This window comes from Amblyomma mixtum, chromosome 7 (genome assembly GCF_055824585.1).
Source record: "Amblyomma mixtum isolate Tamu chromosome 7, ASM5582458v1, whole genome shotgun sequence".
Taxonomy (NCBI): domain Eukaryota; kingdom Metazoa; phylum Arthropoda; class Arachnida; order Ixodida; family Ixodidae; genus Amblyomma; species Amblyomma mixtum.
In genome coordinates this window covers 143,673,738-143,745,826 of record NC_143018.1, presented here as the reverse complement: position 1 = coordinate 143,745,826, position 72,089 = coordinate 143,673,738, and the positions used below count along the sequence as shown (strand labels likewise).

General features: G+C 51.5%; 1 protein-coding gene across 2 annotated transcripts; it reads right to left on the bottom strand.

Moving 5' to 3' along the window:
• Positions 1 to 41,457: 41,457 nt before the first annotated feature.
• LOC149337766 (uncharacterized) lies at positions 41,458 to 68,004 on the bottom strand. Of its 2 annotated transcripts, XM_089553510.1 has the most exons (3): positions 67,322 to 68,004; positions 50,557 to 50,635; positions 41,458 to 41,861 (listed from the first exon to the last, which is right to left on the bottom strand). In XM_089553510.1, exons 2-3 carry the CDS (start codon positions 50,600 to 50,602, stop codon positions 41,539 to 41,541), a joined length of 369 nt encoding a protein of 122 aa, XP_089409636.1. In that variant the 5' UTR covers positions 50,603 to 50,635; positions 67,322 to 68,004; the 3' UTR covers positions 41,458 to 41,538. The 2 variants fall into 2 exon arrangements, with proteins under 2 accessions (XP_089409636.1, XP_089409637.1); XM_089553511.1 differs by lacking the exon at positions 50,557 to 50,635 and having other exon boundaries at positions 67,322 to 67,609.
• Positions 68,005 to 72,089: the final 4,085 nt, after the last annotated feature.

The following is a 72,089-nucleotide window of genomic DNA, read 5'->3' as shown; positions in this document are numbered from 1 at the left end:
CCCTGGTGCAAGGAAGACAGAGAACCAATGAACTTTCTATAACCAAACGCCGCTAAGAAAGCAGGGAGAAAAATTTCCCAGCGTGAATCATATCATGCAAGCACACGCGGAACGTGAGGCGCCATGGCCGGCGCCTTCCATTCGAGCGCCAGCCGTCTATGGTAAGGCTGTAGCATTACAGAGACGATGCGCAGCTAAAATCGTACAGTGCACCCGCTTGCTCCAGATGACCGTTCAACCAACTGATATGCGCCTTTGTCGAGATTATGCTTGCACTCCTTTCCGGCAGCCAAAGCCGGCGGTTTACAGGATACAGTTGAGCGGAACGTATCACGATTCATTTCTTATTACAGCCCACGTGAAGCAGTTAACGAACGTAGAAATCGCAACGACCGCAGCAGAGTCAATCACCATGCAAGGTGGATCGTCTGCGGTCATACCCGTCATACTTACTGCGTAGTAAACAAACACGCGATAATCCTACAGTGCGGCTTGTCGTTCCATTTCTTTTTTCCCTCCGATGAGGTGTCGACTGAAAGAAGTTAGATTGCGATTGCTCATCGCACGCTTTTGAGGACTTCCCGAAGCATACACAGCACACTGTGCACCGAAGGCACACGCTCGCGTTGTCGTCGCCGATGTGTACGGGTGCGAGCATGATCAGCTGTTTGTTCTACAGTCTGCGGAACTTCACGTCGTCGTTTTTGATCCCAAAGAGCACATTTATGCCGTGCGCGTGCGTAGCAACGAGACGCAGCAGAACGCGAAGCTACGGAGAGCGTTCTCCCTCCGTGATCTCTGAAGAGCTTGCCGCCGTGATTGCCTGCAGGCTAGTTCTGGTGGCAGCCAAGCCATGTGACTTTGATGCGCTTTCCTGTCAGGGGTGAATTTTGTGGTAGCCTGCGGGCTGCCCAAGCGCGGTAAATCGAACAGACCCACTCTGTCTTTACATCGGGCATCTCCACATCCCAAATGTGTGCCCCCATTCACACACCAACCCCAACCTCTCAGGCGACTGCCCTCTTGGCCACACGAGCTGGTGAACGGCGCAAGGCGATTGACCGAGCTAGGCTGGAGTCTACTACCTATAGAGTTGCGCGTAGGTCCGCCATATTGCTCCCCAAGAATCCAAATTACGAGGGAAAGCCGCAACTCTTGCATGCAGCAGAAGGAATTGGTGCAACGGTTAGAGAGAGCGCAGGCTCAATCCGCTTGATTCTGGCTGCCAAACCTGTTTTATTCTGGGGAGGCTGCTGTTGCATTGCATGACACAAATTGCTAGGCTGCAATGCGTCGGCTGCACCAAGACCTATCTCGATGAGTTACGACCGAAATACTCGCCATGCGGTGGATGGGTGCCGCCAGAAATCACTAACATTTTCTTTTAACAGTCAGAGACCACTTCCGATAAAATAGCGAAAATATTGATAAGAAAACATGGTTTTGAGTGAACATGAGCACTAGCCCGGACAAAATAAAATGCCGCAAAGCATGATACCAGTAGATGTACGAATGTGCTGTCTGCTACGGTCGAGTGCTAAACGATGCACAGGAGTTCGCTTCACCGCAATGCATGGATGCTTTTCAACCATGTGATCGCGTTCAGCCAATAGAGGCGTGAGCGGCTAAGGGAACACAAACGCGCAACTCTAGGCAAGTACTTATACAGTAACTCTATGCTGGAGGTGAGGCCACAGGGCTCTTGGAGAGAAGAGCCCTACCGGGAGGGTGGATATTTATCATTAAAGTTTATCCTCCTCCTCACGAAATGACCAGATTGCAACGCTTTTTCGTAGCGACAGCAGTATCTGCTTCACCATCCGATAAGCCCCGGGCGCCGCGTCGCCTGCACGCGTGCCGTGCTTAGGGTGCCTCTATGGCCAGCGCAAGCGAGCGGGCATCCAGGCACCCTAGCCGTGCTCGTGCAATGCGCCACCTTTCGTTGTCACCGAGTAGGACGCGCTGTCCATGCCTTCCAACACTTTGAGACGCTTCTCGGACGCTCTGCGTCGTCGGGTGGGACGCTCGGTCGTTGCTGCCACACTTCGAAAGCGTGGTCCAGCGTTCGAGGAAGCGCCAAGTGAACGCCCCAACAAGGGCGCTCATCGGGCGCACGGTGGGTCGGCCGGCTTTGAGGCGCAGCGGCACGACAGCAGAGCCTGAAAAAAAAAACGGTCACATCTCCAGCTCTACCTGCAGTGCCTCGGTGACATGCCGGCGCTTCTTGCTTTGCAAGAGCCCGGCCATGATGCTAATTTCTCTGGGTATAGCTCGTTTCAGGGCGGCCCCTCGACCTGCATCCTGGTGCATAAAGCATACACCGCGATGCAGGTCGATCTTGATCTGGAGGCTGCGAAGGAATAGACAATGGTGAGGGTTCTGCCTCTCAGGCGCCGTGACCCGTAAATACATGTACTTAATGTGCATTGCCCCCCGCATAAGCCGCGTGTTACTTTCAGCGAAATTTTCTATCCTTCACTCAAATTGGCGGACAATGAACCCCTGGTGATTATTGGGGATTTCAACGCACCCAGTCTATAATGGGGCTATCACTTCGAGAAAGCCCGGGGCGTAAGCTGGCGGATCTCATCTACACCCTTCGTCTTACGTCAATACATATTCTCATCATATACTGCCCTCCGCATAAGCCGCGCGTAACTTTCAATGAAATCTTCCTTCGCGCACTCAAAATGGCAGCCAAAGAGTCTATAGTGATCGTTGGAGACTTCAGTGCTCCCAGCCTCATTCACTTTGAACAGGCAAGAGGACGTAAGCTGGCGGAGCTCATCTTCACCCTCAGCCTCACGTTGCTCACGGACCCGGCGTATCCCACCCGAGTGGGGAATTCGGTAACCCGCGACACGTGTCCAGACCTTGCTCTCGTTAAAAATGCTGGAGCGGCTGCCTGGGAGAACTTGGCAGATTCTCTAGGCAGCGATCACCTCCTTCTCCGGATTAAACTCCTGGCAAATGCAGCGCGCAAAAAATGGGGCCAGGCCAAGCTGACCGATTGGCACAAATTCCGAAATAACACTATCCCTCTCGTACTATTTTCCGGCGGATACGCGGAGTGGGCTAACCACATATACAACATTTAGAAACAACACGTCACAACACTACAAACCACCGAAGAGATCCCCGCAGTGGACACCCGCATTTGTGGGAGGCGCACAGGAGCTTAACTAAACGGTGGAAAAAGCAGAAAACTAATCGCAAATAACGCGACCACACAGCCAAAGTCACAGAACCGGCTCCAGCGTATGTTGTCGAAATCAGATTCAAATTGGATAGCTCGGTACGACGCCGCAGCTCATCAGATGAGCTCGAAGGGGACATGGCGTCTCTTTCGCAGTCTAATCGACCCCTCCCAAACGAAAGGGGAGACGCAAAAGTAGCTGCGGCGGGCGCTGCAAGGGTATCAAGGTACGGCGGCGCTACTTCCAGACACTCTGTGCGAGAGATATCTCTGTCGTATGGAGGACCCGCCTGGGCCTGAGTACATGTACTCTGGCAGACCTAATGAAACACTTGACGCGCCGTTTGAGTTGCGCGACCTTAAGGCGGCCTTAGCAAAAATGCGCCGGGGTACGGCTCGTGGACTGGATCACATAACAGTGAACCTGTTGGCGAACCTACCGGACTCAGCCTAGCTCCATTTATCAGAATACATCAACCAGATCTGGGGCGGGCGTCCACTCCCTCCCAAGTGGAAAACGTCACTTGTGACGTTTATCCCAGCTAGGGATCCAGATGTTTTAACAAGCATGCCTTGTATGAATGTTGAGAAATAAAAATTGAATCAATCAATCAATCAATCCCTAAAACAGGTAAGGCCGTGAATACGGACAACCTGAGGCCCATACACTGACCTCATGTGCGTGCAAGCTTATGGACACGATGGTACAGGATCGCCTCTCTCCATACCTGGAGAGTAAGGGCTTCTTTGCAGTAACCATGTTCGGATTTCGCCCCACATGTCTCCACAGGACGTCCTTCTCCAGCGGTACAGGGATGTAATACGACCCGCAACTATACAACACAATGACAAAGCCATTCTCGTCCTTGATCTGAAAGGGGCTTTCGACAATGTTAAACACGGAAGCATCCTGGCCAACTTGAGTTCTACCGATTGTGGGCCTAGGGCCTACGCCTATGTAAGAGATTTCTTGACTAATCGCCAAGCCTTTCTTCGGATTGAGGGCGAGGAATACGGCCCTTACATGATGGGAACACGGGTACCCCTCAGGGAGCGGTGTTATCACCGCTCCTGTTGGATATAGCTATGATGCACCTCCCAAGCCAGCTGGCCCGGGTGGAAGGCAATCAACACGCGTTATATGCACATGACATTACAATTTGGACCACTGAGGGGAGCCTTGGGGACATGGAGGACCGCCTTCAGCAGGCAGCTTCCATAGTTGATGCGTGTGCTATTGACTGTGGGCTCCAATGTGCTCCAGCGAAATCAGAGTTTCTGCATGGCAGAGCGAACCCAAAGGCCAGGACAGCAATTCACATCTCTCTATCAGGAGGTCCTATTAGAGAGGGGGAGGAGCTCCGTATTCTGGGCCTTTTCATTCCCCACAGACTCACACCGGACTCCACCATTGTGAAACTCAAGAGAGTAGGCGAACAGGTAGGGCGCAGGGTCCGCCGCTTTTCCAACAAGCGGGGTGGTCTGCGGGGCGCTTCGGCTGGTCTATGCCTTCGTGACTAGCCGGATCCTCTACGCCGTGCCATATTTCCGCACTACTAAGCACGACGAGGCGCGAATAGACGCCATAATCCGCAAGGCAACTAAGCGACTCCTGGATCTCCCCGTGGCTACCTGTAATGCCAAACTCAAGGTATTGGGGCTGCTAAACTCCTACCAGGAGCTGCGGGAGGCCCACCTCGTGAACCAATACACGCGGCTCATGCAAACGGCCTCTGGACGCCGCCTCTTAAACCGCTTACACATCCAACACGACTGCACTCCAGAGGAGGCGGAGTGGATGCCAGTACTGTGGCGCCATATGCTCTCGGTCTTCCGCTCCACCGTAACATGGACACCAACATGCATGAAAACAGACGACAAGCGCGGGCTCGGCCTCGTGAGCGACAACACTGCTCCCGACCCGGTGTATATTATGTAGACGTAGCAGGGCCATCACCCACGGGATTTTACACGGCCGCTGTCGTTAACCAGGAAATGCACGTTGATGGACTCTCCTTTCGAGCCCCAAATTCAATGCGAGCCGAGGAAGTCGCGATAGCGCTTGCTGCCGCCCACGCCAATTCGAGAATCATCATCACAGACTCCCGCATTCTAAGACGGACTGCCACTGATCGAACACCGAAAATAATCATTTGGGCTCCTGGCCACCAGGGCTTACGAGGCAATGAGGCCGCTGACGCGGCTGCCCTAGCGCTTATTCACCGCGCTCCTCATCCCAGCTCTTCTGGCTCGGAGACTAACCAGCCGCTGCTGCGATTCAGGGAAATAATAACGCATTATAGCGACAACCACCGCCTATTCGCGGCCCCTGCAAAGGGGCTGAGTAAGACGGAGGAGCGATCTTTAAGGCACCTGCAGACAGGTACTCTACTCTGTCCTGCAATTATAAAACATTACGATCCTAAAAGGGATTGACGATGCCCGCAATGGGGGGAGACCTGTGATATCTTCCACATGGTGTGGGAATGTACTCGAAATCCCCACCTCCCCCCTTCCCCTACCCCTTCCAGAGAGGCATGGGAGACTGCCCGCCTCAACTGCTCCTCGCTTGAGTCCCAAAGGGCTCTGGTGAAACGGGCGAGAGACGGGGTGTTGTCATGCGGTGTCCCGGACTAGGGACGCCGACAATGTAGCGGGGCCACTCTGTGGCTCCCAAACTCTATTTCATCAATAACAGTTTTCACCACCACTACCATCGACCGTTCTCAAACGAAACGGGAGACGCAAAAACAGCTCCGGCGGGCTCTGCACGGGTACCAAGGTACGACGGCGCAGCTTGCGGACACTTTGTGCGACAGGTATCTCTTCCGCACAAATGACCCGGTTGGGCCTGAATACACGTACTCCGGCAAGCCAAATCAGGATTTAGACGCCCCTTTTGAGTTGCATGACCTTAAAGCGGCCCTGGCTAAAATGCGCCGAGGTGGGACACCGGGTCGGGATCACATAACAGTGAAACTGTTGGCGAACCTCTCCGATTCTGCATACCTCCATTTGCTACAATACATAAATCAGATCTGGGATGGGTGTCCACTCCCACTCGAATGGGAAACATCGCTTGTAACGTTCATCCCCAAAGCAGGTAAAGCAGTGACTACGGACAACTTGAGACTCATCTCATTGTCCTCGTGTGTGGGAGAGCTCATGGAGACGATGGTTCGGGATCGCCTCTCTCCATACATGGAAGGTAAGGACCTCTTGGCAGACACTATGTTCGGGTTGCGCCCGCACATGTCTGCACAGGATGTCCTACTCCAACTACACAGACGTAATGCGACCCACAGCCATGCAACAAAACCACAAGGCCATTCTCGCCCTCGATCTTAAGGGGGCGTTTGACCGTGTTAAACATGGTACCATACTCTCTAACTTGAACACCACTAACTGCGGGGCGAAGGTCTTCGCCTATGTCAGAGACTTCCTCTCTGCGCGTCAGGCACTCCTCCGGATCGAGGACGAGGAATACGGCCCTTACTCTATGGGTACACGAGGTACGCCACAGGGGGCGGTGTTATCTCCGCTCCTTTTCAACATCGCCATAATGCACCTGCCCGGACGACAGCTCAGATGGAGGGCATAAAACACGTACTGTATGCAGACGATATTACAATCTGGACCACCGAGGGGAGCCTTGGGGAGATCGAGGACCACCTTCAGCAAGCCGCCTCCATAGTCGATGAATATGCTGCCGACTGTGGTCTCCAATGTGCTCCCGCCAAATAAGAGCTTCTACACGTCAGGACAAACCACAAGGACAACAAGTCTCTACACATCTCTGTCGGGCGGTCCCATCAGAGAAGTAGCAGAGCTCCGGATCGTGGGTCTGTTCATCAATAACAAACTTAAAGGGGTGGAGACACCAAATTTTGAAGCTATAAAAAGCCTGCTATGGGATTCCTATGTATGCAAGGGCAGTCACTGCCAGGTGTTGGACGCAACAAACGTTTAAAAAATATTTTAATTCGGTTCCAAAGATTACCTAAATGCTCACTCTCACGACCTAGACCCATTCGCTAGCGCCATCAACCATGACGTCACAAGGGGTGTAGAAAAATAAAGTTTTAGTGACGTCATACCAAAATACAGTGACGTACGATGAGCGGGGCACTGCCGCGTGAGCGCAGTCGACGCACCAGCGAGCCGCGTTTGCTGCTAACCGCCACTCGCTCGGTTTGCGGCGCGCCGTTGCGGACAGCGTCGCAACGTCCGATTGCAGCTCGTTGCCTGCGTCCGGCCTGCTAGATGTCAACGGCGGGCCGCTCGCAGCAACAACGACGGGAAGCAGCAGCCAATGCGAGCGCGGAGAGCGGCAGCGTCATGATGACATAGGGCGCACTCCTTGGAGCCGGGCGGCCTGCGCCAGTCTTCGTGCCGAACGCCGGCATCTCAAGAACGCGATAGTATTGTTTGTTCACGTTCATAGCAAACCCTGGGATATATGAATATCAAAAATGCATCGTTTGTGACGATCGTTGGCAAATACCGAGTTCCTGGGAGAAGTGATGACTGCGATGCAAGCAAATTTCATCCCATAGCCGGTTTTGTGCTGCTGCTACCTGGTGCGGTTCGCCTGCCGTCTGCTAGCTCTGTTGCTGAAGACGTCGTGGAAATCGAGCATATCTTTTATTATGGGACGAGTTCACAGTAAAGGGGTGCCGAGCGGAGCACGTTCCTGAGCGCTGGCCAGTCCCGAAGCTCCCTCAGCTGCGGAGTCGATATCGAAAGCAGCTAGGCCTAGCGACGACTAGGGCAGTCTGGGACCAGCGCGCAGGTCGTCGGCCGGCGTTGCGGCAGGCAGTGTCGCTGCCGAAAGATCCACTTTTAGCACAGATGCATGCTGTCGTATCTCGAATCTAGAAAGCATCCTTTCTGGTGGCATGGCTGTTTGTATTTTCTTGTGCGGACGTGAAGTACGCCGAGTCTGCCGGCCGGTAGGTCAGCCTGGATACCGTCTGCCGACGTCATAAAAGCGAGCTAAAGAGTGTTCTTGACGTAAATAATAAACCATTGGACAAGAAATGTGAAAAAAGTGTCATTTTTGAGGATCGCTGACCAATACTGAGCTGCTAGTAGAGGTAACAACTGTGATATGAGCAAATTTCTCACAACCGCGCCTAGCAGCTGCCGCTGGCGCGACGTCGGGGTCCGGCTCGCCTGGCGCCCGCTAGCTCCGCTGCCGAAGGCGTCGAGGAGATTGACCATACTATTATTTTATTGTGAGATTATTCTGTTAACACTACAGCTATTTGTGAAAAGTAGGCCTTTTATTATAGCGCAGGCGACTTCCGAAGCGCCGGCCGCTTGCTAAACAGGCTATAGGCCTAGCGACGACCACGGCAGCCAGGCAGCAGCAGAGCTCGTCGCCCGGAGCGCCCGCGAGCGGTGCCGTTGCCGAAAGCTCCCAACATAAGCAGACATGCTTTGTCGCTGCTCGAGTATAGCTGGCAGTTCTGATAACAAGGCGATCTTCTCTTTTCTTGTGATATTTGTACACCATCCCAAGCAGCGCTCAGGTACTGCTGCACGGCAGCGAAGTGTGACACCGGTTGTGGGCGCAGCTTGGGTAGAGCGGCGCAGCGATGCTTACTGGCATTTTGCAAAGTGTTTCGCATCCTCACGCGAACCCGCGAAGGCGATATTAGCGTGCGAACAAAAAAAAAGTCGATGTCCTCACTCGTTGGAATCAGATCTGTCAGAATCCGAGCTGCTGGGACTAGACGTGCAGTTGTTTGTTTTCATATGCGCTGGTCAGCACGTGTGTGGGAAAGCAGACGATGCAGCAGTAGGTGCGTCACAACTTTTGTGGGCCCACGTGACCAAGCGAAGCAGTTGATCTTCCCCCTCTGTGACGTCACTGTACAACTCGGCGTTCCGAAACCGAAACCGAAAATCGTTCACCTAAAAATGCTATAATAAATTATTCACTGTGAATATATGAATCTTTGAGTGTGTATCATGCTTCCTGGAGCCATAAGAAACGTTTGCAACTAAGAACGCGCGAACCATAAATTTGGTGTCTCCACCCCTTTAAGCCAGACTGTACTATTGCAAAACTCAAGCGCATAGGTGAACACGTAGGGCGCATGATCCACCGTGTTTCCAACAAGCGGGGTGGTCTGCGGGGCAGGGACATGCTACGGCTCACCCATGCCTTAGTGACCAGCCGGATCCTCTACGCCTTGCCGTACGTACGCACCACCAAACAAGACGAGCGGATTGACGTCATCATCCGAAAGGCAATAAAGCGGCCACAGGACCTCCCGGTGGCTACCTCCAACGCCAAACTGAAGGCGTTGGGAGTGGTAAACTCCTATCAGGAGTTGCGGGAGGCCCACCTCGTGAACCAATATACGCTGCTATCGCAGACGGTTCCTGGGCGCCGCCTGCTAAACCGCTTACACATCCAACACACATGCATACCAGAGGAGACAGAGAACATCCCGTTGGAGTGGTGCCACATGCTCTGGGTCGCTGCGCACCCGCGTGACATGGACATGGCTTCACATGAAGGCAGACGACAAGCGTGGGTTCGCACGTTTGAGAGGCAATATGGATCTAAAGAGGGCGTCTACTACAAGACTTCACAGGGCTGTCGCCCGCGGGATTCTTCACGGCCGCCGTAGTCCACCGGGGAATGAATGTCGATGGGCTATCTTTTCGGGCCCCAAATTCAACACGAGCGGAGGAAGTAGCAATAGCTATCGCTGCCGGCGATCCAACATCGAGAACAGTTATCACAGACTCTCGCCGGCCCTGTGAACATTATCTTTCAGGCGAAATATCACCTCTTGCATCTCAAATTCTAAGACGCGCTCCCGCCGATCCAACTCGCACAAAAGTGATCTGGGCTCATGGCCACTAGGGTCTACGAGGCAATGAGGCCCTGATGCGGCCGCTCGAGCGCTCACACACCGTGCTCCTCATCCTAGCTCTCCTGGCTGAGAAGCTCATAAACCGCTTCTGCGGTTCCACGAAATCCTAATTCATTATTGCGACGGCCACAGTCTCTACCCGGCACCTGCCAAGGGGCTGAGTAAGGCGGAGGAGCGAACTCTGCGGCGTCTGCAGACAGGAACTCTTCTCTGCCCTGCCATAACAAAACACTTCGACCCGAACAAAGATGGGCGCTGCCTGCACTGTGGAGATATCTGCGATATCTTTCACATGGTGTGGGCATGTACTCAGAATCGTCACCTTCCCCCCTTCCCCCATCCCCACCCGAGATGCATGGGAGACTGCCCTCCTCAACTGCTCCACACCGGAGTCCCAAAGGGCTCTAGTAAAACGGGCGCTAGACTGGGCCTCGTCGTGCGGTTTCCCGGACTAAGGATACCGACCATGCAGCAGGGTTTTCTGACCCTCCAACTCTCTTTGAGTACTATAGTTTTTCACCACCACCACCACCAGAAAGCTTGGAACCAAAGCACAGAACAATGGCCACCCCTCCCACCACTGAGGAAGGAAAACCCAGTGGACACCACGGGTGCCAAGACACCTTTGGAGCAGACCATGCAGTCCGAGACCTCAGAACCGTCGGACAACCAAGATAGCAACGACCACACGGAAAAGCGCAGTGTGGACACCGTGAACGCCGGATATAAAACTTCACAACGCGATTTCGCACAACTTCAACCCCTTCGGATGCCCAGTGGTACCGAGGCAGACGCCACCGAGCCACGGGCCTGTACCTCGAAAGCCAGTGATTGCGCATCCCACATCCAGGAGACCCAGGAGACGCAGTCACTCCGGAACGCTACACCCGAGAAAGAAGCCGGCTATGCTAAAAGCGGTGAGTTGTCCGTCCAAGCAGCCTCCACTCCCGCCTCTTTTCGAAACCCTGACTCCCCTATTACACCTCAAGAGGCGGTTAAACAGTACATACGTTCCTCTGAATTTCGCTCAGAAATCACTACCATAATAAATACTATAGTTGCTGAACAACTCGGAGCGATGCAGCAACAGTTCATACTTGCCCAGGCACAGTTGATACAGTCCATGGCTGACAGGATAGAAGCTACGATTAACACACGCTTGGAAAAACATGAAGCCGGCATCAACAAGCTTTTCGAATTGTGCCTCATCAGGAATTGCCTCGCAAGCAGCGCGCAGTTGAACCCGCTGCCTGTCCTCATCCACTCTATCCAGACCAGCAACATGGCGCAGAACAATAACACGCGAAAACGTCGGCGGCGACACCAGTCCAACACACCAGCAGAAACAATTATATGGCAATGGAACTGTCGCAGCATACGCCGAAAACAAGCACAACTAGCCGCATATATAGCAAACTCCCCTAATCCCCCCATGTCATCGCTCTGCAAGAAACGGAAACAAATCGCATTCATATCCGCGGTTATCACACGGCAGCCCTTACACCACGTACGGCAATCCTGACACTCGCATCCATGCCGGTACTAGACCGCACACCGACAAACACGCCCGACAACAACGGCACTCAATATACCGCGATAGAGATCAGCTCACCAGGACACACATATGGCCTCACTATTATTAACATATACAGCAATCCTAAAGATAAAGGCAGAGTTATTCCGGGTATCCTGGGCTCCTTCCGTTCCTCAAATCTTCTTGTGGTGGGTGATTTTAATGCACGTCACACGCACTGGGGATACAACTCGGATACCCCCAAAGGTAACCTGATTTCTACCGCAATGGCTGATTACAACCTTAGCCTGATCACAAACCCCACCGTACCCACTCGCATTGGCACAAGCGTCACCCGCGACACCACACCCGATCTCACATGATCCACACCGAACATAATCGTTAAATCTCACACGGTGCTCCAGGATAGCCTTGGAAGTGACCACTTTCCAGTCTCCACTGTTATATCTTATGATTCCAAGATTTTCAACCCTCGTTCGCAGCTTCTCACTGACTGGGATAAATTGCGCTCATATTTGGCAACTGATTCGACAGAACCCCGACAGAACCCCCCGGACAGACCGTCTGGTGAAGGCCATCCAGGCGAACAGCAAAAGCATTAAAAATACCCCTAAGGCACCGCAGGTTGATCAGCATCTGGCTCATCTATGGGAGGCCCGACAGGAACTTCTCAAGCGCTGGCGTCACAATCGTAAATTGAGACTCCGCATAGCCGCTCTCACTCGCGAGGCAGAAGAATACGCGAACACGCTAGCCCGCGCAAACTGGGCAACCTTTTGTAACGACCTCAAGGGTACATTAAGCACTAAACGCACGTGGTCCCTCCTACGCGCTCTCTTGGATCCAACAACCACTTAATCTCAGACACAAGTAAACACACAACGTCTAATACAACTAGAACTCCAAAAGGGCACCGACGTAATTGGCCAACTACGGGACACTTACATACCCACATCTTTTCAGTCGGCAGATCCACCCAATATACGTCCACCTAACCCAGAACTTGATGCCGACATCACCTTAAACGAAGTCCGCCGAGCACTCTTTAGTATTCGCCGCTCTACAGCACCGGGGCCGGATGGCATAACGTACAAGGCTCTACTCAATCTGGACGATGTCTCCCTCCAGGAACTCACGGAGCTCTTTAATAACCACTGGCAAGCTGGGACGCTCCCATCAGCCTGGACCCATGCCAGCATACGATTTATACCCAAACCGGGAAAAGCCCTCACTCTTCAAAATTTGCGCCCCATCTCCTTAACGAGCTGTGTCGGCAAGCTCTTCGAGCATGTCATTCTCAATCGCCTGCATCCATTCCTAGAAACAACAGGCTTTCTCTCAAACGTTCAATTCGGCTTCCGCCCAAACATCTCGGCGCAAGACGTACTTCTCGCGCTTAAAGAGTCCCTCTTTTGCACTAAGCGTCGTACAGCCTCTACGCGAGCAATACTGGCCCTGGATATCCATAAGGCTTTCGACACAATAAGCCATGACCATATCATCACGACATTAGCAACCACGGGGTGTGGCACCCGCATATGGCAATATATTCGGGCCTTCCTACAGGGGCGCACGACAGACCTCCACCTTGGGGATATTGCCTCCCAGCCTTTCCCCCTGCCTAACCGGGGAACCCCACAAGGGGCGGTTCTATCACCTTTACTCTTTAACATTGCCCTAGCGCCACTGGCAAAGGCCCTTGCTGCTGTCCCAGGGCTCCAGACAGCCATATACGCAGATGATATAACCCTCTGGACAACGGGAGGATCCCATGGAACAGCCCAGGATATCCTGCAATCTGCCATAGACATCACCACCACTCATTTAGCAAACACAGGCCTCCGTTGCTCTCCAAATAAATCGGAACTCCTGCAGCTGAAACCCCTCCCCAGTGACCCCCCGATTGAACTGCACATGTACGGGAATCCAGTGCCCATTGTGCCTCAGGTGAGGATTCTAGGCCTTCTAATTAAGAACACACTCGATGCAACCGCCACCCTTCAGCTCTTGCAGAGACAGACCAAACAGGTCGCTGCACTTATCAGGCGGGTGGCAGCACGCAATCATGGGCTGTCTGAACGCGAGGCCCTCAATATGACAAATGCACTAATCATTAGCCGCATTACATACCATTTTCCATACCACATACTCACTCAGCGGCAAAGACAACAGGCAGACATCCTAATACGCACGGCTGTCACCTCTGCCTTACGTCTTCCACGGACGGTTAGCACGAAACGTCTCCTGGCCACTGGTACCCACAATACAGTGATCGAATTAATAGAGCCTCTCAACGCGCCAACCAATTAGTCCGCCTGAGTCGCACGGAAACAGGACAATGCCTACTGCGACAGCTACGTCTCAATCCACCAATTCCCACCCCAACAAGTCCTACACCTTACATGATTTCTCTGCGCACGCAAGATCACGTATATCAGAAGCCCCTACCGCGCAATATGAGTGCTAGTTGCCATCACGGTAGGCGGCAGGCACGAGCGAACTATGACACCAAAACATACAGCAACCGCTCCGATATCCTTTATGTCGACGCGGCACAAAATTCTAAACCAGGATATTTCACGGCACTCGCAGCCTATGAAGACGGCACAGTGGGGGCCGCCGCCACTATTCGAACTAATTCGCCTGCAGAAGCGGAATGGGCCGCCATCGCACTTGCTCTGGCCCACTCCATCATTGACAAAAACATAACCGAAATTTGCACAGATTCACAGGCCGCGTACCGCCACTACCTAAAGGGCGTGGCCACTCCGGCAACACACCGTATTCTTACCACGGCCACCTCTCTCGACCGAACGGTTACTCTGTCGTGGGTACCTGGGCATGCCTCGATCCCCGGTAATGAGCGCGTTCATGCGCTGGCCCGAGAACTCTCCTCCCGGACCCCGGAGGATCAGGCACCCAACCCTGCGCAAGAAGCCCCTTCGGTCCTCTCTACATATCACCAAATTACCACATTTTACAAATTCAGCCGCATGACACTGCCACCACCCCACAGTACCTTGTCGCCCTTATCCAGCGCCACATGGCGGCAATTACAGACAGGCTGCTTTATTTCACCCCACCGCCTCTCATGCTTTCATCCCACCTTTCCTCCTGATTGTAACACCTGTGGCGTACCCAAATCCACACTTTTCCATTACCTTTGGGAATGTCCTTCCCCAAAGGCAGTATCCCCCATCCCCAATCCCACTCATTCTTCCTGGGAGGCTGCTTTACGGACCGCTCAGCCCGCCGGCCAGAAATGACTAGTGGATCGGGCTTTACGTGAAGCACAAGCCCGTGGACTCCTGGACCAGTAGGGGACCGCCCTGGAAGATTTTTTTTTTGTGTGTAATAAAGTTGTTTCCATCCATCCATCCGCCAGCGCCGCAGTGGCGAGAATTCGTCACCATCCGGGGCGACGACGCCAGAGAAGCTAAATGGATGCGTAAAGGCTTGTTAACCGACCGCACTCGGTGTCTATATGCATGACATCAAAACACGACCACACGACGCCTCGGTGTCGACTTACCGATACTAAAACTTGGAGAGCTCTTAAGCTTTGCCTGCGAGCCCGTGACATAACACACGCGGAGGAGGTCGCCATTGCTTTGGCTGCATCTCATTCCAATTCAAAAACAATTATTTCCGACTCGCGAGGGGCATGTCGGAACGTCGAGCAGGGCTGGGTACCGTATCTAGCCTACAGCATTCTCCAAAACAGCGTCTATACCGGGGACCCCGCTCACCGGCGTATCGCTTGGGCTCCTGCTCACATGGGCCTTGAGGGAAATGAGGCAGCTGACGCCGCCGCCCGCGCGCTCTCTCACCGGACATTCCCCTCCGACCCCTCCGATCAGGAACTCGAATTCACTCCAGCTTACTTGTTTAAAGACATTTCTTTACTTTATCAATCTGGCCATAGTCTTTATCACCGCCCGTGTAAAGGTCTCTCAAAGGCGGAGGAGCGGCTTCTGCTTCGCCTATATACAAATACTTTGCTGTGCCCGGCAGCTCTAAAACACTTTGACCCTTCTTTCTCTGGCAGCTGTCTGCACTGTGGGGAGAAGTCTTCGGACATCTACCACATGGTGTGGGCCTGCCCCTCCCACCCTACTATCCCCCCTCACCCCAACCCAACCCGGGAGGACTGGGAGGCGACCCTGCTCGGCTGCTCTGACCTGCAGGCCCAACGGGCCCTGGTCGCGCGAGCCCGGGCAGCGGCCGACGCCACTGGGGTCCCGAACTAGGGACCTCCACTTAGTACTTGTGAGGGCTGGCCCCCTTTGGGTCAGCTCATACCTCACCTCCCGAAGTTTATCTGTAAATAAATGTTTTCCACCACCACCACAAGAGTGCACCGCGACAGCGTCTTGCAACGCTGCCAGGGAGTCCACGCAATGCCATCGCCCGTTTGGCTCGTCGGTAAATTGGTTTTTGAGGAAAGGAAATGGCGCAGTGTCTGGCTCACATACCTCGGTGGACGCCTGAACCATGCCGTCAGGGAAGGAAGATGGGAGTGATTGATTTATTGGGGTTTAACCTCCCAAAGCGACTCAGGCTAAGAGGGACGCCGTTGTGAAGGGCTCCAGAAATCTCGACCACCTGGGGTTCTTTAACGTGCACTGACATCGCACAGTATACGGGTCTCTAGAATTTCGTCTGCATTGAAATTCAGCCGCCGCGGCTGGGATCGAACCCGCGCCTTTCGGGCCAGCAGCCGAGCGCCGTCACCAATTAGCCACCTCGGCAGGTGGAAGGAAGATGGGAGTGACAAAAGATACCGTATTCACTAGACAGCGCCCATGTTGATTCCAAACCACCGAACTGGCATGGCGGAGTGGTTAGCGTGCTGGTCTCACACTCCGGCGGCCCTGGTTCGATTCCCCAACTCGACCACTTCCTATTTGGCTTTATTTATTAATGCTTCCTGGATTTTTCACTCACGGCCAACGACGCCGACGACGACACTGGCTATTCTGCGAAACGGGGCAATTAACGCTGTCGCGTTAAAAGGTCTGTGTTTACAAAATGGGTGTGGTTTAGCTCTGGTTAAACGTGGTTGGTTGCGAAAGCGCGCTGTCCGTCCATGCTCGCGGTGTCCGTCCTTGCGCTGCAATCGTGCCAACTGTGGCCTCTCCTCCGCGCAGCGGCGCAACCTCCTCCATAATTTCCTTTCCTCTAATTCATTTCAAGTCGAAAGCTATTAATGGCTCATGCTCGCGGTGTCCAACCGTGCTCGTGGCGTCCGTCCATGCTCGCGGTGTCCGTCCTTGCGCTGCAATCGTGCCAACTGTGGCCTCTCCTCCGCGCAGCGGCGCAACCTCCTCCATAATTTCCTTTCCTCTAATTCATTTCAAGTCGAAAGCTATTAATGGCTCATGCTCGCGGTGTCCAACCGTGCTCGTGGCGTCCGTCCATGCTCGCGGTGTCCGTCCTTGCGCTGCAATCGTGCCAACTGTGGCCTCTCCTCCGCGCAGCGGCGCAACCTCCTCCATAATTTCCTTTCCTCTAATTCATTTCAAGTCGAAAGCTATTAATGGCTCATGCTCGCGGTGTCCAACCGTGCTCGTGGCGTCCGTCCATGCTCGCGGTGTCCGTCCTTGCGCTGCAATCGTGCCAACTGTGGCCTCTCCTCCGCGCAGCGGCGCAACCTCCTCCATAATTTCCTTTCCTCTAATTCATTTCAAGTCGAAAGCTATTAATGGCTCATGCTCGCGGTGTCCAACCGTGCTCGTGGCGTCCGTCCATGCTCGCGGTGTCCGTCCTTGCGCTGCAATCGTGCCAACTGTGGCCTCTCCTCCGCGCAGCGGCGCAACCTCCTCCATAATTTCCTTTCCTCTAATTCATTTCAAGTCGAAAGCTATTAATGGCTCATGCTCGCGGTGTCCAACCGTGCTCGTGGCGTCCGTCCATGCTCGCGGTGTCCGTCCTTGCGCTGCAATCGTGCCAACTGTGGCCTCTCCTCCGCGCAGCGGCGCAACCTCCTCCATAATTTCCTTTCCTCTAATTCATTTCAAGTCGAAAGCTATTAATGGCTCATGCTCGCGGTGTCCAACCGTGCTCGTGGCGTCCGTCCATGCTCGCGGTGTCCGTCCTTGCGCTGCAATCGTGCCAACTGTGGCCTCTCCTCCGCGCAGCGGCGCAACCTCCTCCATAATTTCCTTTCCTCTAATTCATTTCAAGTCGAAAGCTATTAATGGCTCATGCTCGCGGTGTCCAACCGTGCTCGTGGCGTCCGTCCATGCTCGCGGTGTCCGTCCTTGCGCTGGAATCGTGCCAACTGTGGCCTCTCCTCCGCGCAGCGGCGCAACCTCCTCCATAATTTCCTTTCCTCTAATTCATTTCAAGTCGAAAGCTATTAATGGCTCATGCTCGCGGTGTCCAACCGTGCTCGTGGCGTCCGTCCATGCTCGCGGTGTCCGTCCTTGCGCTGCAATCGTGCCAACTGTGGCCTCTCCTCCGCGCAGCGGCGCAACCTCCTCCATAATTTCCTTTCCTCTAATTCATTTCAAGACGAAAGCTATTAATGGCTCATGCTCGCGGTGTCCAACCGTGCTCGTGGCGTCCGTCCATGCTCGCGGTGTCCGTCCTTGCGCTGCAATCGTGCCAACTGTGGCCTCTCCTCCGCGCAGCGGCGCAACCTCCTCCATAATTTCCTTTCCTCTAATTCATTTCAAGTCGAAAGCTATTAATGGCTCATGCTCGCGGTGTCCAACCGTGCTCGTGGCGTCCGTCCATGCTCGCGGTGTCCGTCCTTGCGCTGCAATCGTGCCAACTGTGGCCTCTCCTCCGCGCAGCGGGGCAACCTCCTCCATAATTTCCTTTCCTCTAATTCATTTCAAGTCGAAAGCTATTAATGGCTGATGCTCGCGGTGTCCAACCGTGCTCGTGGCGTCCGTTCGTGCTCGCGGTGTCCGTCCTTGCGCTGGAATCGTGCCAACTGTGGCCTCTCCTCCGCGCAGCGGCGCAACCTCCTCCATAATTTCCTTTCCTCTAATTCATTTCAAGTCGAAAGCTATTAATGGCTGATGCTCGCGGTGTCCAACCGTGCTCGTGGCGTCCGTTCGTGCTCGCGGTGTCCGTCCTTGCGCTGCAATCGTGCCAACTGTGGCCTCTCCTCCGCGCAGCGGGGCAACCTCCTCCATAATTTCCTTTCCTCTAATTCATTTCAAGTCGAAAGCTATTAATGGCTGATGCTCGCGGTGTCCAACCGTGCTCGTGGCGTCCGTTCGTGCTCGCGGTGTCCGTCCTTGCGCTGCAATCGTGCCAACTGTGGCCTCTCCTCCGCGCAGCGGGGCAACCTCCTCCATAATTTCCTTTCCTCTAATTCATTTCAAGTCGAAAGCTATTAATGGCTGATGCTCGCGGTGTCCAACCGTGCTCGTGGCGTCCGTCCATGCTCGCGGTGTCCGTCCTTGCGCTGCAATCGTGCCAACTGTGGCCTCTCCTCCGCGCAGCGGCGCAACCTCCTCCATAATTTCCTTTCCTCTAATTAATTTCAAGTCGAAAGCTATTAATGGCTGATGCTCGCGGTGTCCAACCGTGCTCGTGGCGTCCGTCCATGCTCGCGGTGTCCGTCCTTGCGCTGGAATCGTGCCAACTGTGGCCTCTCCTCCGCGCAGCGGCGCAACCTCCTCCATAATTTCCTTTCCTCTAATTCATTTCAAGTCGAAAGCTATTAATGGCTGATGCTCGCGGTGTCCAACCGTGCTCGTGGCGTCCGTCCATGCTCGCGGTGTCCGTCCTTGCGCTGCAATCGTGCCAACTGTGGCCTCTCCTCCGCGCAGCGGCGCAACCTCCTCCATAATTTCCTTTCCTCTAATTCATTTCAAGTCGAAAGCTATTAATGGCTGATGCTCGCGGTGTCCAACCGTGCTCGTGGCGTCCGTCCATGCTCGCGGTGTCCGTCCTTGCGCTGGAATCGTGCCAACTGTGGCCTCTCCGCGCAGCGGCGCAACCTCCTGCGTAATTTCCTTTCCTCTAAATAATTTTCTGCACTGCGGGCCCTCTTTCTGTTCCTTGTTTCACTCCCACTTCCTCCCTTCTTCTGCAAACGTATGACAGGTGTCCACCGAGAGATGCGAGACAGTGACTGCGTAATTTCCTTTCCTCAAATAGAATTTTCATTTTCTTCACTACGTCTCTTCATTGTCTTTCTTCTTTTTACTCCCACTGTTTCCCTTTTTGTACTGCGCGGTTCAGGTGTCCACCGCGATGGTGGCTACGTCAGAGGTCATTCTAAAAGTCAAACGTGGCTACCGGCCGCCGCTATCCAAACGGCCGTTCATGAGCGTAGTATTGCTTTCGCAATAAAAGTGCAGAACATCTGAGGTGGAACACTCTGTACTCTTCCACCAAGCGGATGAGCAGAAAGGACGGCTAGCGATGGTCAAAGGAGTTCCATAAAGATAACCGTCGTACATTATTAGTGCAGAGGTGCACGTACATTTTCACCTCTCTTGGTCCGGAAATATTTGTCAGTGCATGAGTCCCCAGTGGTTCTGTATCATTGCCCATGGGCCTGCCCGTAACAGCGAGCAGTGAACCCCATCCTTCCTTCCCCCAAATTTGGGAGCCGCTATCCCAACCGACCAGCTGAGGTTTACCAACCTGGACAAGCAAGAAACGGAGGCCACAGGGCGCCTGTAACGCGAGGAGCCCTCTCGGGGCACTACGATAAAAAATCAACCATAACAAATCTTATGGAGAAAAATTAAACACACGCGAAAAGGTGAGAGGTGCAGGTTTGAGTGGGATTCAAGCCCACGCCTTTTAGGCGCCAGTACGGGCAGTGTCAAACCAGCGCGCTATGGCAGCTTGCACCGATGCAAGCAGACAGACACCCGGCAAGCAGTATGTAGATGCTTATGGGACGGGCAACTGTTCATGCAATCAGTGCGACATGAACTACAACAGCGACCCCAAAAGGCGCCAATTTCATACGGTGAGGAACACAGGGTGGGAAGCAAAGATTTGTGTAACAGACACGCTAGGAGACAGAAATTTTATCCGTTTATGAATGCCCAATATCCGCCAGCCCCACATTCCTCACCTACAAAGCAACCTGTAGGTGAAACCACTCTAAAACACGCACCCAGGCTGCCGCAAAGGTCGCACGAAAGCACACGCACCCCACCTCACAAGACTATACAACGCAAGGCAGAACATTGAATACAACGACGGAACATTGCACCGACAATTACCAGGCATCCAGACAGCGAGGCATTCAAACAGAACCACATAGACAATGCCAGGAAATGTTTGTCCATATTACATATCTGCACCCTGCTCACACACCACACGACCATCACTTCACACCCAAGCAGAACACAGACTCTCACCGTTCCTTGATCTTCAGCCCACATACTATCTATGCTATCAACACCATAGCAACAAATCACCAACCCACAAACTTACACACACGCACACCCAGAACAATCCTCGCAAATATCACCCTGTCATACAGCACTACAGGCCAAACCGCATGTATACCCTCCTCCCCACTCCACACCCGACCACTTACGGAGGATACATTGGCGACAACTTCAACGTCGAGCCATGGCGCTCGATTTTCTCTGGCTGCTCCGCGCACTTCCCGTGGCTGCCCAGAGCGCGTTCGTTTTTCTCTTGCTGGGTGGTTTTGGCCTTCCAACATGGAGCCAGACTCGCCAGGACGATTGTGCTGGCAGCGCTCGGGCAACTAGCAGAGGACGGAGAGTTGGTATGGTATAACGGGAAGCCGGCGCGGCCATTTTTATATGAACTAGAACGACCGCAGTTCTTCATGTTCCCTGTGCCAGGACTCCCGGAAAGTGACTATAAAATAGTCATGAGACCCGGAGGTAAACTCGAGACGACCGTGGTGCGATCCATCCGCCCGGCCGAAGCTATACGGCAAGCGGCTGGACTGGGCCTGAAACGCTACATAGGGACAAGATGCGACTGCAACCGACCAACACCATAACGATAAGTACTCCGACCTACAGCAACGCAACTGCCTACAAAAAGGTGGAGGAAATTACCATCGGCCCAAACAAGTACAAGAGAGTTTCCTACCTGCCTGCCCCCGACAGCTCTACCAAGGGAATTCTCTACAACGCTCTTAGCGGTGAGTCGGACGACTTCACTCTTAAGGTGCTTCAAGCCAGAAACCCAACTGTCATAAAATTGCAAGATATCGAATATGGTAATCACATTTGCTCGAGAAGACCTGCCCAGGCATTTTGACAACCACATCTTCACCTTCCATGTCTATCGCTTCAAAGATAGACTGGAAGTATGTTTCAACTGCCACAGCATCGGATATCGGTCCGACATCTGCCCAAAGCCCACGAAATTACTGCGCACGAGGTGCGGCCAAGAGAGGTGCGGCCAAGACTATCCTCCTACACCACCCGAGGAGGACTCTACCTGCAAGGCAAATTGCACCGTCTGTAAAGGAACGCACCCAGCCAATAGCGCGCAGTGCAAGTTCCGCTACGTGCAGAAAGCACAAAAGACTACAGGAAGCCAAATCCCGGAAAACAAGAATAGTGGACCAGGACAGCATCAGTCATGACCCCGGGAAAAGACCTACACCACCAGCGGCAGAGACACCTCCTACCCGCCGCTGGGAAACCGGACCAACAGCCGAACGCGAGGCGCCAGCTCCAACCGACTACACCAGAGGACACCTGGACGCCTGCACCAACTGCCGTGAACCAGGACACCGCGCGGATGTGTGCATGCTTCAGCGCTCGCACAACTGCCCAAGATGTGGCATCCCCCACCCACGAGAGGACACCCCGACATGCACACCAGCCTGCATACTATGAGGAGGCGCCCACATCACGGGTACCAGAGGATGTAAAAGCAGGGGACGCCGCTCGCCACCCACCTCACCGCAACAGCACACCTCCCGCACACCGGGCCGAGACGCGGACCGCACCAACGTCCGTCGCTCGAGCAACTCTCGATCATCGTTTTGCCGCCGCTAGGACCAGCAGTCTAGCCAACTCTCCTGGGCGGACAGAGTCGCAGGCAAAACCAACAATGCCAGCAAGCCCTCGACTCCCCGCCCACACAGGTTGATATCCGTGACCGGGAGCTCCAGGTCCTGCGAGAGGAGGTGTATCAAGATCCCCACCTCCAGCCTTCCACAGCTTACACCAACCGTTCCTCCCGCACAACACACTCCACTACCTGAAACATCAACAGAAAACATGGAGGAGTCCGTCTCCCAATCCCCACCCTCACCACCACCCAAGAAAAAACGAACAACAGAGCCCCGACCCGTTACTCACACCGACCTTACATCGCTATAGGCTCGCCTGGACGCTAAACTCGCTTAGTTGGACGGGCTTCTAGAGGCAAAATTCAATCACCTCATCGACCACCTCTGCCAACGCTTCGAGCAACAAATTGAAGGGGCATTTATGCGCATGGTGCACACCCTAAAGGTGGCCTTGCACAGTTCGATGCCCGCCTCCAAACAATAGGGCAGGCCCTTCTCTCGCTACCCCTCAATCCGCCACATCAATCCCGCCCACCTACCCCACAGAACTCCCCAACCTACCCTCACCCCGCCAAAGCTCCAGTATGGCGGGGCTACCTCCTAATTCCTTATCGATTCTGAGGGAACTACCGCCGCTTCCGGGGCAAGCGCGCACCCCTCCAACTACTCCTCGCCACACTTCCCACGCCCCACATCCTTCTCTTTCAGGACACACATAGCCCTTCCACACTTCCTACCTACACATCTGCTCACTCGGACGCCACGAGTATACCCAGGGCGTCCACACTCATACATCGCTCCATTAAACACCAAACCCATCACATCACCTCCGAGTCGCCCTGCGTAATCACAGAATCATTCAAGATACACACTCAAAACCATCAATTTTTATCGCCAATATATAGAACCCGTCCTCTCACCCGATGGTTTCATTGGAAACGCTCTTGTGAGATCTTCATCTTCTTGCACGCAAGCATCCATTGATTATCGGAGGGGACTTCAACAGTCAGCATACCGACTGGGGCTACCGCATCACCACTGGACGTGGCTGGCGTCTCTGGTCCTTGGTACAAGAGCTGCGCCTCACAATACACAACAACTTTAACACCCCCACGAAAATTGGCAACAGTGTCAGCGTGGACAACAGCACGGATTTCACACTAAGCTGCAACGTTGTTGGTATTCCGCGGACCACAACACGTCATAGATTCGTAAGCGATGATTACATCCTCTCCATTATAGTACCGTACAAACAAAGGCCCCTCACCTAACACAAAAAATCACCAACTGGGATGCTGTCCGCTCCGCACGGGCGACCCTCCCTGACGCTCCCATTACAGACATCGACCAGTGGATGTCATCAATTATAAACGATGTCTCCACACACACGCGAACTCTTGTAACAACATGAGACACGCCCACCCTTGGCACTCACCTGGCCCACATATGGGAGGCGCACCATAGCATCCTAGAGCGCTGGAATGGGCAAAAACTCAATCGGACTCTTAAAAAGCGGCTGGCCGCGCTGCAAACACAAATTACTGAGCACGCTGAGGAGCTCTGCCGATCCAACTGGGGTCAGATTTGCTATAGTTTGGCTGGCAATCTGTCCTCCAAACGTACCTGGCAACTCCTCCATCACTTAATTGACCCCACGCAATCGAAAACAGCCACACAACACCACGTCACACGCCTTATACACAAGACCAACCTTTCTCTCGACGCACTCATCTATATACTAAGAAACACACATACCTCTCCCGGTACCTCAAACCCCCTGCCCCCCTATACAGGCGCTCCGAATGCCAACCTCGACGCAGAAATCACGGAAGCGGAGGTCCTAACTCTCCGCTCTTACTCCACCCCAAGAGTTGACCGGATTTCGAATACTATGCCCCGTATTTTGGACGATCAGTCGATCGCCCTGCTCACGGGGTACTTTAACAAATGCTGGCAGGACGGCACTCTCTCCCAATCCTGGCGTCACGCCAAAATCTCATTCATACCAAAGCCCCACAAACCTTTACACCTGCCAATCTCCGCCCAATCTGCATAACCTGATGCCTGGGCAAGCTTTTTGAACACGTTGCACTCGCCCGACTCACCCACTACATGGCGGAGCAAGACCTCTACCCGCACAGCATGGTGGGATTCCGTCCCCATCCATAGGCACGGGACGCCATGCTCCAACTCACACAGGACATTTTTGATCCCCTCAATCGGGGTCACACAAAAGCTTTCCTAGCCTTGGATCCCTCCAAGACCTTTGATTGCCTAGACCATCAAGCGATCATGGCAGCCATCTCCCCCTTGAACATAGGTTAACGTGTGTACACCTATATTCAAGCATTCCTTACTAATCGCACGGCTGAAATTCACTTCGGTCCCCACATATTCGCCCATACACCCTTAGTGGAGTTGGCACCCCCCCCCCCCAGGGATCCGTCCTCTCCCCTTTTCTCTTCAATGTCACTCTTAATCTCCTTTCCCGCAATCTACGTACCATCCCTAACCTTCGTCATACACTTTATGCAGATTTGGCAGATTTGATTTGGCAGCGGCGGCGGCTCGTCTGAGGGACGCTGTTTGACCCTTCGTTCTTGAACTTTTGCAGTGGACCCAAGGAGTGCATCACCAAAGTATTGCTGCCTTTCTACTTGGTCCTTGGCCGTGCAGTAATCTGCATTTTTCAAGCTCAAGACGGGTGCAATGCAGTGATTACCATCGCTTTTCGAGGGCCAGCATCATCGACAGATATCGTTCAACAGCGGCGACACCTTGTGACAAGATCTGCTTGATTCCCGGCGTGGGCGGAACACTTCATTTGGCAGCGGCGGCGGCTCGTCTGAGGGACGCTGTTTGACCCTTCGTTCTTGAACTTTTGCAGTGGACCCAAGGAGTGCATCCCCAAAGTATTGCTGCCTTTCTACTTGGTCCTTGGCCGTGCAGTAATCTGCATTTTTCAAGCTCAAGACGGGTGCAATGCAGTGATTACCATCGCTTTTCGAGGGCCAGCATCATCGACAGATATCGTTCAACAGCGGCGACACCTTGTGACAAGATCTGCTTGATTCCCGGCGTGGGCGGAACACTTCATTTGGCAGCGGCGGCGGCTCGTCTGAGGGACGCTGTTTGACCCTTCGTTCTTGAACTTTTGCAGGTTAGTTTTCAAATTCACCTCTTTCGTATCAACTTTCCGCCGCTGCTGCCAATGTGAAGTGTTTTGCATTCAGTGGCTGCTGTTTGACGTATCTTGCAATGTCGCGTTGCTGTGCTTGCAGGGGTGTGTTTCTTGGGGATTCTGCTCGCTTGGCTTGCACTGAATGCGCATTCTTATTCCATTTGGGGCAGTGTTCCGGGGTTGCTGAGGGAGCACTTAAAACCAAAAACAAAAGAGAGTCCCTCAAGAAAAATTGGAAGTGCAGCTCATGCAAGCCAGGTGGGTCAAAAGAAAACTGTGCTGAGTCTCCGGTCTCGCTGGAAACAGACATACATGCAGTACTTCTAGACATAAATGGCAAACTGAACTCTCTCCTTTGTCTACCAGGCAAAGTTGATTCGATTGAGAATTCCATTGAGTTGCTCTCAGCGGAGTTCGACAACTTTGCTACACGTCTTGATGCTCAAGAAAAAGAAACGAAGCAGTTGAAAGCTAGGGTAAGCACCTTGGAAAACAAATGTGATTCAAATGAAGTGGCAGAACTAAAAGCTGAACTGAATGACCTTGAATGGCGAAGCCGGAGGCTGAACCTGGAGTTTCATGGCATTTCTCAAACGGATAACGAAATTCTTCTCGACAAAGTAAATGAAATTGGTGCAACACTGAGTCTGGAACCCCTCGTCACACACGACGTCACAGCAATCCACAGGCTGCCGTCGAAACGCGACAAAATACCTGGTGTCATCGTTCGTTTTGCCCGTCAGGAATTAAGGGATAAATGGTTTGCCAAGAAACGTGCCTTGAGTGACGAGAATACTGACCAGTACATCCTGGAAAACCTGACAAAGCACGCTCGTAATCTTCTCTTTGTCACAAAGAACTGGGCTAAGGAGCACGGTTATGCGTTTGTTTGGCACGCAAACGGGAGGATCCTTATCAGAAAGAAGCAAGGTGATTCAGTCGTGGTTGTCCGATCTGAAGCGGACCTCGCTCAGCTGTCTTAAGCTTTTTACACATTATGCAGTACCACGAGCTTCTCCTACCGCACGAAGTTAAGAGCAGCTTAGCAATAGAACACAGCTTTTCAGCTTTACACCTAAATATTCGCTCGATAAGAAACAAGGCTGACCACTTGCTCTATCTCTTAGCACACCTCCAACATAGCTTTGATGTGCTGTTGTTCACAGAAACGTGGGCGGTGCATGAAATTGATTTCATAAACCTTCCTGATTATTCTCTTTTCTATTTGAACCGAAGCACGCGTGGTGGCGGTGTAGCCATTTACGTGAAAAGCGGTCTCAAAGCAGACCTGCTACCCGAGTTTTCTGTTATCAAGGATGATTTTGAGATACTTACAGTCAAAATTGCTGACAGTATTGTCTCAGTGGTATATAGGCCCCCGTCAGGTTGCACTGATGCCTTTATTGAGTTTTTTGATGCCTTTCTTGACTTTTGCTCTCGGGAAAAATCTACGCTTATTGGTGGGGACTTTAATCTTAACATTGAAGATAATAGTTGTAACAGCAGTGCCTTTTTAGAAGCTGTCTGGTCCAATGGATTTTTGAATTTAATAACCACACCTACCAGATTTACAGCTACTTCTTCGAGTACACTTAATCTTTTGATTGTTGACATCGCTTCGCATGTGAATTGTGCTGGAACTATAGTTTCGGATATTAGTGATCACTGCGCTGTATTTGCTTCTGTTGTTGCCCAAACCCCTGCTGTCAATTGTGAACATAACGTCTTTACTTACCAGTGCATTAATGAAGAATCGCTTAACCGTTTTAGGCTGTCAATACTTTCTGAAGACTGGAGCTCGATTTTCAATTACTCTCAGCCGGACGAATGCTATAAGTACTTTCTTAATAAATTAAAAGTGCAGTACACACGCTGCTTTCCATGGAAGACAAAAACTAAAAAATCTAAGATCCGAAAACCATGGGTAACCCCCCTTCACATCAAAATGATGAACCGCAACAGTAACCTTTTCAAGCGTTTTATGCTCACTAAGGATCCTGCTGATTTAGTTTCATTCAAAAAATATCGTAATAATCTAACAAGTGAGCTAAGGCGCGCTAAGCAAGCTTACCAGCAGCGCTTAGTTAGTAATAACAAGCACAATCCCCAACAGCTATGGAAAGTTTTGAATGAAGCTTTTGTCCACAAAAAACATAACAAAACACTAGGTGAACTATTTGTCGAAAATGAGCTTTTATCCGGGGCCTCCCTTGCACAGAAATTTAACTGTTTCTTTACTGCCTTTAAGCCAACCGGAGATGTAAAACCTGCCACTAGTACAATTAGCAATATGCCTAATGAATCACTGGTCTTTTATCAAACGGATTCGGAAGAAGTGTTCCCAGTATTAATGAATCTGAAATCAACACGCTGTGTGGATTATGATGGGCTGCAAATAAAACCGCTGAAGTTTGTTGCAGACCTAATAGCCCCGTATCTAGCTTTCATTTTTAATCAGTCCCTTTCATGCTCTATTTTCCCTAATGAAATGAAAAATGCCAAAGTAACAGTTATCTTTAAAGGAGGTAATAAAGCCGTATTAACCAACTACCGCCCGATTTCCGTACTTCCGGTTTTTTCGAAGGTATATGAAAAGATTATTCTAAAAAGAATGGATAGCTTTTTTACTAAACACAGCTTGCTAACAGATTCACAGTTTGGGTTTCGAAAAGGACGCTCTACCGAATCTGCTCTCCTCTCACAAAAAGAATTTATCTTGCAAAATTTTGAACGCAAATGTCTAACTCTCGGTATCTTTGTTGATTTCAGTAAGGCTTTTGACTTTCTTAACCACACTATTTTGCTTGCTAAACTAGAAATGTATGGTGTTCGAGGAATGTGTCTCCATCTTCTACGGTCATACCTCACTGATCGAAAGCAGGTTGTTTTCTGTGATGGACATGGATCCACTCTCCAGGCTATAAACTGTGGCGTGCCTCAGGGCAGCCTTTTAGGTACTTTTCTCTTTAACGTATATATAAATGACCTCGTAAACATTGACAGTGACGTTAAATTCATTCTGTACGCAGATGACACCAGTATTTTCTTAACGGGCTCCTCAACAGATCATTTATTAAATCGCGGTAATGCTGTTCTTAAAACTTTGCATGCGTGGTCCGTTCAAAATGGGTTGTCTATTAATACCAATAAATCTAAAGCTGTTTTCTTCAGACCTAAAAACATCAAAATTAACTTAAACGATGATCTTCAACTTGGTAACCATAAAATAGAAATAGTGGACACCTTCAGATCACTCGGGGTAATTTTTGACGCCTGTATGAGCTGGACCGCACACGCAACACATCTTCGTAAGAAATTAGCTCCTTCCATTGGTTTTCTTGCTCGGTACCGCACTGAATTTCCTCCCTGTATAAAACGAATGATTTATCATGCCCTATTCCAATCACACATTAACTATTGCCACATAGTTTGGGCTACCACATCCAAAACAAATCTACAGAAAATTCTAATTCTCCAAAAGAAAGCTATTAGGATTATCGAAGGTGCCAGTTTTACTGCCCATACGGCTGAATTGTTTATTAAGTATGAAGTAATTCGTGTAAATATTTTTTTTCAGTACCGCCTATTATACTATCTCAAATTTTCTTCACCATCAATATGTAATTTTTTGCTTAATATCGCAATGTTAAAGCCCATAGAAAAGTATGTTCAAACCCGATCAACTGCAAAATGGACACTTCCACGCACTAGAACTAATTATGGTAAACAAGCCCTTAATTTTCTTATACCTAATGTTCTAAACAGCTACGAATCTAACCAGCTTAGCATGTATAACCTCCGACCACATGATTTAAAAGTGTACTTTGTAAATAATATTCCATAATTTCTTATCATATATTGTAGTTTGTGTATTTAACGGTGTCCTTTTCCCATTTGTCATCAACCCAGCAGTGTGTGTAACTTTCAAATGCATCTTGTTCAGTTTTAATTGTTTTTTTTTGTAGTTTCAAACTACATCTCTGTGTAGCAATCCGTTCAATTGTAAATATTAATTCTTTCTATAGTGTGCTCGTATGCGACCTGCCACCGTTGTATGAATGTGTTTATCTTATTTATTATGTTGTAATGGCTCTTAGATGAGCCACAGGCATTTTCAAGCTATTTTCTTTAGCTTTTGGCCTGTGGCTCATTCTAAAGAATGTGCACATTTTTGAAATAAAGTTTGGATTCAATATTCAATAATATCACGCTATGGACCACCCATGTCAGTGATGGAGACATAGAAAATACTCTACAATCGACAGCTAACCTCACCCAAACACATGCGCGGAGTATCGGACTCTCCTGCTCTCCGTAGAAGTCGGAGCTCCTTATCATCCGAGCCACAACCGGAAACTGCCCCACAGGCCCCATCATGGTGACACTGGAAAACCGGCACATCCCGGAGGTAAGCACTCTCCGTGTACTGAGCCTCCATGTACAGAACAACGGGAAAAACACACTCACCATACGGAAACTGAAGCAGACAACGGTCTCGATATCCCACCTAATCCGCCGCGTTTCTGCACACCACCGGGGCATGAAGGAGTATGACCTATGTCGTCTCATTCATGCCTTCGTCCTCAGCCGCTTTCTCTTCACGCTGCCCTAACTGAAATTCCAGGCCGGGGAAATCTCCACCCTGGATGCCATGATCCGAACCGCATTTAAGACAGCACTACACCTACCCCTAAATACCTCAACCGAAAAACTCCACCAACTAGGCCTGCACAACACGATAGGGGAGCTTATCGAGGCCCACCGCCAGGCACAATACATACGTCTCGCGAAAACGACCACCGGCAGACACATCCTACACACCCTCGGGTTCAGCCTACCGGCCACGGATCTCACACAGCTCCATGTCCCCCCCATATTCACCGCGAATTATTTATTAAACCTCTCCCCAAAAACATGCACCCCACCTACCACGAACCCCGCCGCAGAGATCGCGCACGGGCACTCCACAAACACTACGGCACGGAACCGTATGCCGTTTGGGTGGATGCCGCATGCACGGGCGAGGACGCGGTTGTAGCCATCACGAACCCCTTCCTCCAACCGATTGCCACCCTTCACATAACCGCTACTGCAACTTCGGAGGAGGCCGAAGAGGCCGCCATTGCCCTGGCCATCAATTCAATTCGATTAATTTATTTCACCACATATTTACATGGTTGGAGCTCTTGGGCAAAAAGCTGCTCGCACACACGCACGGAGGCCCGATATATTCTATCCGACTCTAAAACTGCCATACTAAATTTTGCTCGCGGGAGAGTCCACGTCCCTGCATTTCGCATACTGAACTCCCTCGCCGTACACCCACCTCGTACCCACCGTGCACCCACATGCAGCTGATATGTGTGCCTGCCCACTCCGGGAATCCTGGAAACGAGGCCGCCAACGCTTTAGCCCGAGGTTCTCTCAACCGGGCACCGGCGGCCTCCGACCTGGGGTTCTAGCGGGAGCGCATGCACTCATTCAGTGAAATGGCGCAGGCCTGCAAAGCCGAGCGTCGGCTCTACCCTCCACCCCATCCCTCCCTAGACCATTATCATCAGACACTTTGGAGGCGGCTCCAAACACGCACTTTACCCTCCCCTTATATAGGCTCGCGCTATCACCAAGTCTACACAAACCCCTCCTGTACCCTCTGCCACCACCCCAAAGACACTCTCGACCATATCCTTTTCCTCTGCCCGGCGGTTCCTCCCCAGCGGGGCCTGGAGCACCTTACCAATTGGGAGGCTTGGGAGACCTTAATGGGTGCTGAGGACCCAGCCAAGCAAGCCATCGCCACAGGCCGGGCTGCCAGAGTCTTGAGCCTCCGGGACATGAACGTTTTTGTGGAGTGGGGCCGTTCGGGTACCCACAGGCCTGTGTGTCCCATACTCCCCTGTTGTAAATAAAGTTTTCACCACCACCTACACAAGGAACACGGGCCAGCCAATCAACACGACTCAACGCAAACCAATCTTGTCGCTTGGAAACAGGACGGATAGACTACGAAGCGAGACCTCCAGAATGCCGGGCGGAAGAAAGAGAACACGGCGACACAAGATACTCAGGTGAGGGAGCTGGTAGCGGTCGTTAAGTTCTTACGGTCCCAAGTAAAAGCACTCGGAGAACAAATAATTGCAGCTAACACTAAAATTCAGCAACTTGAGGCTGAAAAAAACGTCCAGCACAAACCCACGGAAAAGGAAACTATAAAATCTCAAATGGCTACGTCGGAACAATCCACCGTTCAAATGGAGACCAACCCTCCCCCGAGCTCAAAGCGAAAAGCCGATAACAGTGCGAGCAATCTTGATTCTAAAGATGAAAAACTGGAACCGTGCCTACTCGCACTCGAGACGCACTGCAACAAGAGATTTGTCAGGATGGAACAAGTTTTAGAAGAACATGGTGTATGCATAGCTGGCATGAATGCCAATATTGACTTCATGGCGGCACAAATCCAGAATCTAACAACAGTCTTCCCTCAGTTCACATCAATGCCTACATTACAAACCCCTACCACATCTAGCCACAGTGCAGGGGCCCAAAAGATAATCCAGGCCATCTCTGGGGCCTCCAGACTTGAATCTTACAATGTACAAAAACCAACAGAACAAGATCACTCTTTGGCAGTGGAACTGTAGAAGTTTCACCGCCAAGCGCAGGGCTTTGGAGATGAAAATGAGGGTCAAACATGACGACGAAATTTTGCGAAAACCTCGACAAGCTCACATACTGACCATTTTCCTGCAAATGTTATGACTAGATTTCGCTTGTTCACCGCGAAGCACCCCCAAACCTATTCTGGACATGTGCTTTGCCTTCTCTACGTGTCTGAGGCCTGGATTCGATAGGCGGCCCACCGTTCTGTAGGACATTTCGTGGGCCTTCACGTGTGAGAAAGCCTTTGTGTCTAAGACATCCGTGGAAAGTCCAATCGTTATTCAGGCCCTTTGGTCAGAAAACTTTAGTACGTTAGAACCTTAAGCTACCACCGTAACTAGTACTGCTGCAGGATATTCCGCGCTGCGCCATGCTGCACGTCTAGTATTTCTTCCGTGTGGCGTCATTCTTAAAATCCCACCTATTTCTACACCTAGAGAACGGTGCGGAAAATGTCCGAAAGACGCCTTCTTGCCGATGGCGCCGACCGATTTTAATGGCGCCGCGAATAATCCGATTAAATTGTGGTTTATACCATTTCCTCGGAGACCCCTTTAACGTGGCATTAGCATGTGAAGGGGTTCAACCAGGATGTCATTTATGCTGATGAAGATCTGCAGAGAGGAGGGCTTCGTGATCCATTCTATGGCATGTATGCCTCTGGCCGAAGACTCTCCGCTCTGATTTGACTGTTACCTCGAATATGCTGTAAATGTGGTTTATCTTGTTTTTCTTTTCTTTTCTTCTTCCCTAATTCTTGTCGCGGCCTGCACACTATGCTTTCGCTTGAGGACTTTGAGATCTCTGTGACTTTTCTTTCTCTTCTATTGTTTGTTTGCTGAAGATTATTGCGTCTTTCTTAACGTTTAGCTCTTTCTGCCTATCTTCAGTGTGCTTTAAGACTGGTGAAGCGTTGCTGATCAGGGTCCCTGCCTGCTTATTTTTGTTTTGTTTTTTTATATACGTATGTGCGTTTTATAGGCGCAGTGCTCTGGGGAGATGTTTCCAGACGATTTTATTTGGCGCACGCACGCCCTCATCGTTTCTTTGCGAAAAAAATTTGTTCTGAAATTTCCAACAACCATTATTAGGATAAACATATTTGCGATTCCTCCCCTGAGGCACAAATTTTACCATGGCGCAGGATAACAAAGACCTCTTTCTTCATTCAGTGTGTATTGTCCTAGCGTAGCATTAAAAATAGCCCACAAAACAAATTCGCACATGCAAGCTAAGTGACCCTATGGTTAGGTAAAATTACTCTTTTCGGGCATTGAAAGCTACGCTTGCGCTTTCGGGAGATAAAGGGCATAACACTGCACTTTGGTTGCACAGAAACCAGTAAGCCGGATACAGAATAAAAACGAACGTCAGTTAGAAACAGTTGGTCACCAGTGGCCATTGCAGTTAGATGGCTAAGGCCGCCGCAGCTTTTTGGACGTTGATTCTTGTGAAAAGATTCCTTGCTATGCGTAGCTTGTCGTTATGTTACACGGCATGGGGGCATCTTTCTGATTTTCGACACGGATTATTGATCCATGTGCCTTCTTTTATTTGTAGCTAAGAGCAACAAAGCAGGGATACTAATTGTGACATGCGTTTCCAGCCACTGATAAAAGCCAAAAGTTGCGAAACGTTCAGGAGCAGACATGAAACATATATCGCATTGAGTTTTCCATGTGGAGCCACTGTGGCACCACAAGAATGAACAGTCTATGATTCCTATATCGCTAGATTGACTCAGCTACTTGCTCTAAGCTCATGCCCAGTTCTTGAATGCAAGCAGATCTGATATCTCCTCACCCTCTTTCGATTTAGCTATAACGCTTTTTGATGGTCATAGAGCTAGGAACGTCAGCTGAGAAAAACGCGGCGGTTGGATGGATGGACGGATGGATGGATTTATGGACCGACGGACGGACGGACGGACGGACGGACGGACGGACGGACGGATGAATGGATACATCGTCCGTTTTATCGGACGATGTATCCATCTTTGCGAAGCAAGGGTGACGAGTTAGAAGCATTTTTTTGTACACTAAACTTCTGTTTCAATGTAATAATGATTACAGAAACATGGTATGAAAGCAGTAACGAAACTTTGCGCTTGCCCGGTTACAACACGCATGTGCAGAACCGTACTGGTAAACGAGGCGGTGGTGTCCTGATAGCAACCGAACAAACTTACAAATGCAACATTCTTACAGACTTTTCTATAACCCATGAGGACTACGAAATACTGTCGTTGCAAAGCGGCAGTAGCGTCTTCTCCGTTATATACCGGCCTCCTAAAGGCAGCGTTTCTAATTTCATCTGCTTTCTTGATGAATATCTGCAATGGATTACAGAAAACAGGCTTAATCTAGTTTTAGGCGGTGATATTAACATAGACTTTCTATCCCAATCTGCAAATAAACGTGAGGTCGACTACGTATTGCACAGCAACGGATTTGTGAATGTTATAAATAAACCTACACGGCCGAAGGCAGCTACCGCCATTGACGTCTTCATTAGTAACTGTTCAGTTGACTGTCTTCATTCCGGAGTCATTAATGCCCAGATAAGTGACCATCTACCCATATTCATGTTTGTAGATTCCTTAACTCCACCAAAACAACGCAAGTTTCCTGTGGTACAATATCGGCGTATAAACCAGACCACATTAAATTCCTTTCGGGCAGCACTTGCAGGCGTGGACTGGCATCATGTGATCGGCAAAAATGATCCAGAGGACGCATACGGTGCCTTTATTACTACATTTAAGTGTATCTATGAGCAAAGTTTTCCACTTGAGACTTATAAAAAACCCCGCAAGGCCCGCAAGCCCTGGATAACAAAAGAATGCCTTCAAATGATAAAACAAAAAACGAATCTTTACAACTGCTTTATCAAAAGCCGTTCCCTTGACGACCTAGCGCGCTTTAAGGTGTACCGAAACCAAGTCACTTCCTTTCTTCGCCAAGCAAAGCAAGAGTAGATGGAAAAACTATTTAATCCAGACGTAATTAAAAGGAGTGACCTTGTATGGAAAACGATAAATGAAGTTTTGAACCAAGGTGAACATGCCAACGGCATACTTGAGGTCTTGGTAGATAACACACCAATGAGTGGGAAACTTTTGGCAGAAAAATTTAATGATTTCTTCGTGTCACTGGTAAATGGCAGCCACGGCCCCAATACTACGAAATGCCTTGACCCGCGGGTGTCTTCCACGGCATTCTTGATGCCAACGGACGCAAATGAAATTAAAACCTGCCTCTTGACTCTCCGCAATAGTAGGTCACGAGACGTAGACGACCTTAAACTCAAACCAATAAAATATGTAGCCGATGTAATTAGCCCAGTTTTAGAGCACATTTTTAATTGTTGCCTCGAACATGCAGTGTTTCCCCGACAATTGCAGATTGCCAAAGTAACTGTTATTCATAAGGGTGGAGACAAAAACGATATGTCAAATTATCGCCCAATTTCTATCCTTCCCATTTTCTCGAAGTGTTTTGAAAAAATACTATACAAGCGAATGTCAAGTTTCTGCGAGAAATGTAAAATAATAACACCTAGCCAGCACGGCTTCAGAAAAAACTTTTCTACAGAAACTGCGCTTCTAACCCAGAAAGAACTAATTTTAGAGTCATTTGAACAAAAACTTCTCACTCTCGACATTTTTATCGACTTTTCGAAAGCGTTTGATCGCATCAATCACAACACAATGTTGGCGAAACTCGAGCATTATGGTTTTCGCGGAAAATTTCATCAAATAATCAGATCCTACCTTAGTTGCCGTGTCCAACAAGTAACGGTAAACAACGAGTCATCAAATTTTAAACATCTGTTTTCTGGCGTGCCGCAAGGCAGTATTCTAGGGCCGCTGCTTTTCCTCCTTTATATTAACGACATAGTCTGCATCAGTAAACTGCCAATTTTTGTAATCTACGCCGATGACACCACTCTATTCTTCCGAGCGGCACATGTGCGTGATCTTGAACATCAAGCTGCAGATTGTTTGCACCAGCTTCACGAATGGTCTGAGTCGAATTCGCTGGTCATAAACACCGAAAAGAGCAAAGCTGCACTTTTTAGACCTCGCAATAAGGATCCTGCTGTCTCACAAATTTCTCTGAAAATGGGTTCATCATTCATTCAGATAGTTCCTACGGTCAAAAGTCTAGGAGTGCTTTTTAATGAAAATTTATGTTGGGATGAACACGTTTCAAAGGTCAGGGACAAGTTGTCCAAGGTTGCTGGTATCGTGTCCCGACTGCGATACCTTTTACCAAAACATATTAAGCAGATACTGTACAATGCACTGTTTTCTTCTGTTGTTAATTATTGTACTTTGGTATGGGGCACAACATCATTTATTAATATTAAACGGGTACATATACTTCAGAAGAAAATTGTTCGGAATATTGTTAATGCTTCACGATTTGAACACACCGAACCGATTTTTGCATCTCTTAGCATTACCCCCCTCCCACAAGTTTTTGAAAGTATACTGTTAAGGCGGTATAAAACAAGTATTAGACAAAACAATCCATTTATGATGAACCTGTCGAACTTAAAATGTAAAGAACAGAAGTACACCACCCGTACTGGTTTCACATGGTTCGTGCCAAAAACTCGAACGAATTACGGTCGCCAAATGCTTTGCTATACTCTTCCGTACTCATTAAATAAGGCATCTAAATTGCTGTAACCCTAGGTACCGTCAGCACTTCGTGTCACGGAGATTTTTACTCATGATTTGTATTTTATTATTATTTTTTTTTCCTGTGTGCTCACTTGCCGTGGACTGTACAACATTCTGGTGCTGCTGTCAAGTTATTGTAGGGTGCGTCGACCTCTGTCAAGCCTTCTCTCTGGCTTTTTGTCGGCGCACCCAACATCCTCAAGATGTTGAATAAAATTTAATTGAATTGAATTGAATTGAATTTTGAAGCTGTGCAGTTGCGGTTGCCACTACGCTCGTCCTTTTCTTTCTACTTTTCTTGGCTGTATTGTCAAATGTTATTCAAAATCGAAATTTGTTTTGAATACTGTTTCGTACACATCTAGAATTATGGCAATTTTGAGGCACTTGTCTTCCAATCACTTTTTGCTAACTTTCACAGCAGATTTCTTTGCATGACCATTGTTGTCTCTAAGTTTTAGGGCCTCAAGAAGAGTGACTGTGATTGCATCGACACCCGGGGGAATACCATCAAGGTTGAGTAACAGGAGTTCAATTGTTCCTACAGACCTACCGCATACAGCACACGTGTCAACTTGTCCGTTAAATTTCTTTTTCTAGCTGCGCGCTAAAAAACAAACTGACCTACCTTGCCAGATAAGGACACGGGCTCTTAATCTATGACAGAGCAATTTCTTCTTGATTAGCCTTTCCAGCATCGATGATGTTCTACGCTATGCTTCTTTTGTATCGAATATTTCGAATTTTTTTCTTGCGTGTTTTTAATCTGTTGTTTAATGCTCTCTCTTTCTGCGTCCTCTTATTAGGCATGCTTACTGGTTAGATTCCTCATTTTTTTCCCACCGTTCTGTATCAACGCACTTTTCGTATAATTGTTTCAAATCCTTAGATGCCCAACAGTCCCGTTCAGATTGCTTAGGTGTTCTCCATATAGCATTTTACTGTCAGTTGGCGGCGCTTCGAAGATTTTCCAGCCCTTACCACCGTTACTACCTGGTTTGTGGTTTTGCCTTCGGCTTGTAGTGCTAACCCTGAAACAGCTCTCTCATTTATTTCTAATCCCCACTCAACATCTGCCCATAAGCACAGAGGCGCCTTCCCGAAAGTAAGCCCCGGAGCCATTATTCCTTCCCAAATACCTCTTAGTAATCCATATTTGTGTTACCGCAATCATGCTCTATATTTCATTACCCCGCCATCTCTTGGCCCTTTTGACCTAAGAGGCTGTTCGTTCTTTTTCGTGTATACCTCCTCTTAGTTTAACCGCATTCCCTGAAATTTTAATCGGCCACTCAGGGTATTTCATGGCCATGTATTGTACACACCTGTTGCTTACAATACATTGTAAGCAACACGTGGTCCAACAAATTCGTTCTACCTACTGTTGCTTTCCCTACGAAAATAGTTAAAATGAGGTCAACGCCTTCGGACTGCATGCCAGTAATAGAGACGGGTTTGGTTCTCCTTAATCCCCCTACGTTTCCTGTTCCAGTCCCCCCTAGGAATCTAGCCCACACCCCACCCTTGTCGCTCTGACAAGCCACTATTAACAAGTTCGACTTTTTATGCTGAAGTCGAAACCTATTGGTGTAGCCGAGATTAAATCTCGTCACCAGGCACCCTTTCACGCACCCGTGAAGAGATGCAATATTTGCACGTCTCGCCCACGGTGTTGGAGCCGACCCCGCTTGGTCGCACTTCCCGCGCGCTGCGTTGTTGTTTGCGGTAATTCAAAGCCTACTCCTGTCGTGTTCGTCATGGCGATGAGCGTGGAGCAGAGTCTGGTTTTAGCCCAGGAGAAGTTAGAAGAAATGCAGAAGAGCCGCCGAGACCCCTGCGTTCGCAAACGCATGATGCTACGGCTGCTTCTTCAGGATTGGTCCTGGCTCAGATGCAGAGACCCAGTGGAAGACGAAGAAGGCAGCGACGACCAATCCGCGAAGCTCCGTCCATCCATATCGAGAGCAAGGGGCCATAAGCGGACGCGAGATGAATGTGAAGTTATGTTATTATCTTCTAAGGTCTTTATTAACATACAGACTTGGCCTATGATAACGTAGCGCAGCGATAGGAGAATACACTCTGTAATGTTTTTGAGGAATTTGGCGAACTGATGAATATATCTTGCAGATAATATTGGTTTCCCGCATTTTTGCAGAGCGCATTTCTGCCGGTTGCGAGTTTCACCGGTATTCTCGAATTCTTCTCATAATAGCCACTGAATGATCTTTTGCTGCTTATATATTGCTTCAAAGAAGTTCACTGTTCGAAATGAGTTCTCCATGTTCCTACAGAACATGCAGTTTTCCGGCGCCGTCGAGAACATCCTGCAAATTTCGTGCTTATTTCTGCATGGCTCGCTTGGCAGTCGTAGGGTTCCGACGAGCTTTTTATGAGTACCCGTGTTTTTAGAACACTCTCACGCGTGTCCGTGGTCCTCTCGGAATATGTTAAGTTTAAGAATGAACTCCCGTCACGCCGCGGCATCGGAATGATCGTGCTCTCAGCCGGTCACGTATCCGTCGTTTCACTTTGCTTGAGCTCTCAAATTTGTTAACGCCCAGTTTCCCCATGGCGAAACATAGACTAGAAGAGCCAGTAGCCAGGGGAGCATATTAGGCTCAACGAATCGCATTTGGCGCTTCTCTTAGTTTACTGTATCTGCAACGCGGGCCTGATAGAGCTTAAATATAGGAGCTGTAGTTTAACCCACTCAGAAATCACCTGCTGTCCACTGGCATTGCGTGCTTTCGTCATTGTGAGCGTTGTGGTACATCAGAATACAGCTAAGACTTACTATTTAGCAGGCTGACTAAGTAATATTGAATAGTTTACTTTTTTTTAACTATGAAAGTTAGCTAGGCTCCCTAATTATTGAAAGGCGTATAGCCCACTGTAAGTAATATCCATACCGGTTTTTAGAATCTCGAGAACGCGGTTCCCCTCGGAGCTGTGGCCCAACAAATTTTGCCTATTTCAACTACTTACGTGCACTGGTGATGTTGCTTTGCCTGCAAGCTTCTCGAACGCGCGTGTATTCTGGCGCGATCTAGCCAGACTCGAAAAAGTGGTGTGGATATTACGGTGGGCTGCACGCATCTAAATATTTATGGAGCCTAACAGTTAAAATGCTAACTATGAAACGTTAGTTAACAAGCCTTGCTGCATTCTGACCACTACATCAGTGGCAATGCTATGCCGAAAAGAGCGTTCTTCTAGCTCAAGAAGCCTATTTTAAAAAAATTATGTAAAATCTTCCGTGAAACATTCTGTATATGGATTACCTGATTGCCTGCCTACCTTGAATAATTTATTATGCAGCCAACAGAGCGTACGCTTAATCGCAATAACGGAAATTTCCCTCAAATCTTCGCAAGACGCCTGGGTTTCTTCATGCCCCATATTTCAAAAGCATCCTATAGGTTTTGCCTCCTTGTCGAGGCGCCCGTCGGAGAAACGAAACATATTTCCTTGTCTGTTCTTTTGGTCACCGCCATCTATTTTCATCATGTACAGGGTGTTTAAAACTTTGGAGGGCAACTGGGACCGCATGGCCGCCGCGCTTGTCCATGCGCACCGCGAAGCGCTTTCTCCAGCTGCCGCTGGAGGAATGGGGAGAATCTTCAACAAATGCGCAGTAAGCATGGCCAGCTGCTCTTTCCACGCAGGCGCCTGGTGCTGCCCATTCTGTAGCCGGCCTTCGGCAGCAGCGGTTCTCGAAGCGCCCTCGTGCCGCGCTCCCAGTTTCGAAACAGCCACCGACAAGAGGGGGGATTTCCGTCAGACCCTAGACTTCAAAAAGTCCGTGTTGTATCTTGTCGTATTCAGTGCTGGAACGATAGTTTTAGTCCAGGCAGATAATGAAACTGGAGCCTCATTCCAGCATTCATCATTACGGTCTAGCATCTCGCCCGCACCTTCAAATCGAGTAGTATTGAAGAAGCGTAGCTTGTTGGGCCAGTTGGTGCATGTCACAAAGGAATAGAAAAACCAGCCCGACAGGACGCCTTGACACGGCGAAGAAATACACATGGACAGTGCTGTCCATGTGTATTTCTTCGCCGTGTGAACGCGTCCTATTTTGCTGGTTTGTTTTATTCCTTTCAAGACGCGTCCGTTAATACTTCATAAAAGGAAGTCACAACCTGTATATTGCTTTAGCTCCTCCGTTTCTCATTTCAGGTTCTAAGAGTACTTCTTTTGCAACTTTCATTCATAATGTCACTCCGCCTTGAGAGTAATAGAAGAAAGAAAGAGTCAGCCAGCTATATCTCTTTCAATGCGTGCCAGTCAAGGGCGCAAAGCGCTTTCGAAGAACAGTACTTTATTAGCGCATACAAGCGAGCACACTCTCGCTTGGACAGGCGAAATATTCGCCAAGCATTTCACACGTTGCGCGCCGTCCCTCCATTATTGTTACGAGGGAGTAGGTTGGCCCGCTGCTTCGTCCAGCGAGGTCTCCGGGAGCGGTCGTCGCCGTGGGTCCGCGTGCGGTGTGCCGACAGGGCCCCCGACGAATTGAACTCGCGGCCGCAGCGACGGCAGCGCAGAGACTCGGGCCGCTTGTGCGCCTTCCTGAGGTGCGCGACCGTCTGGCGACTGCACTTGTAGCCCCTGCCGCACAGCAGGCAGCGATGGGGGCTGAGCAGCGCCAGTTCGCTGGCGTCGAGGCGCAGCAGAGACCCGCTCTTGAGGCTCTTTTTCTCGCCTGGAAATGAGGAGAAAGAGAACGTATCAGCACCCTGCTCACACACAACACGACCATCAGTTGACTACCAAGCAGAACGCTGACTCGCACCGTTCCTTCATCTTCAGCCCACATACTATCTACGCTATCAACACCACAGTAACAAATCGCCATTACATGGGGCACTGGGCATCCCCGGAAATGAGCGCGTCCGTTAGCTTCCGAGCGCCGGTGGACGTCTTCTTCAACCCACAAACACGCACCCAAAACAATCCTCTTGAGTACCACGCTGTCAAACAGCACTACAGGCAGAGCCGCATGTATACCCTCCTCCCCACTCCACACACCAGTTACGGAGGATACATTGGCGAAAACATCAAACTCAATCCCATACCCGGCTCTGTTCATTCACATATTCCAGCCACTTCCCTTCATAATCAGAGTCCCACTGGGACTCTGATTATCCACCTCTGGCTGCCTGCGGGCTGCCAGAGTGCGGCACCAAGTGCTCGATTTTCTCGGGATGCTCCGCGCACTTCCGGTGGGTGACCAGAACGCGTTCGTTTTGTTGCGAAAGTAATACTACTGGAGCCCAGCTGGGCTCGTCGCGTATGCTCGTGGCGGTGCGGCTACCAAACAACCTTGAGTTGCCGGTGCCTAGCACCCGCTTCAGCTGCGCTAAAACAGATGACGCCGCGCCGCTGTTTTAATACGTAAGCATTATTTGGCTCATGAGTGGCGTTAACAGAAAGTGTGCACAGAAAATGTGGACACTTACTCGAGCATACCCGGGTTATTCAGTAACTCGGTTACTTGGTAGAAACTCGGGTAAGTTGGGAGGAACGTCGCGCCAGCTGCGCGAGAAGAGCAACATGGGTCGCACTATCCGTACGGGTGGCTGCGACAAGAACAGCCACCTGCCCGTCCAGTGGCGCATATCGTAACCGCTGCGCCACTGTTCTGGTAGTGGTACGATGACTCGAAGCCATATATGAATGTCATGTAGAGAATGAACAATTCTGCACTGATGGGAATTAACCCATGGAGCTCCCATTGGTGTGCGGTTTGGTGGCCAACGCAACTAAGCTACGCAAACGCGCCAACAGAAACACCAGTAGTGCGCAATGCTTTCGGATTCATAGCACGTAAGCAGAGAGCCCACGGTAGTTTTTTTCTCTGGCTGGGCGGTTTCCGGCTGCCGGCGGGCAGCGAGATTCGCCAGGGCGATTTTGTGCTGGCAGCGTGCGGGCAACTAGTAGACGACGGAGAGGCGTTGTAGTAGCGGGAAGCATGCGCGGCCATTTTTATGTGAACTAAAAGGACCGCGGTTCTTCATGCGATGTGTTGAATTCGATCCCTAGCGCGAAGCACTCGCATGTTTCGACTAGAGCATGGTGCATATCGTGCGTGTCGCCTGCAATGTTACCTTAGGTGGTTACTCTCGCTATTTATATATTTCGTCTTGCGTGTGTGTGTGTCCGTGTTCAATCGTCTCACCACCTCGCAAGCACAAATGTTCGCTTCATATTGCGATCGCATAGTTCTATTTCGCAAAATATTTCTGCTATTAATTTCGTGTTCCCGGCTGATAATGCTATATTGTCACCGACAAACGGGTGAAGAAATAGCCCAGGTTCTAATCAGACGAGGTGGCCGTGCCAACCATCAGGCAGCTCGAGCGAGGAAGAAGACGATCTTCGATCACCTCGAATGCCCAAGGGTTGGGAAGTCCCTGCTTAAACAGTTCGGCCGCGGTACGGAGCCACTGATTGGTCGGACGGTGGCATTGCTACCCCTCTCTGAAGGGCACCGACTCGGTGCCGCAGCAATGGGCGGCACGAAGAGAATGGACGCTGCATGTGTCCGGCGGCAGGTGTAGACATGCCTGGAGCGCTAGCGAGCGTGGTATGGCTTCATCCGTGCGACATGGACAACTTCGGAGGTCGGCCGTCTGGAGGAGCGAACTGTTCCTTGGGGAAGGGCTTCATAGTTCACCTCACTTACTTGGCGGAGTGCCTCGTAGGGGCCGAAATATCGGCGCAGAAGCTTTTCGGAGCGTCCACGCATGCGGATTGGACTCCAAACCCAGACTTGTTCGCCGGGCTGGTAACTAACAGCTCTGTGGCGGAGGTTATAGCGGCGAGCGTCGTGGGTTTGCTGGTGCCGGATGCGCTGTCGAGCGAGTTGGCGGACGGCCTCGGCGTGACGAACGAAGTGGTCAGCACCCACAACAGTTGAGGTAGTACTAGTTGGAAGCAACATTGCGTCGAGCATGGTGGTGGCTTCGCGACCATGCAATAAACGAAATCGAGTGAAACGCGTCGTTTCTTGTAGTGCAGTGTTATAGGCGAAAGTGACGTAAGGGAGTATGGCATCCCAGTTCCGGTGGTGTGCGCCAACATACATGGAGATCATGTCGGCGATCGTCTTGTTGAGCCGTTCGGTGAGTCCGTTCGTTTGAGGGTGGCAAGCGGTTGTTTTTCGGTGACTCGTGCCGCTAAGGCGCATAACCTCCTGTGTGAGGGCCGAGGTGAACGCCGTTCCCCTGTCAGTTATAACAACGAGGGGGGCACCATGACGAAGCACAATGTTTTAAAGGAAAAAGTTCGCAATTTCGTCAGCGGTACCACGGGGAAGAGCTTTAGTTTCACAGTACCGGCTGAGGTAGTCGGTGGCCACCACAATGTAGCGGTTACCTAGCGAGGACTGCGGAAAGGGGCCGAGTAAGTCCATGCCGACTTGGTGGAATGGGTCTTGTGGCGGATCAATGGGCTGTAGTAGTCCGGCTGGCTTAGTCGGCGGCGTCTTGCGACGCTGGCACTCGCGGCAAGTTCGGACGTAACGCTGTACAACTGCCGCAACCCTGGGCCAGTAGTACTTTTGGCGTATCCGCGCCAAAGTGCGAGAAAAACCCAGGTGACCAGAAGATGGGTCATCATGGCACGCCTGCAGGACTTCGCGCAAAGCCACAGGTACGACGAGCAGATAGACAGCTTCCGTCGTGCGGTAGTTTTTCTTGTACAGAACGCCATCGCGCAAACAGAATGACGACAGACCACGTGAGAAGAGTCGCGGGGGCGACTCTGCGCTTCCTTCAAGATATTCAGTGGGAGGCCGGAGTTCACTGTCGTCTCTTTGGTGTTGAGTGAGGACGGACGTGGAGATGGCGCCGAGAAACACAGAATCGTCGTCGGGATAAGCTCGGTTGTCTTCGACAGGGGCACGAGACCGACAGTCGGCATCACTGTGCTTCCTACCGGACTTATAAACGATGGTGACATCGAACTCTAGAAGACGAAGGCTCCAGCGTGCAAGCCGCCCCGAGGGATCTTTCAGGTTCGCTAGCCAACACAGCGAATGGTGATCACTGACAACTTGAAATCGGTGGCCGTATAAATATGGGCCAAATTTGGTCACTGCCCACACAATTGCCAGGCATTCTTTTTCAGTAGTGGAATAGTTCGCCTCCGAGCGTGACAAGGTGCGGCTTGCGTATGCGATTACGCGTTCGAGAGCATCCTGCCACTGCACAAGGACCGCACCGAGTCCGATGTTGCTGGCGTCTGTGTACAGTTCAGTGTCGGCTGACTCGTCGAAGTGGCCAAGGATGGGCGTACTTTGCAGACGACTGCGGAGGTCTTCGAAGGCCTGTTGTTGCTCCTGGCCCCAGAAGAACGGTTCGGCATCTTTCGTGAGGCGGATGAGGGGCTCAGCAATCTGGGAGAAGTTCCGCACAAAACGCCGATAATAGGCGCACAGGCCCAGAAAGCGGCGCACACTTCGCTTATCGGTTGGCATGGGAAAAGCAGCGACGGCGGCTGTCTTATCGGGATCAGGGCTTACTCCCTTAGCGCTCACGATGTGGCCCAGAAACTTCAATTCCTGGAAAGCGAAGTGACACTTTTCGGGCTTGAGGGAAAGACCGGCCGAACGAATTGCGGCGAACACGGCGCGCAGGCGCCTCAGGTGCTCTTCGAACGTAGCGGAGAAGATGACAACGTCATCCAGGTAGACGAGGCAGGACTGCCATTTTAGGTCGGTAAGCACGGTGTCCATCATTGGGCGCATTTGTTTTTCAGTCCCGGACTGTCCGGGACTACTTGCGGACTCGAGTCCGGTATTTGTTTTTCTCGGGCAGCCCGAAAGCTCCGCCCACCTGCCTGCATCCCCATAGCAACGCGTTCGTTTTTAGCCTATGGCAGTCCGCGGGCTGCTGAGAAGGCAGCAGACGACAGCTGCGCGCCGCGCTGGCAGCCATATTGAGTTAGACTCCGTGTGCATTTTGATTACTTTTCGTGTTCCTGGAGGTCGATATCATGCGTTAAACCTTCAAATGAGCTCCGTAGCTGCTCTCTGAGCCATCGCAAGACTTTTTGTTCTTGCATCTTCGTTTATTTTCTTGAAATCCACCGCACACGAACGCGCGTTCGAAGCTCCGAGCGCATATTGTTTGCTCGTGTCGCCAAGAGGTTCTCGTTCGCTTGTTTTGCGACATGCTGTCTGTACGCTTACCTGAAAGCATCGCAGGTGAACCACTCGTATACTGGAGCAGCTATAGAGCTTGTTGTCAACATTTTTGCGAAGGCTTTCGTCTATCTGCCGATCCGCAACGAGTTGGGCTACTTTGTGCGAACTTCGCCGCAAGCAGTAGCGGCGACTGCGAGCATACCTCCGAAGCTGAGTTCTGTAATGCACCTACGCTAAGCTGACAGTACAGTCTTTAAATCGACTCAGTATCATGATCGAGCGCACGGCGTTGCTTCGGCGTTGCTTCGGCGTCGTGGTGGCCGTGGCTTGCATCGTCTGCTAGCAGATGACAGCGTCCTTGTACGGTAACCGAGGTGGAGCCCGGCTCTGGCGGCGAGTTCGAAAGCAGCCTATGGCATGCCTATGGCAAGTAGGTCATGTGACCATGACGCTTTTCCTGTCCGAGCGGAAGCCGAGACCTGCCAGCAAGTAGTCCGGGACTGGAAAAACAAATGCGGCCATTCTCTGGAAGGTGGCAGGAGCCGAGCACAGTCCGAAAGGGAGCACCCGGAATTCGTACAGACCATCCGGTGTAATAAAGGCGGTCTTTTCCCGGTCGCGCTCGTCCACCTCGATCTGCCAATAGCCACTACGTAAATCTAGTGACGAGAAATACGTGGCGTGGCGTAGCCTGTTCAGGGAGTCATCAATCCGCGGCAGAGGATAAACGTCCTGTTTGGTGACTTTGTTTAGACGCCTGTAATCAACACAGAACCGTAGGGTGCCATCCTTCTTCGCCACAAGAACAACAGGCGATGCCCACGGGCTCGTCGACGGCTGTATCACGTCGTCCGGGAGCATTTCTTGAACTTGTCGGCGAATAGCGTCACGTTCCTTCGAAGAGGCCCGATAAGGCGGCTGGTATAACGGTCGCTGGTTTGCGTCAACAATAATGCGATGCTATGTGAGCGGAGTCTGCCTAACTTTAGAGGTCGAGGCAAAACAGTCGCGGAAAGAGTCAATAATACTCTCCAGGCGGCGTTTCTGATGAGACGGGAGGTTCGGGTTGACGTCGGTCTTCATGGGAGTGGTCGGTGCCTCCACTGATGCCGGGATTTCGGACAACGCGTGCTGTCCCGCGAATTCACAAAGTTCTTCAAAATACGCAATAGCTGTTTTGCCAGGCAAACACTGAGGTTCAGAACCAAAATTGGTCACCAGAAGTTCGGTTCGCGCAATGTTCAATTCAATAATTCCGCGAGCAACACAGACTTGCCGACCAAGGAGCAGCGAGATGTTGGTTTCAGCGATGCCACGAGTGCTGGGGCTGTTATCGCACTCTACGGTAACAAACATGCTGGCTCTTCACGGGATTACTACCTGGTCGGCACAGACGCATAGCTTAGCCCTGCGTGGCTCGGTATCGTCGTCGACAGGGCCTTGGGTGGAAAACGACACGATGAGCTCCTGTAGATTGATAACGGCACCGTACTCTTGAAGAAAATCCAAACCGAGTATGAGGTCCTTGGAGCACTCGGGGAACACAGCAAAGCAACCAGGGAAAGTAACTCCGCGGATCTGGATTCGCGAAGTGCAGACACCGATCGGAGTTACGACGTGGCCACCAGCTGTCCGAATCTGCGGCCCAGACCAAGGGGTCAGTACCTTCCTCAGGGCCGTGGCTAACCGACTGCTCATTACAGAAAAATCGGCGCCGGTATCCACCAGTGCAGTAACGTCGTGGTTGTCAGCGGGTACCGGAATTTCGGCAGAAACCAGTCGGTCGCAGCGCGTCGTTGAGGTCGTCGGGTCAGGTCGTCGTCGGTCCGAGCGTCGCGGCGAATCTTGGAATGGAGGCTCTTGACACGGTCCAGTAGCGGCGGCCCTACCCCCGGAGGACGCCGTCTTCAGTTTTCCCGACGAGGGGACGCAGCTCTGAACTGGCCAGAGGTCGATGGGCGGCCGGGAGAAGAGAACCGCCTTGGGGATGGCGCTCTGGACTGGCGCCGCAGCGGGGTCGAGGACTGCATGTTATCAGCCAGGTACAGCTCGATATCCCGTGGTCTTTCACCGTAGCGCGGTCGAGGTGCGTCAGGTGAAAACCCTCTTAAACCCATTCTGCGGTAGGGGCAGTGGCGGAGGATGTGGCCGGGCTCCCCGCAGTGGTAACAGAGCGGCCGATTGTTTGGCGTACGCCACACGTGCGCTTTGCTCATGCGGGGCCTGTACTCCTGCGGCACAGATGGTACTGCTGCGCTCGGGTACAGCAGAGATGGCACTGGCATGGGAACGACGGGGGAAAAGGCTTGCATCGCTGGCCCTGGACTTCGTAGTGCCTCGCTGTACGTCATAACAGAGGGCGCCGGGTGTGGAGCTGGGGGCGGCTGCACAGCTCGCCGGATTTCGTCACGGACTACGTCCGTTACGGCAGCGACACTGGCCTGTGGAGCTTCCAAGCGAAGTATAGCCAATTCCTCGCGCACAACGCTTCTTACAAGCTCCCGAAGCTCCTCGGCGGGCAGCAACGTAGGCGTGTACTGGGAAGCGGCTCCTACAGTATGCTCACGTCCGTAGTGCGCGCCCCGTTCCTGCAGAGAGCGCTCAATACTCGTTGCCTCCCTTGTGAAGTCGGCCACTGTTCTTGGCGGGTCACGGACAAGTCCGGAAAATAGCTGTTCTTTCACGCCGCGCATTAGGTGGCGCACCTTCTTCGCCTCTTGCATAGCAGAGTCGGCCCGATTGAACAGACGCGTCATGTCCTCGACGAACATCGCGACGCTCTCGTTGGACTGCTGGGACCTCGAGTGCAGAGCGATTTCAGCCTTTTCTTTTCTTTCGTTGGTGGTAAACGTCCCTAGGAGTTCTCGACGAAACGCTTCCCAGGTGGTAAAGGAGGCTTCGTGATTTTCGAACCATGTTTTTCCTGAGTCCTGCAGCGCAAAGTAGACATTGCGCAGTTTGCGCTCGCCGTCCCATTCGTTGAAGCCGGCCACTCGGTCAAGGCTGGCCAACCAGTCTTCTACGTCCCCGAACCTGTCCCCGTGGAACAGCGGCAACGACCGAGGTGCGTGAAGGACGAATGGCGGGGCATTCCCGGAATGCTGAGTCGTCTGGCTAGCCACGGTTGAGGTCATTGCTCTTACCGCTCTTACCGGCGCTGTCAGTTGGCTGAACTCCGGTTGTAGGCCTCGCAGACGGCGGCTCGCTTTGTGGACGGGTGTTGTGTCCACGCGTGGAGAACAGGTGTCGAGAGTGTCCTCGCAATCCGAGTACATGGGACGTTACCCAGCGGCTCCACCAAATATGTCACCGACAAACGGGTGAAGAAATAGCCCAGGTTCTAATCAGACGAGGTGGGCGTGCCAACCAGCAGGCAGCTCGAGCGAGGAAGAAGACGATCTTCGATCACCTCGAATGCCCAAGGGTTGGGAAGTCCCTGCTTAAACAGTTCGGCCGCGGTACGGCGCCACTGATTGGTCGGACGGTGGCAATATTGTTAGGCCTTTCACGAGAGCGGCCGCTAATTCCAGCTCCGAGTACGCGCTCAAACGCGCACATGCATGCATGCGGTGAACGTATGGCGAGGTATTAGTCGAGCGCGACACGAGACCGTGGTCTTCATTGCTTTCTGCGCACTGGAAAAGCGGATATGCTTTGAGAAATGTTTGATTGATTGAAGCATGTCGTTTATGAAATGCCTGCACGGGCACATTGCTCGAGGCATATATGTAGCCAAACAGATGTCACGTACAGCAGCCGATGCGAGAGCTGATTCTGTCGTCGCCTACTGCCGTACAGCTTGATGCTTGGGTCTTCTGCCACAAATGCTTAAAATGTTTGAGAAGTGCCCTCGCATACATCGCCTCCGGTTTGACACATTAAAATTCGTTTCTGAGGAAGGAAATCGCGCAGTACTGTCCCATATCTCGGTGGACACCTGAATCGAGCTGGAAGGGAAGGAATAGAGGACAGAACAAGTACGATACGAAGCTAAATTTTTACAGTACACCCGCTTGCTCTAGATAAATGTTGAACCAGCTGATATGCGCCTTTGTCGAGATTATGCGTGCACATATTTACGGCAGCAAAAACAGGAGGGCGACAGGCTACAGTTGAGCAGAACGTATCACGACTCTTTTCTGATTACAGCCCACATGAAGCAGTTCACGAACGTAGAAATCGCAACGACCGCAGCATAGTCAATCGCCATGCAAGGTCGATTGTCTGCGGTCATGCCCATCATACTTACCGCGCAGTAAACAAACAGGCGATAATCCCAGAGTACGGCGTGTCATTCCATTTCTTTTTTCCCTCCGATGAGGTGTCGACTGAAAGAAGTTAGATTGGGATTGCTCATTGCATGCTTTTGAGGATTGCTCGAAGCTTACACAGCACACTGTGCACCGGAGGCACACGCTCGCGTTGTCGGAGCCGATGTGTACGCGTGCGACCGCGATCAGTTGTTTGTTCTGCGCTCTGCGGCCGCCTTGAATAACTTCAAGTCGTCGTTTTTGATCCCAAAGAGCACACTTCTGCCGTTTACGCGTGCGTCGCAACGACGCGCAGCAGAACGAGAAGCTACGGAGAGCGTCTGCCCTCCGTTATCTCTGGAGAGCTTGCCGCCGTAATTGCCTGCAGGCTAGTACCAGTGGCAGGCAACCCATGTGACCGTGATGCGCTTTCCCGTCAGGGGAGAATTTTCTGGAAGCCTGCGGGCTGCCCAAGCGCGGTAAATCGAACAGACCCACTCTGTAATTACATCGAGCATCTCCACGTCCCAAATGTGTGCCACCCCCCATTCACACACCAACCCCAACATCTCAGGCGACTGCCCTCTTGGCCACACGAGCTGGTGAACAGCGCAAGGTGATTGACCGGGCTATGCTGGAGTATACTACCTTAGCATACTTCCTATAGAGTTGCGCATACGTTCGCCATATTCCTCCCCGAAGAATGCAAATTACGAGAGAAAGCCGCAGCTCTTGCATGCAGCAGAAGGAATTGGTGCAACGGTTAGAGAGAGTGCAGGCTCAATCCGCTTGATACTGGCTTCCGAACCTCCTTTATTCTAGGCAGGTTAATATTGCATTGAATGACACAAATTGCTAGGCTGCAAAGCGTAGGCTACGCCAAGACCTATCTCGATGAGTTACGGTCGAAATACTCGCCATGTGGTGGATGGATGCCGGCAGAAATCACTAACGTTTCCTCTAATTGCGAAAGCAATACTACGCTCACAAACGCGGCGGCCGGTAGCCATGTTTGACCTTTAGAAGGACCTCTGACGTCATACCAGGGTGAGAGATGGGCTACCAAGTCGATTCGCCGCGCAGCGGCGGCCGGTAGCCAAGCGTGACATTTAGATTAACCTATGACGTCATGACATGCCTAGTGACGTCATAGCGTGACGTCATACAAGGGTGAGAGAGGGGCTACCAAGTCGAGTCGTCGCGCAGCGGGGGTCGGTAGCCACGCGTGACCTGTAGACGCGGCGCACTGCGTTACTTCTTTATGTTGTCTTCGGCTGACGGCACTCGTGGAGTTTTCTACGCACTAGTGCGGTGCCCCACGTTCGGTTGGATGCCACTCGTGCAGTGCCGTACTTTCGGGTGCGACGAGCACGACACGTGTGCGCGCCACACGGAGACCGACGGTGGAGCACGGTGCAATCCCGTCGTGCAGCGCGCGCTAGCACACGACGCTGTTCAAGCTCGCTGGTTGACGCAGCAACGACGAAGAGGAAAAACGGACGAAGCATTACAAGTGGGCACATTTTAAAGAAATGTTTAATGTTGAAAGAAATGTTGAAGCAGCTGCAATTCATTTATTTATTCGCGCTGCAAACATACAGCCACCGGCCGGCGAGCCATATGCCTTCCGCTATGAGGAAATTAAAGGTTTGTCAATATTTTTAGTCTTGCAAGTTCTGCCTTAGCTCTTGCAGCGAACGGCATATGCTGTTCATCTGGCATGCCTGCACTTTATAACATCTGTAATAAAGAGAATTGGGGTTTGCTGCCTCAGCGGCTAGCGCTGCCGAAGGAGAGGAAGATGACCGAAGAAGACAGAAGACGAAGCTGACGAAGCTCGGGTGCGCGCTTGCGAACGCCGGCCTGCTGAGCAGCACTGCTGGGACAAGGACTGTGCCCGACCTCAATAACTGTGCGAGTTTCCACATTACACTTGGTGGAGGTGCTCCTTGTTCTCCCCGTGGAACTACGCCACGATGCCCAGGATACCAGGCTCTACCACGACGTCCGACACCTCGGTCCAACCTGCCCAGGCTGTCATCTGTTCCGGTGCCGTCCGTCAGCGCGACCCGACAGTCTTCAGCGGCACTGACGACACCGACGTAGAAGATTGGCTGGCCTCTTACGAACGCGTGAGCGCCTACAACAAATGGGATGACGTCGTTAAGCTCACGAACGTCATCTTCTACTTGACTGACGTCGCCAACTTGTGGTTCCGCAACCACGAGGCGGATTTTACTACCTGGGCGGCTCTCAGAACCAGCCTGACTGACGTCTTCGGCCGCCCCGCTGTCCGAAAACTTCGCGCCGAACAACGTCTGCGCAGTCGTGCCCAGCAAAATGGCGAGAATTTCACCAGCTACATCGAGGACGTTGTTGACTTGTGTAAACGGCTCAATCCATCTATGAGCGAGGGTGACAAAATCAAGCACATTCTGAAAGGGATTGAGGACGACGCATTTCAAATGCTCGTGTCTAAAGATCCTCAAACCGTCTCAGACGTCGTCTCTTTGTGTCAGAGCTACGACGAGCTCCGAAAACAGCGTCATGCCACCCGGCGTGTCATTTGCACGGACGACAACCTTTCGAGCTTGGCGGTAGGCGGTCCTGCTAACGATCAGCCGACCCTTCTTCAGCACATCAAGCAGTTTGTGCGAGAGGAGGTCGCCCGTCAGTTATCGATGGTTACCTCCCAACCCGCCACAACGCCATCACTATCGCCTTCGATTCAGCGTGTAATCCAGGAGCAGGTAGCTGAGGTCCTGCCGCCCACTAATTCACCTACTCTGGTCACTGCACCGTTGACATACGCAGAAGCCGTCGTCCGGCCACGACCTCAGCCGGTTCTTCCAACTTATGCGCCGCCTGTCAACGTCTACCCTCAGCAGCAGCTCGCCCCTGCATTGCCACGCACTCACCATCCTTTGCCTCGCACCGGTCCCCGCCCTGTGAATCCGTGGCGCACCCCTGATAACCGCCCCATATGCTATGCCTGCGGTCTCGCTGGTCATGTGGCCCGCTGGTGCCGCACGCGAGGATCCGGTCCTTACAACTACGGGCGCTCGCCAACGTACGACGCTTCATTTCCCTCCGTCCCTGTCTCTTCTCCTCTGCCGCCTCCGAATCCCTCTCCGCCTCGCTCCGACTCTTACAACCGAAGCCATCGGTCACCGTCACCTCGACGCCGCTCGCTCTCTCCTATGCGCCGCCGGTCCCCACCTCTTCAAGCGGAAAACTAGGCGCCGCAGTTCCGGAGGCAAGAACTGCGCCGACAACGACCGTCTCAAGCCCTATGAACGTTATTGAAGTTATCGTTGAAGGTGTTCCTGTTGACGCGCTTATTGACACTGGTGCTGCCGTGTCCATCATTAGTCGCAACTTGTGCCGCAAATTAAAAAAAGTGATGACGCCGCTTTCTGACCTTTCGCTTCGCACCGCCAGCGCTGACCCCATTCGCCCTATCGCAGCGTGCACTGCCCGCCTCGTCATCCAAGGCCTCCCATACACCATTGAGTTCTTCGTTCTCGCCCGCTCCTCTCATGACATCATCCTCGGGTGGGATTTTCTGTCCGCGCATCACGCCATCATTGACTGTGCACGTGCGGAAGTTGATTTGTCGCCGCTGTGTGATGCTCTTGTGGACGCCTCCCCTGTTACCGCCGCGCCTATTCTCGCCGCTGACGACGTCGACGTGCCACCTTTCTCTTCTGTTCTCGTGCCGCTGACTTGTGCTGCCCTCTCTGACGCTACTGTCCTTTATTCACCCTCACCTCTTTGTGCGCACCGCAAGTCTGTCTTGCTCCCTCATGCCGTGCTCACACTTGCTGGTGGTTGTGGCGCTCTGTACGTCGCGAACCCGTTGCCTTTCCCCACTACTTTACTTCGGGGAGAATCGCTTGGCACGGTTGATGTCATCGATCTCGACGACTCTTCTCCTGTCCTTGATGACGCTGACGCCCATGACATCAACGCCCTCACTCCTCCCACCGACGTCGCCGACCCGTCCTCCCCGGATATGTTTTCCCGTTCTGTCGATGCCGCTCTACCACCTCACCAACGCGCCCAGCTCATCGCTTTGCTGCAGCGCTTCCGCGCATCCTTCGACTCTCCTCAAGCACCGTTGGGTCGTGCCGCAGCGGTTCGCCACCATATCGACACTGGCACCCATGGGCCCTTGCGCCAACGCCCTTACCGCGTCTCCTCCGCCGAGCGCCGCATCATTGATGAACAGGTGAACGACATGCTACATCGCGGCGTGATCCAGCCCTCTCACAGCCCGTGGGCTTCTCCGGTCGTGCTCGTCAAGAAAAAGGACGGATCCATTAGATTCTGCGTCGACTACCGCCGGCTAAACAAAATTACTCGAAAGGACGTCTACCCCCTGCCTCGTATAGACGACGCGCTGGATTGCCTGTAGGGAGCGGAGTACTTTTCTTCGTTGGATCTGCGCTCTGGGTACTGGCAGGTGCCGATGGCCGACGTCGATCGCCCGAAAACAGCTTTCATCACGCCTGATGGACTGTATGAATTTAATGTGATGCCCTTCGGTCTCTGCAACGCGCCTGCCACTTTTGAGCGTATGATGGACAACATCCTCCGTGGCCTTAAATGGCAGACATGCCTCTGCTACTTGGACGACGTTGTCATCTTCTCCCAAAATTTTGCGTCTCATCTTCTTCGCCTCGAGAGTGTTCTTCGCTGTCTCAGTGACGCTGGCCTGCAGCTTAACTTCAAAAAGTGTCGCTTCGGCGCTCGACAGCTGACTATCCTAGGCCACGTCGTGTCCAAGGATGGTGTACTCCCGGATCCTGCCAAGCTCCGCGCAGTTGCTGATTTCCCCAAGCCCACATCTTTGAAAGAACTCAGAAGCTTTCTTGGCCTTTGCTCCTACTTTCGCCGTTTCATCAAGAATTTTGCTGCCGTTATCGCCCCGCTGACGCAACTTCTCGCTGGTAGCCACGACTTGTCGGCTTGGTCCCCTGCATGCGACGAGGCTTTTGGAATGCTGCGCCAGCTCCTCAGCTCTCCTCCGATCTTGCGCCATTTCGACCCTTCCGCGCCAACAGAACTGCACACAGACGCCAGCGGCATTGGTCTCGGTGCCGTTCTAGCTCAGCGGAAACCTGGTTTCAATGAGTACGTCGTTGCTTACGCCAGCCGTGCGCTCACCAAAGCGGAGACTAATTATTCCGTCACAGAAAAAGAATGTTTGGCGATTATTTGGGCGATCACAAAATTTCGTCCTTACTTATACGGGCGCCCGTTCGATGTCATTACCGATCACCATGCCCTTTGTTGGCTGTCGTCACTCAAAGATCCATCTGGCCGCCTCGCTCGTTGGGCTCTGCGTTTACAAGATTACGACATTCGGGTCATTTATCGTTCTGGTCGTAAACACTCCGACGCCGACGTTCTCTCGCGCTCCCCTGTGACCTCTGAGCCTGACCCACCATCTATTTACGGCCTCACACCTTCTCTCGACACTATTGATATGGCTTCTGAGCAGCGCAAGGATCCTTGGATTACTTCTCTTCTGGATTTCCTAGCCAAAAGCTCAGCGCGCCTCCCTTCTCGAGCGCTCCGACGTCAAGCCCATCACTTTGCCGTGCGCGACCAGCTGCTGTACCGTCGGAACTACCTCCCCGATGGTCGCAAATGGCTGCTCGTGATTCCAAGGCATCTCCGCTCCGCCATTTGTGCCAGTTACCACGATGACCCGCAATGCGCTCATGCCGGTCTCCTGAAAACTTTTACCCGCCTACGCCTTCGGTATTATTGGCGGGGCATGTACCGTTTCGTCCGCCAGTACGTACGCTCTTGCCTGGAATGTCAGCGTCGCAAGAACCCTCCACCGCACTCACCTGCTCCTCTGCAACCTTTACCGTGTCCCGCCCGGCCATTCGACCGTGTTGGAATAGACCTTTATGGCCCTCTTCCCATCACTGCCGCGGGGCACCGCTGGATCATCGTCGCCATGGATCATCTCACGCGCTATGCCGAAACTGCCTCGTTGCCAGCTGCGACGGCATCTGACGTAGCCGGTTTCATACTTCAGAACCTCATTCTTCGTCACGGTGCGCCTCAGGAATTGCTCAGCGACCGGGGTCGCGTCTTCTTGTCCGGCGTCGTGGAAGCCCTCCTTCGGGAGTGTCATATCGTTCACCGCACGACGTCTTCGTACCATCCGCAGACCAACGGTATGACCGAGCGCTTTAACCGGACCCTCGGAGACATGATGGCCAAGTACATTTCTGCCGATCACTCAGACTGGGACCGCGTTCTACCTTTCGTTACATACGCCTACAACTCTGCAACGCAAGCCACTACTGGTTTTTCCCCGTATTTTCTTCTGTACGGACGCGAGCCTTCCTCCCTCATGGACACCATACTCCCTTACCGCCCCGATTCGTCCGAATTTACAACCGTCTCTCAGGCCGCTGCGTATGCCGAAGAATGCCGCCAACTCGCGCGTTCCTTTACTTCACACGACCAGCACCGTCAGAACAGCTCCCGCGCCGCTTCTCCCGGTCTGCCGCCGCATTATCTTCCGGACTCCCTGGTTTGGCTTTGGGTGCCCTCCTCCAGCCCAGGACAGTCTACAAAACTGCTGAGCAAATACCAGGGCCCCTATCGCGTTGTTCAGCAGACATCGCCAGTTAATTATCTTGTGGAGCCCATCACGCCTTCGTCGGACCATCGCCGCCGCGGCCGTGAAATCGTGCACTTAGACCGCCTGAAGCCTTACTACGACCCAGCTCTCGTCTCGTGCCCTTAGGCCGCCAGGATGGCGCCTTTTCACCCCGGGGGTATTGTAATAAAGAGAATTGGGGTTTGCTGCCTCAGCGGCTAGCGCTGCCGAAGGAGAGGAAGATGACCGAAGAAGACAGAAGACGAAGCTGACGAAGCTCGGGTGCGCGCTTGCGAACGCCGGCCTGCTGAGCAGCACTGCTGGGACAAGGACTGTGCCCGACCTCAATAACTGTGCGAGTTTCCACATTACACATCGTACTTTTTGCCAACGTATGCGCAGGTTAAAGGATATCAATACAGCGACAATGTGGGGCGCTTAGGGGATTGAGAATCACCTGCTGATATTTTCGGAAGTCCCTCTAGCTGAAGCTCTAATGGCCTATGCATCGAAACCGGCAAGCATAACGCCTTGGTCTGGTGTCTAACGAAATTGAGCCCCCATAATTAATTGCAGTATCTCACGAGCAGGCTCGTGGGTCCCGCGTTTCCCGCCGATTCTATCAACGCCTGTTACAAGCCGATACTGCACTGTTCTGAAGAGGCTGTTGCTTATTATACAAACTGTTGACTGCGCTCGTTGGCGTCGGCGTCTCATAGGAATAGCCTCTGAGATTATCGAGGGTCTCGGAGGCCTCGGTTAGCAGACGGCAGAAAGAGCAACGGCACTCTGCGAGTGTTTCGCACGTTCAGCTGATGTGCAAGGGGACGTCCCACTCGTGTAGTATTTGACGTCACTTCCTGCGCATCGGCAAGGAGGTAGTGCGTGTCAGCAGAAGATACCATTAGACGCGACGCGCCGCGTTCCTTTCGTTAGAGGTGCTGCGCTCGCTTTCGCAACCTACCAGGCTTAACCAAAGCTAAGCCCCCGCCAATTTTAAGCATGAAATGCTTTTAGCCCCCGTTGTCGGCAGTGTGGTGACGTCACGCCGAGACCGAGAGCCATCATCCGAGCACTGAATTCCAGCCATCCGGGCACTGAATTCCAGTCATCCGGGCTCTGAAACGAGAACATCCGGGCGCCGTACGAGACTTAACGAGATTTAACGACACTCTCTAAGCCCTCCTACGCGACCGGCATGCAAGCGCCGGTTGGTCTCTAAAGGAGTCACAAAAAATAACTGCTGCGAGTGCCTTCTCAATGTTTATCAAGATATCAGTCGCTGTGCGTTTGATAATGCACGGAATTATAATTTCCGATTTCTAATAACGCGTGCAAAAAGCACATAAATGCCACGATACACTTCGTTGTCATACGTGATCTCTTAGGGGCTTCGCGCATAGAAACAAAGCCGCGCAGGCGCACAGGGGCCCGGGGGAGAAGAGGCAAGGCATCGTGCCGTACAGGTGGTGGCGTTCCTCCCTTCCTTTACGGCGCGATTCGGGTGTCCACCGATATGACAGAGAATTACTGCGCCATTTCCTTTCCTCAAAAAGCGTCGCGTTCGAAGGGCATCGCGCCGAACGGGCGGTGGCGTTCCGTGGACTGCCTGGCAGCGCTACAACACGCTGTCGCGTTCCACTCCTAAAGGCGGAGCTTAAGCGTCATTAATTACAGGTTAATTCGTATTTTGTCATTAATCAGAAATTAGTCACCAATTAGTAATTTGTCATTACTTCGTCATCAATTATGTGTGACGTAACCGAGTGGTGACGGCACCAGTGTCACATCGGCAAAGTGGTGCGGAAAACGCTTTCGCCTCTACGCACTTCAGACAGTTTCGAATGCGCTGCGTATACATTCTTGTCAGGCCTGCGTCTCGTCATGTCCGCGTACGCTTCTGCATCGTTCTGCATTTCATGCTTACCCTACTCTCGGTTACAGGGGAGGCACAGATTTTTTTAACAGTCAGCGAGCACTTGTGATCAAATAGCGAAAATATTGATAAGAAAACATCGTTTTGACCGAACAGGAGCACAAGGCCGGACAAAATAAAATGCCGCAAAGAACGATAACAGTAGATGTACGAATGGATCGACTGTCAGCAACGGTCGAGCGCTAACCAATGCAATGGAGTTCGCTTCTCCGCAAAGCATGGTTTGCTTTTCAACCATGTGATCGCGTTCAGCCAATAGAGGCGTGAGCGCCTAAGGGAACACAAACGCGCAACTCTAGGCAAGTACTTATACAGTAACTCTATGCTGGAGGTGAGGCCAAAGGGCTCTTGGATAGAACAGCCCTACCGGGAAGGTTCTATATTTATCATTAAATAAAGATCATCCTCCTCCTCACGAGATGACCAGATTGCAACGCTTTTTCGCAGCGACAGCAGCCTCTGCTTCGCCCTCGGAAAAGCGCCGGGCGCCACGTAGCCTGCACGCGCACCGTGCTTAGGGTGCCTCGATGGCCGGCGCAGGCGAGCGGGCATCCAGGCACCCTAGCCGTGCTTCGCGCAGTGCGTCACCTTTCGTGGCCCCAAGCAGGACGGCTTGTCCATGCCTTCCAGCAGTTAGAGATGCTTCTCGGACGCTCTGCGTCGTCGTGCGGGAGGCACGGTCGCTGCTGCCACACTTCTAAAGCGTGGTCCAGCGTTCGATGAAGCGCCAAGTGAACGCCGCACCAAGGGCGGTCATCGGGCGCGCGGTGTGGTCGGCCCGCTCTGAGACGCACTAGCATTACAGCCAGCGCCGCAGTGTCGAGAATTCGTTGCCATCCGGGACGGCGGCGGCAGAGAAATTGAATGAATGCGTAAAGGCCTGTTCACCGCCCGCACTCGGTGTTTATATGCATGACAACAAAATACGGCCACACGACGCCTCGGTGTCAACTTACCGATCCTAAAATTTGCAGAACGCTTAAGCGTCGCCTCCAAGAGTGGAACGCGACAGCGTCTTGCAACGCTGCCAGGAAGCCTACAGAACGCAATCGCCCGTTCGGTTGTACGCCCTGCTCGTCGGTAAATTGGTTTTAAGGCAGAAGCCTTTAATGCGTCCTGCTGTCGTGACCAAGACGGGTTAGGATGTGTGTCCGCGTTTCGGATGCATACCTTATATGGGCATATGTCAATCAATAGCCAATCGATACTTAATCGGGTGTAATCGAGAGACATCTGAACATGATGTGGATTTCATGATTATATAATGGTACTAAATGACCAAATGACTAATTGGTAATCAGTAGTAGTCAAGAAGTCACTTGTGGGACTGTACTGCGCCTGTACCATAACTAACACTAAGTGTACTAGTTAAGGTCACGTGAACTATCGCTAACCATACGTTAACTAGTATCACGAAATGTGCAAGTCATTCTTAACTATTGTTAACCACCATTAATAGTTAGACGTTTTATATCTATTGTGTCGAACATTATAGAGAGTTCGATCACTTGACAGGTCAGTGATAGAACATGATGGATGGCATTAGAGCAATAGCAAACACCAATCAGCCTAATTAATCTTTCTACTCAGACCACATAAATAAAAAATTAGCGGGAGCTTAGCTTTGGTTAAGCCTGGTGGGTTGCGAAAGCGAGCGCGGCGCCTCTAACGGAAGGAACGCGGCGCGCCGCGTCTAAAGAAGGATCGCAGTGCGCCGCGTCTACAGGTCACGCGTGGCTTCCGGCCAACGCTGCGCGACGACTCGACTTGGTAGCCCATCTCTCACCTTTGTATGACGTCACGTTATGACGTTACTAGGCATGGCATGACGTCATAGGTCATTCTAAATGTCACGCGTGGCTACCGGCCATCGCTGCGGGACGACGTCAGACGTCATTCTATAGGTCAAATTTGGCTACCGGCGGCCGCTAAGAAGGCCGTTCATTAGCGTAGTATTGCTTTCGCAAAAAAAAATTCAGGGGGGCACTTTGTTCATCTAAAGTCCAGTGAGGCAAAAGCATTAAGCGCAGTGTTGTTGCCTCTGTCACTGATGTGTGGTTAAGATGTTAACCTTAGGCTCTGAGTGGAACGCGACAGCGTCTTGCAACGCTGCCAGGGAGTCCACAGAACGCCATCGCCCATTCGGCTCTAAGCCTTGCTCGACGATAAAGTGGTTTTTTGAGGAAAGAAAATGTGTCTCTCTCACACATCTCGGTGGACTCCTGAACCACGCCGTAAGGGATGGGAGGAAAATGGGAGAGAAGGAAGACTCCGTGTTAGCCAGACGCCTCTCTGTTCATTGTAAAGAATCGAGCTGGCATGGCGGAGTGGTTAGCGTGTTCGTCCAACACCCGCACTCCGGAAACCAAGGTTCGATTCCCCAGCTCGACCAATTTCGTACTCGGTTTTATTTATTAAGACGAAAGCCTTTAATGCCTCATACTGTCGTTAGCAGACGCGTCGGCAGGAATGTCGACAGACGCGTCGGCAGGAGTGTCGTCAGACGTGTCGGCAGGAATGTCGACAGACGTGTCGGCAGGAATGTCGACAGGCGCATCGGCAGCCTTGTCGACAGACGTGTCGGCAGATTTGTCCGCCTTTCGGCGTCACTGCTTAAAAAGAAACTGCGCCGAGGGTGGGAATCGAACCAGTGCCTTTGGCACTTGAAGAGGAGACGCTACCACTCCGCCACGAAGGCTCAAGGTTCCAGCATGAATAAAGGCGCATCTAGTGAATGCATAGGTGTCATAAATAAAAAGAATAAAGTCAGGAAAAGGAAAATAAAAATAAGAAAATAAACAAAAATTGTGCGATGTCAGTGCACGTTAAAGAACCCCAGGTGGTCGAAATTTCCGGAGCCCTTCACTACGGCGTCTCTCATAGCCTTAGTCGCTTTGGGACGTTAAACCCCACAAAACCAAAACCAAACCAAAAATAAAAACAATAAAATAAGATATGAAAATGAAAATAAAACAATAACAACAAGAAAATGAACAAAAATAAAGAAAATCTGAAAAATAAAAAGTAAACAAAGACAACAGTGCGCCAGGAAACGCTTTCGCCTTGCAGCCCTTTAGAGAGCCTAAGTGCCCTCTGAATTTTTTATGTGGTCTAACTAGAAAAGTTAATTAGTCTAGTTAGTCTTTACCATTGTTGTAATGCCATCCATCATGTCCTGTCACTCACCTGTCAAGGGATGGAACTGTCTAGAATATTCGACACAATGTCTATGAAACGCCTAGAAGCGACAACCTACTAATGAAGGTTAATGATAGTTAAACATGACTTGCACATTTCGTGATACTAGTTAATGTATGATAAGTGATAGTTAACGTGACCTTAACTAGTACACTAATTAATTACTGTTAGTTATGATGAAGGCGCAGTACACAGTCCCACAAGCCACTTCTCCACTAATTACCAATTAGTCATTTGGTCATTAAGTACAATTATATAATCATGAAATCCATATCATGTTCCGATGTATTTTGATTACTCCCGATTAAGTATCCATTGGCTATTAAGGCGGAAGCATTTAATGCCTCATCGTTGTAAGCAGAAGTTGTCGACAGAAATGTCACGCTTTTCAATTGGTCGAAATGGTCGTGACGTCACAGTGCGCGGATTTCAAACGAAGCCAATTGTACTTTGGCTACTAACCACGCAACCATTTAAAGGGATCGTATAGTGATGCTCCAAGTTAGTGGGACTTACTTAACCAATTAGCCTAATTAACCTTTCTACTCAGACCAGATAAATAAATAAAACTGAGTAGGAAATTGGCCGAGCTCCGGAATCGAACCCCGGTCTCCGGAGTGCGAGACGAGCACGCTACCACTCCGCCACGCCAGCTCTATGGTTTGGAATGAACAAAGGCGCGTCTAGTCAATACGGTGTCTTCGTTCACTCCCATCTTCCTCCCTTTCCGTTACTGCGAGGTTCAGGTGTCCACCAAGGTATGCGAGACAGATATATTACCTTTCCTCAAAAGCCAATTTTCCGACGAGCAAAAAGCGTTGCATTCAAAGGGCAACGCATCGCTCGAACGGGTGGTGGCGTTCCGTAGACTGCCTGGCAGCGCTACAACATGCTGTCGCGTTCCACTCCTAAAGGCAAAGATTAAGCGTCATTAATTGCCTGTTAATTTATGCACCAACAGAATGTAATGTGAACAACCGCGTAGCAGAATACAGCACTCAAGCTTTCGCCTTTCACCACTTTAGCCGCTAAAGTTCCTCGTAATTTTGATTGGCATATGCCCATATAAGGCATGCATCCGAAACGCGGACACATTTGCTAACACGTCTTGGTCACGACAGTATAAGGCATTAAAGGCCTTAATAAAACGCTGTAGGAAATTGGTCGAGTTGGGGAATCGAACCAAGGTCTCTGGAGTGCGAGACAAACACGCTAACCACTTCGCCATGCCAGCTCGATGGTTTGGAATGAACAAAGGCGCCTCTAGCTAATAGGGCGTCTTTGTTCACTCCCACCCTCCTCCTTTCCCTTACGGCGAGGATGAGGTGTCCATCGAAATATGGGAGATATATCCATTTCTTTTCCTCAAAAACCAATTTACCGTCAAGCATGACATACGGCCGAATGGGCGATGGCGTTCTGTGGACTCCCTGACAGCGTTGCAAGACGCTGTCGCGTTCCACTCTTAGAGGCGAAGCTTAACATCTTAAACACACATCACTGACACAAGCAGCAAAACTGCGCTTAAGACTTCCGCCTCACCGCGCTTTAGGTGCACAAAGTGCCCCCCTGAATTTTTTTTAGAGCGCAGCTCTTTGGCGTCCGTTCCTGGGTTTCGCGTCGGCGTCGGCGTCGGCCTCGTAACCAGCTCCGCCCCCAATGTCACGCTTTTCAATTGGTCGAAATGCTCGTGACGTCACAGTGCGCGAATTTCAAATGGGGCCAATTTTACTTTGGCTAGTAACCATGCAACCAATCAAAGGGATCGTATAGTGATGCTGCAACTAAGTTGGACTGAGTTTAGTTAATTGCTTAATTAATCAATTAGCCTAATTTATATAGAGGAGAATGAAGAGGTCAGAAGAAAAGAAAGACGCGCGCCGCAGCGACAACAGCGTCCGCGGAAGGAGACGCTGCTGAAAAAAAACATAAGTACGAAGCCGCGTTCCCTCCACCACCACGCACTTCCCCACTGAGTAAGACGTTGCTCGTTTCATATACGTTGTGGCGAACATCCTAGACAGTTCCAACAATTGACAGGTTAATGACAGAACACGATGGATAGAAATAAATAATATAAATATGAAATAGCCTAATTAACCTTTCTAGTTAGACCGCATAAATCAATAAAACCGAGAACGAAATTGGTCGAGTTGGGGAATCGAACCAGGGTCTCCGGAGTGCGATACGAGCACGCTAGCCACTCCGTAATGCCAGCTGAATGGTTTGGAATGAACAAAGGCGCGTCTAGCTAATACGGCGTCTTCGTTCACTCCCATCTTCCCCCTTTCCCTTACGGCGAGGTGCAGGTGTCCACCCAGATATGCGAGAGAGATACATTTCCTTTCCTCAAAAAATAAATTTAGCGTCCAGCAAGGCGTACAGCCGAATTGGCGATGGCGTTCTGTGGACTCCTGGCAGCGTTGCAAGACGCTGTCGCGTTCCACTCTTACAGGCGAAGCTTGACATGTTAACCACACATCAGTAACACACGCAGACAGGCAATGGACGCGTCATTCGCTGGCAGCACTTGATTCATCATTCACAACCACATTCTTAACGTACGCTCCCTTGCCGCACATGCCAAGGACGTACACCACGATCACATTCTGCGCCATTCCTCTGTACTTTGCTTTGCTGAAACCTAGATGGATCCCGAAGAGCCTCTCGAAATCATAGATTTCCTATACTGCTGTGGTGCTCGCAGAGACCACAACAGAGCGGCGGGAGTCGCTATCTACTTGCGCACAGGTCTCTCTGCAATACCAGTCGAAATGTTTGGCACGTCACATGAAGTTGGCGAACTGTGCGCCGCAAAGTTGCCCAACGGCTTGCTGGTAGTAGCTGCCTACTTCGCCCCTACCGCACTCACGAAAGACGTCGTGCACTTCCTGCAACTCGCATTAACCGTCCATCGATCCACACCGATGTTAGTAGTGGGGGACTTTAATGTTGACATAAAGACAAACAGCAATTTCCTAACACTTATGCGGGAGAACATCCCGTTCCTCTCGCTTGTAACGCGTCCCACGGCGGTGACAACCTCGCGAGGCACTTGTATAGATCTCGTCTTTGAGAATCAAGCATTGGTGTACCAAGTCGAACATATATCAGTCTATTTCTCCGACCACAAAGCTTCCTTCATGACTGTCAAGAACTGTTAGTGGAGTCTTTGTTAAAGGAATACGTGTGAAAAATAAAAAAAAATTCTGTGATAGCGCATACGTGTGTTGCTCGATTTCTTTGCCTCAATCTATCGAAAAGGTGAAACAGCTTATTTGCTGCGCTCAAATTTCGCATTAGGAAGTAACGTAATCGTCAGTAATTTTTCCCACAAAATATTTATTTTACAAAAAGAATAAATTTAGAGGGAATGCCGCCAAGAAAGGTTATGCGCAAAAAAAGACGACACGAGGATAGAAGATACTACAGGTCATCTTTTTTAGGAAAGGAAATGGCGCAGCATCTGTCTCACATATCTCGGTGGACGCCTAAACCGTGCCTTCATGGAAGGAAGATGGGCATGATTTATTTATTTATTTATTGGGGTTTAACGTACCAGAGCGGCTCAGGCTATGACGGACACCGTAGTGAAAGGCTCCGGAAATTTCGACCACCTGAGGTTCTTTAACGTGCACTGACATGGCATAGCACACGGGCCTCTAGAATTTTGCCTCCACCGAAATTCGGCCGCCGCGGCCGGAATCCAACCCGCGTCTTTCGGGCCAGAAGCCGAGCGCCGTTACCATTGAGCACCGCGCCGGGTGGAAGATGGGAGTGAAATAAGATACCGTATTCACTAGACAGCGCCGATGTTCATTCCAAACCATCGAGCTGGCATGGCGGAGTGGTTAGCGCACTCTTCTCGCACTCCGGCGGCCCTGGTTCGATTCCCCACCTCGACCAATTTCGTACTCCGTTTTATTTATTAATAAATGCATGTGGGATTTTTCGCTCAGGGCCAACGCCCCCGACGCCGACACCGGATTTTCTGCGACACGAGGCCCGTAACGCTATCGCTTTAAAACTCTAGACCGCAAATTTCATCATCATCGGTCGTGTACCGGAGCCCTCCATTATGACACCTTTCTCTCTTCTCAATACCACCTTCCCTCTTTCATGACGCTGCGGCTATGTCCACCGCGGAGAGAGACAGTTACTGCGCCATTTCCTTTCCTCAAAAACACCTAATTTTGCATGTGCTCGTCACAACCCGCGAACCAGCCGAGTTCCAGCACGCGTTGTAGCGTTGCGTTCGAACCGCTGTGCCTTCCAGATCTTGATGATGATGATGAAAATATTTTAATGAAATTTTTAGGAGGTTGTAGCGGCGGGTGGAGCTCTCAGTCCGGAACCCCATTGGCGTAGGCTGCTATCCGCGCTTTTTCCATGAGTTCTTTTTGACAAAGTTTCGTCCGAGCTGGTCAGAGCTGCCTCCCACCCCTCCTACGTTGGCTGGTTATTGATAGTGATTGCCAGATCTTGAATGCAATAGCAGTTAGACAGTAGCCTTCGGATGCGCGCGAAAGCAAAACATCCGAACGCGATGCCTAGGTCGGAGGAAGAAGCCGCGCTGACGGCACCCTACCGTAATGACCTACCGAGAAATGTGCTGACAGCAGAATCTTTCACTCGCTCTATAAGATGCAACGCCGGTCCGGCGAACCACTCCATCGTGACACCTGCACTCGGTGACGAAGCCGACCAAATATTGAGGCTAATGTCGGTGCCAAACATATGGCTCGCGCAGCTCGATCGCCGAAAGGGCACTGTACAACCTCTATGCAATACGCGGAAGAGTAGTGCCTAACCAGAACCGCGTTCTAGGTCAGTGCATTTGGGCACCATAATTCGTAACAGCTTCCAGGAACCGGCGTTTATTAATATGCAAGAAATTATAAAACCACGATTTCCGCTTGCGGGAGCGTTGCTCGCTCTATGCATTTTAGCACGGTAAATCGCTCACACAGAGTTACGCGTTTAAACCAGAGGAAAACCTCACCGCTCATTGCCTGCAGTTTTCGCTTGCACTGCAGTCGTCTTCGCTTGACAGAAACGTAACGAGTTCTCCTCCTCCGCCGCTGGACAATTGATGAGGTCGACGGAGTCTTTCAAAGTGGCGTCACAGCGTCGCGTTCAGCGCTCTCGCTCTTCGCATGCATGGCGTTGCTATGGCAACGGCAAAGGTAGGTAATCACCTCCTCGCATCTCTCCCTGTCTTTCTATTCGCGTCAGCGAGAACCGCGGTGGCTTAGTGCTTAATCAAGGGGGTGCCGGGTCAGGGCGCCAGACATGGCGGCCGCTTTTCGATGGTGTAAATTTCCTTTAACATTAAGGGCACCCGTGTCGCAGAAAAGCCGGTGTCAGCGTCGGGTGCGCTGGCCGTGAGCGAAAAATCCCGGAAACATTAAGAAATAAAAGTCTTTCGGGTGGTGGCTTGTGTTAGTCTACAGGGTTCTAACTGATATATTGTATTGACGAGCTGTCGTATACAAAACTCCGGATGCATCTAAATTTCTACGCAAAACGGGGGATGCAAGCACAAATCCGCACGAACTTGACCCACGGCTGCTTCTACGAGTTTCTTGTAATTGCGACTGAGAGAAGGATGAAAAGAAAATTGCACGGGCCTGCCAACTGGCTCAAGCCGAGCCAACACCGCTGCCACGTGCAGACAGAGGAGACTTAAAGGATAAGATGGGAGAAAAGAAAAGAAAAGACGCGCGTCGCAACCACCGCGTCCGCCGATGATGATGAAAAGCCTTTATTTAATAAAAGAGGTGAGGCTTTCTTAAAGAGCCCCGCAATGGGTGGAGTCCCTATTCCGGGACCCCATTGGTCGAAGCCGCCAGCTTAGCCCTCTTGACCAAAGCCTTTTGGGCCTGAAGGTCCGAGCAGCCAAGCAGGGCCGCCTCCCATTCCTCTCTGGTAGGGTTGGGGTGGGGGGAGAGAGCTGAGTTGCGCTGGCAAGCCCAAACCATGTGGTAGGTGTCAGCCACCTCGCCACAGTGTTTGCACCTGCCAGTGAACGCGGGATCGAAATGTTTTAATACTGCCGGGCACAGCATTGTATTAGTGAATAGTCTAAGTAGAACGCGTTCGTTTGCTTTCCCCAGTCCCTTTGCAGGGGCTGGGTACACGCGGTGCCTATCCTTATAATAAGATGTTATGTCTTTGAACGAGAGTAAAGAGCCACCTTCAGGTTTCAGGTGCTCAGGAGCCGCCGTAGCCCAACACCACCTAGTTCGTCTAGGTGGTGTTGCGTAGCCGCGCCTCCCCGTTACCACCTCTCTCAGTTTCTTCCGCACTCTGACGCCCCTGCGCCATGATGTAAAGCACGTGAGAGCGCCCCGGCCATGTTTTAATTTCTACTTCTACCGCTCATCTGTGTCCTTGCTAGAGAAGGCTTGCACACCACGCTCGCTTGTGATGCCTCACAGCCCGCACATTTGTAACTCAGGGGTTAAGGTTAGAAATTGGAATTTAAGGAGCGGAACGCGACAGCGTGTTGCAGCGCTGCCCGGGGGTCCACGGAACGCCATCGCCCGTTCAGCGCGCCGCCTTGCCCGTTGGAAATAGGTTTGAACGCAACGCATTTTTGAAGAGAGGAAACGGCGCAGTAATTGTCTCAATCTCGATGGACACCCGAACCCCGCCGTAAGGAGAGGTAGGTGGGATTTAGAGAAAGAGACGCCGTAATGAAGGAAATATTTGAGGAAAGGAAGTTGCAGCGTCTCACACATATCGGTGGACACCCACAGCCCCGGTTATTGGTCGCCGGTTCGAATTCCCACCGCAAGCTCTCTACCTCAACTAGTAAGTTTATGCTGCTCGAGCGCTGAATGGTATTACACCGTCTGGAACATTCTGCGGCCAACTGTTGGCATGATAGACTTTTTTTCTGACGCGCGGTGCAGGCAGCTACAACTATACGACGCCGACGGCTTTTCGACCGAGCGAGCTGTATACACTGGTGCGTGTTGTTATTGTTGTTGGTGTGACTGGGGGAAGGATGAAAAGGAAATTGCACTGGCCTGCCTTCTGACTCGACCCTTATAAGATGAAAGACTCCATCTGAAGCCGCAAAAAAAATATTGTAAAATAGAGAAATTAACGTTTTCCACCACCATCACTGGCTCTAGCCAAGCCACCACCGCTGCCGCGTGCAGATAGAGAAGCATCAAAAAGGTAAGAAGAAAGAGAAAAAAGATGCCCAGGCTTAGCTTGATTAATGCGTTGCATATTGCGCGGTCTTTCTGCGCGAGGTATTGCTTGGCAGCACTCGATTTTCTCAGCAGCTTTTCCTCCGTGACTGACGTATGGATGGATGCATGGATGGATAGGAGCTCCCCCTTTGAAACGGGGCGGTGGCAACCGCCACCATGCTCAGCCGTTTTTTTTTGTTAACATATATGTAAAAAACATATTGCCACGTATCATTGTGGTGTTTGTTCGTTCACGCTCAAGGCTGCAGGAAAGGGCTGTTATCATATTTGTTCGTGACGCGAGAAGCGACCAGTCTAATCTCGATTGATCGCAGCCATGAAAGGCTGCATCTAGGTTTTTCCACATTACTGTAGATGATCTTGTCCTGCTATCTGGAAGTTTCCTTGCCGGCTTTAAATTGAGCGATGCCGCGAGCAGCGGGCATTCGTAGTTCGACGACCGCCGAGCACGCGTGTTGCTTACGCCTCCGCCGAGTGATTCAGTTCTTTTGAGGGCGCAAGTCAGCCCAATTAAGCTTCGTTTCCAAGTCTTTCTAGTTTCTTCCTGACCGCTGGACTGCCGTCACTACAACGTGACATCTGGTGGATGTGCTGTGTAGCCTTTCATGTTCCGGTCACACCCTACAAGTCGTGACGCCAGCCCCCTGAGTCATCTACTGCAGGACCTGAGTCCAGTCCCCCGCGCAAGCCGACGCCTGCAAGGGGACGCACCTGAGTTCGGGATTCTGCCGGACCCTACCCGGAAGCGAAAGCCAGCAGCAACGTCTACCATGACCTTGCCCCAGACGATGACTCCAATCATTCTTCAGCAGTCCCGGGTGCCACCAACCTTCGACGCTTCGCCTGGCTCTGACCCCGAAGAATGGCTGGAGCAATTCGACCGTGTGGCTGTCTTTAACAACTGGGACGATGCCACGAAATTTAGGTACGTCTTCTTCGCCCTGGAGGGACCAGAAAGAGTCTGGTTCGAGAATGAGGAAGCCAGCCTTGCCAACTGGGAAACCTTCAAGGAACAGCTTCTGGAGACCTTCACAAACGTCATGCGAAAGGAGAGAGCGCAGCAGCTACTACAGTCTCGCATACAACACCCGAACGAGACCGTTGCAGTGTATACTGAGGAGATGAAGCATCTCTTCCGGCCTGCCGACATGAACATGAAGGAAGAAGAGAAGGTGAATTTGCTTATGCGAGGAGTTCAAGAGCAACTCTTTGCCGGCCTCGTCCGCAACCCACCGAAAACTGTCTCGGAATTTGTAGACGAGGCATCCACGATGGAAAAAACTCTTGATGCCCCAGCCCACCAGTATGACCGCCAGCAGCGCGTTTTCTCAGCAAGCTGCCTGGACACCGCTAACAGCAATAACCTGCCGGAGGTTATACGTCAAGTTGTGCGAGAGGAGCTCCGACGATTGCTGCCAACGGGAACGCAGCCGCAACCTTCATCGCTCACTGACGTAATCCGGGACGAGGTTCAACAGGCCTTGGGTGTGACGCCGACACCTATGCAGCCTCTGTAGCCCCCAGCCATGACTTACGCCGCAGCTGTGCGCCGTCCTGCACCTCGACGACGGGACCCAAGCCCCTATCGCCATCAGCCAGCTGCGCTGGACCGTCGCCCACTCGCCCCAACCCGCCCGTCCTACGAGCGACGCGCGCAGCCGAGGAAATGCGACGAGTGGAGAACTCCCGACCAGCGCCGCCCACTATGCTTCCACTGTGGCGAAGCCGGTCACGTCCTCCGGCGCTGCCCATACAGAAGACTGGGCATCCGAGGGTTCTCTTACGACGCTCCACGACCCCGACCTGGCCAGCGACCAGCCGAAATCGAGGAGTTTTTGCGTCGGGAAGAATGCTCACCGCCCAGCCGCGTATCACGTTCCCCGTCACCATCGTCACCGCGCTTTGTATCTCCTAGCCGACGCTACGCAGTGCGTGGACGCTTCCCCAGTCCCCGAAGGTTAAACTAAATAAAGCAGCCTCTGGAGGTGAGGTTGCTTCTGAGCGCAAGAACTAAGATCCTCCATCGACGAAAACAGAAGACCATGCCCCCTACGACGACGACGACCCCTACGACAACGACGACCCCTACGAAGACGACGACCCCTACGAAGACGACGACCCCTACGACGACGACGACCCCTACGATGACGACGACCCCTACGATGACGACGACGAAGATGACGACCCCTACGACGACGACGACCCCTACGACGACCACGATCCCTACGACGACGACGACTACTACGACGACTACTACGACGACTACTACGACGACAAATACGACGACAACACCGACGACAACACCGACGACGACACGGCCAGACTTGAAGCTTTTACCGCTGCCCTTACACCTTATTAGGAACGCTAAAGGACTCTAAGTTCTCGAAGCATTCTCCGTGTTTAATTTCATTTTAAAGCATCGAGACGATGCTTCTTTGGAAGGGGGGTGATGCCACGTATCATTGTAGTGTTTGTTCGTTCACGGTCAAGGCTGCAGGAAAGGGCTGTTATCATTTTTGTTCGTGACGCGAGAAGCGACCAGTC

Coding starts and splice junctions, on each gene's coding strand:
- LOC149337766 (XM_089553510.1), bottom strand. CDS start 50,602: ATGACACGCCGTACTCTGGGATTATCGCCTGTTTGTTTACTGCGCG. Junction 41,862..50,556: donor GCCTGTTTGTTTACTGCGCG/GTAAGTATGATG, acceptor CCTCATTTCCAG/GCGAGAAAAAGAGCCTCAAG.